Raw genomic sequence first — 72,089 nt, 5'->3', positions numbered from 1 at the left:
CATGTACAATATAACTGTATAAATATTACATGTACTAGAGCAACTGTGGGTAATACCGACCCTTTAAAGTCATCCCAACACAATAAACCACATGTATACTCACGTAATGCGCAACACCATTCTGCAAATTGTAACAATACTTATTATTGGTCACTATCATTCAATCAAAATTCAGCTGGTATACGGCTGATTCAAAATATAAGTGCAAAAGTATGCACAGCTTGTCTGTTATTATCGACCCTTTTCTATTAATACCGACCCCATTACGGATTTTTAAAAAAAGTAAACATATATCTGTATGTTTACATGTATTTACTCTAAAAACAAGTGACATTGCTCCCAACAAACACCAACCGGGTGATCAAAGAAATTATTACTAATAAGTCAGAACTATACGAATGTTTAAAACGCTATGACAACGTCTAAGCTCTTGAACTTTAGCCTGCAATGAATACTTATTCACAAACATTACACACGAATACAAAATTTTCGTCAATATCATCTTCAGAGTAACCTGCACAAATAACATGCCACCATTTGCAACATGATTCACAGCAAATCCATGCACTGGGATCTCCATCTCTAGACTTGGTTGTCTTACAAACTGGGCACAAGTCAAGAAAACTTTCCTCAAAATCGTCACTGTCATTGTCCATGTACGGAATGTTCGTGTCAGAAAAGTCTGAGTCAGATGAGGATTCTTTATAATTTTCACGTTTGCACGTGTGTTTTGTCTTAGCAGATTTAGATTTGTTTTTCTTCTCTTCTCGTTCTTTTCGTTTTCTCTCCTTCTCTTCTTCTCTCTGTTTCTTTTTAAGTTCTCTTTCTTCCTTTCGTTTGAGTTTAGCTGCTGCTTCTTCCTGCTTTCGTTCTTCTCTTTCTCTAAGCATTTTCAAGGCATCCTCACCTGACAACGCCTGTGGTAAAATATGCCGTAACTGTTTGACTTGTTTTTTACGTTTAGGTGACGGTACGCGTAAATGTTCAAACGCTGGTGACACTGACACGCCGTTCTTACCGGAAGTCTCTTGTTCATTGTTGCTTTTGTTTGGAATTATTGACGCTAGTATAGCTCTTGACTTTGTGCTCGTTACACAACTTGAAGTAGTTCCAACTGGACTTAGCTCTGATGTCGATGGCGCCGTGACGTCAGTGGCGTTCCTTACCGTAGTCACAGGTTGTGTCGGAATCTATTCTGCTATTGCCGTTTCGGTTGTTTCCGGAACCGCGTTGTCCTGTTCAGACGTTTCAGGCACCTATGTTTCAGCACATGCAACTTTAGATGGCCCGAGCCTTGATTTATCAATACCATCTATATAGAAACGAAACATGCCAGAACGTCGGAATCCACTTGTTGCAGTCTGGAATGTCGCAGCAATATCCCAAGCCGTCTTAAAAACTGCCGGAAAATTTCTTTTTTGTAACAGCCATTCCTACGATACTCATTTGCCATCATTTTACTGCAGACACCCATGATGACTTCAGCGTGGAGAAACGACCAATATCTGCAGCTTGCATCAGGTGCGCAGCGTTTGCTAATAAACAGTACAGAATAAATTTTTATGCTCGCGGTAGTACTCCGATGTGGCCAGGGACATGTGCGTGGAATGTCCGTCGACGAATAATATGACTGGCCGTGTAATCTGTTTTTCCTCAACAAAAGCATCAATAGTTTTGACGTACTCGAGGAACGCAGACGAATCCATCCAGCCGTTAGTTGTTGTAGAGTAAACAGCCTCAGTGAAACCAGCAAGACCTATATCACGAATCCTTTCCCCTGGAAATATAATCATGGGTGGAGGATATTCGCCAAAGGCGTTGAAAGCAGCCATAACCGTTATTTGGACCTTAGTGTTTGTTACTTCTTGGTAGACGTACTTAGAGCCTGTTGGTGCAAGCACTCTTCCATTTTTAACAGCAAGCGGAAACCCGCTCTCATCAGCATTAAAAATGCGACGCGGGTCTTTCAGCAAAATGTCGTGATCGTCAGGGAACTCTTTGTCAATGTAAGTATGAACACCAGTGTACCAGGACTGAATATTTTCAATATTTACCTATAGAGCGTTCATGGCCTAAAGCCATAGGGTTTCTAAATGACATTTCAGGGTGTCGACCAAGAAAGCCACTGAACCAGTCCTTTCCTGGGCGACTGCTTTTGAGTGGTGTTTCACGACCATCAATGTCCAAGACAAGCCCGCCCGCTTAGCTCAGTAGGTAAGAGCGTTGGTCTACGGATCACGGGGTCGTGCGTTCGATCCTCGGGCGGGGCGTATGTTCTCCGTGACTATTTGATAAAAGACATTGTGTCTGCAATCATTAGTCCTCCACCTCTGATTCATGTGGGGAAGTTGGCAGTTACTTGCGGAGAACAGGTTTGTACTGGTACAAGTTCCAGGAACACTGGTTAGGTTAACTGCACGCCGTTACATGACTGAAATACTGTTGAAAAACGGCGATAAACCCAAAACAAAACAAAAACAAACAAAAAAATTGGGTAACCAATTTCACTCATCAGATTAGCATATGCAACTAACGTTTTTTCCTCTGCAGTTGTTAAGACAGTTTTTCTGCCTAAACGCACAGGGCCTTCTGGAGCACGACCCGCAAGTTTATCTAGCAGTATTGTCTTTAGTACACCATATGTTTTGGCCGCGAACCTCTTAGATATCTGACCGGACCTAACCATTTGAATTGCCATTGTCATCGCTTCTGGTTTGTACTGAACCCTCTTTTTGCATATGACCCGACATAACCATGTCAGAGCTTTCCCGGAAACAGCGCCGCTTATGTGTCGCAATGGTAAGCAAGCTGTTTTAAAGTAATTTATTTAAAAAGAAACGAATGGAAGTCATCTATTTTTTCTTACGCAGCTGGTGTATTAAATATTTATCTATCGTTTTTCGTACTGATTTTCGTTCAGAAAAGTGAAAACTGCCATTTAATCAACAGCTTTTCTAAGCGGTGCGTCATTTTTGGCCCGTTTGTTGACTGTTGGAATCGAGGCTGACATTGACAGGTGCTTTATAAAAGTGTATATTTAAGGTATGAAGGTTTCAAATGCCTCCGCTACTATTTTCTATATAAAGACTACCCTTGTCTTGAAGGTCTGTCTTTAGGCAATCAAAATATACCCCAAAAATATGGGGTTGACCATAATGCAGTGAAACCATGGTCACGTGACTGAGACACGTGATGAAAACGCTAATATTGTGTAGGTAGACATAAGGAAATACCTACTTTCACTTTCATTTTACAAGGCAGCTTCAAATCGACTTTTGAAGCATATTACGTAGCTTTAAATCATCTGCGGACATTCCTTTTTACAATCAAGCATAAATAAAGCTTATATCTGGCATGAAAATGTCTTTTACTAGGCGGGAAAATTGCACTATATATTGATATGGACTACATTCGAGTGGACCACGTGTGTAAAACGTCATCAAAATTTGTTTTGTCGTAAATGGCGGGAGGAAAAAAAGTAAAATTTTCTTGTTTTATTGCGTAATTTGCAGCGGAAAAATGACCATATTCTGTGTTGAATATTGAAGTAGATATGACAGCGCGTATGGTTGCGTATATATTGTCGATTTATTTTATGTTTTGTCTGCAATATTTTATCAAAATTCTCACATGTGGTATTGCCGCTATTTGCCGACATACGATGAAACATGGGCGGGGCCAAATTTCGTTCGCCATTTTTCGAGACCTCGTCTAGCCGGTGCGCATGGTAATTTTTCCACGGCGATTTATCCCAGTTGAACGGTTTCCGGATATGTCCTGAATTTGGGAAAACTTTTCTAGGGATATTATTACATTTGTACTATTTATGAGTTAGTGTTGTATCATTTAAGGTTTGAATTGGTAACATTTCACAGCAATTTACACCAAAAAGTGACGAATATCACCATAATTTAAATCAACTTTTACGTAAATAATTTCAAAGTTTTTTTCTGCAATATCGATCATGAGGTCAATTCTTCCTCATGTTTTAAAGTTTAACTTTAAGTTGCTGTAAATTTAGTCTGTTTTAAAGTTTAACTTTAAGTTGCTGTAAATTTAGTCTGTTTAGACTGTTAAAAAGGTTGTACAGCTCCTGTACTTTTTTTTCAGTGCAGCTCTTGAGTGTGATTCAGAAAGCAGTGGTGTAAGTGGAGGTTATTTCAAAAAGCATAGATGTGCATGTGATGGGCCAGTAGATCACGAGTGCCCACCTACCAGTCAGTGTATGCCTGTGTCATTGGTAAGTGATCATGTTATGTTGAAGATTATATTGTCATATTAAATTAAATGGTTCATTGTGTATTATTTTTATGCCATCCAAATTGACCAAAGCAACAATCAGTATAAAGAATTTTACATCAAACAGAAATTTCTAACGTCACAGAATCGAATGCAGTTATTAAAAACTGGGATTGAAACCTGGTCCCACTAGCACTAAAACAAACTCTCCACTGTATCTTTTGGCATCCCTTGTGGTTGAGGGGTTCTTTTAAGCATGTTGTCAATTATTTACTTTCATATGTTAACATTAATTTAAGTACTGGTTAACTGTCTAGCCAGTCCAGAAAGATGCATAAACTGGCCGCCATGATAGGACTGAAATATTATTGAAAGTGGCATTAAATTTAAATTTTAAAAAATCCTGTAAAGCTAGCTCAGTGGCAAGAAGTAGAAATACTGAATTTACCTATGTTCACATTTTACCAGCATTTGTATAGTATGTTACAATATATGAGAGCCTACAACACTTACGTGCACATTTTTTTCAAGTAGTATATTTTATTTCAGACAAGTTCTTGGGATTCTAAACCTGCAGACGACACTCACACAGTAGTTGACAGTGATATAGACTTGTTTGATTCACCTGTAAAGCCACCAACTTCAAGCCCAGGCAGAAGCAGTGATATTGACCCGTTCACTGATGAATGTACGTTAAAGTACGAGGCTTCTAGTCCTGGTACATCCAGAGTTTAAGGTGTAAGTTATTTCGTTATCTACTCTGGCTTTAACGAAATTTGTGTTTTTTTTCTTATGGTAGCAATGTTTTCAGTCATACGGAAAAAATATCTTATTTAAGCAGACATAGTATAATATCACACTGTTACGACTGTAGACATGATGCGACTTCCAGTTACATTAACCCGACACTGGGCCAACCAGTTTAAGCTCTATACTTATAATGCAGAAAGCTACCAGCTACTACGACTTTGGTATATTGTGACTTGGGATGGAACAATTATGTTTTTTTCTTAAGAGCAAGAACATAGTCTGCTCTGGTAGCACAGTTGTAGTATTCATCTTGTTGACAGTAAGTCGTTGGCTGGATCCCCTGATTCAACAGATCTATATTTGAAGAGTTGTTTCTGTCATTTTCTTCAACAAATTGTAAAATATTCTGTGTCTCATTAGATAGGTAGGCACTGAGCCTTGTCATTCCAGCTGAATCAATGAAACTAATTAAATTCCAAAATTGTTCCTTTGTAAATGTATCCTACGATTTGGCTAGTGAAGTAAATGATTTAAGAGCCGAAAATGAAGATCTGAAAATGAATTAGGTATGTTAAAAAGGAGCAAAATTTCTAAATTAATGATGAAAAAAAAAGATTCTGAAATAAAACAGCAAAAAATTCAATTATCTAGTTTGCAATTACGTCTTAAAAAGAAAAATGCAGAAATGAAGCGATTGACACTGAGATTGACACGCAGTGAAAGAAAAATTGAAACACTTAAACAAAAAATAGTTATGAAAGAAATTGAAAATGAGGAAGTGCATCTCAGGTGAATGAACAGTTAAATGTAAGTTTCAGTGAAAATGAAAGAGAAATCAGATTATTGCATGATGAAAGAGACTATTTGCATGAAATTGTAAATAATGGACAGCAGACATTGAACTTTTATGACAAGAACAAGGGTAAATATTCATATTAACTTAGAACATGCATATATTCTCTTCTAGGTTTGAATGTACCAGCAAGTAACATTGGGTCAGTTATAAAATGTGTTTTTAACATGATCAATAAAAATATAGATAAACTGCCTACGCAAACTACGGTGCTGTATATGAATGTTGAACGCCTGCTATTGTCTCAAAAGCAACTTAATGAAAAATTAACGGATCAACCTAATTTGACCCTTTATACCGACGAAACAACTAAATATGGAACCAAATACTCTGGATACCATGTTTCGGATACTGATGGAAATACCTATATGTAAGGAATGAGAGAAATTGTCACCAAATCTGGATCAGACACTCTTGCTGTATTTCAGCAAATCCTTGGGGACATTGAAGAAAGGACAATAGAAGCAAACCAAGCAGGCAAACGTGTTCTTGCTAATATAACGGCGACTATGAGTGACCGGGCAAGTACCGAGAAGAAATTTAACGCTCTTTTAGAGGAACTAAGAACTTCCATACTTCCTGACTTGACAGACCATTGAGATGAATTGTCGCATGCAGATCAGATTGCAGCTAGTAGTATGCTTAATTTTTTATGGTCTGCGTGGACTAGTATACTTTGCTGACCGTGCAAAGAAGAGTGCAATTTAAGTGCAGAAAGGACTCTTGGAAGATGGGAAGATGGACCAATCTATGATAAGACATTCCGTAAACCAAATGAGTCTGGTGCATTAAGGCTGACACGAACAGTTTGCAAAGCCCTAGCACGCGGTGCTGGTGAAAAAAATGGGAAGTATAGCGACTTCAACATCTACACGAAAGGTTTTCTTAAAGACAAGAACATGTGCGCATTACCATTAACTCCCTTCAAGGGGAATAGATTTAATATCCTGTTTGAGAGTTCAGCAGCAGTGTTCTTTCTACGTGAGGAAATTAAAACATTTTTACAGGACAACCATTCGAACAATCTTAAGTCTCTCTTGCATAACTTGAATGTTGTTGAATATTTAGCAGGTGTAAAGGCCTTTGGGCTCATTAGTAGGTTCATTACAGGTCCTCTATGGTCTCTGTTGGAAGACAATTCTGTGCATGTACGATATGAATGAACATTACCTGGAATTTGTTATCTTCCTTTATGAAGCTGTGGATAATATAGATGCATTCATGAAAGGTGAGAATGAACTTTTCAACGCTGTACACAAGGACGCTATCTATGAATCCATCAAACAGGAATGGGAACATGATGATATTGTGGCAGTATATTTGAATGTTATGCTCCCTGCTATGGCAGAATGTGCAAAGAAAATATATGCTGATCATCTACCTGGTGGAAAATGGGATGAGGTTACACCCGAGATGCGACAGAAGGCTCATTCAGTGCAGAAACACAATAAATTTGCAGAGTCAGTGTTTGGATACCTGGACAATATACTACGTAAGAAGCCAGTGAGGCTTATATTATGTTTACAGCAAATAAGACTGGGCAATGGATTAAAGGCAAGTCTGAAGAAGAAAAAAAGTGTCTGGTTAATGAAGCAATGAAGGAAAGTAGCACTGTTCAAGAAAACTTTAAGAGAAGAAAGGCTGAAATTCAGGAACAGCTAAAGGTCGGAATGGCGGAACGTGCAAGAATTGCAGTTGAGAGGGAGGCACGGCGAGTTCAGAAGTTGACAAATTACACAAATGATATAATTAATTTTGGCCTCTGGCAGTCTGAAGCAGAGGTGGATAGAGAACTTGGTGAGCTTAATAGCAAAAGTGTCAAAATAGACGCCCTTAAGGCTCAGCTGAATTTTCGAAAAAATGTTTTACAACAGAACCCAAGTTCTGAGGATATGAAAAATGTGTATCGCTTCTCAAAATCTGACAATGGGAGAAACAAGATACTAAGTATTGATGAACTCGCAGTAAATTTAAGGAAACTTGTTCAGCATGCATACACCATTGAGCCGGAAGATGATGAACCTCAGCAGACATTGCTGGTTGGCAAGTCTGTAAAACACAAGTTCATAACAGATGGGCAAGATACATGGTGGCCGGGTACAGTAATATCGCAGGTATTGATAAATGCCAGTACATTTGCAGTATTATTTATAGCCTGTCTTATGCTTTGCTATTTAGTAATGGGATGGTACTATGTCAGACATCATAATCAATCGTCGGTCAGAATCAGATTGTACTTTAACACTATGTTACCCATTAAAATAAGTTATTGGAATGCTGCGGTTACTGGTGGTTATATATATTTTCTTCTTTTCAGCATGGGTGGATCTAGACAGGCTTTGGGGTGGAAGTCTTGGATCCATCCATGTTCTGTTTACTTAATTAAGAGTGCTTTACTGCTGTATACTTCTGCTAACACTATGCATATATATCACACTTTAATGGCATTTCTATTTGCAATGTGCTAATATAACTTAAACACGCCAGAACTTCTGTTTGTAACATGTCGAAAACCTAACCTTAACATAGGCTAGCCTTACCTAACCTAACCTAACCCAACCCAACCACTTATACAGAACAAATTAATACTGAATGCTTTGGTTAGTCTTCCTAAATTCCAGTTTGTTTAGGTCTGCCCATTGTTTTCTCGTTTGGGGCAAACCCAATATTTTATCTGGGGACCAAACGCCGCTCCTCATGGAATTACACGCCTCAACACGTGTATTATTGAAGGTTCCATGTTCACCGCCGTTTGAATACATCTGCGGATGTCTCTAAATTGCTTTTTGTACTTTTAGCATGTGTAAATGTTGAGTTTTGCTCAACCCGGGGCTAGAGGGCGTGGACGGTAGCATGCATTTCCACTACCGTCCATGAACAGGCTCAATCAAACCGAGCCTGCAACATTGTCATTTTTGTCGTGTTGAGCGACCTGTGAAGTTTCCACTTTTCTCTATTTTACTAGTGTTATATTTTTGCTAAATTTATGTTTAGCATTAATGTTATTCAGTCAAAAAATCATGAGAAGGCAATGAACTGTTTCAGGTACCAGGCTATCCAAAGTGGTACAACAGTGTTTACGTGGGTGACGAGGCGGTCTACACCTATCAGCTGATGAGAGACTACGAGGAAGTGGATTTGCAGCTTGTTTTTCACTAATTTAGAGGTACATTATCTTTAAATGTAATTTTATTTTATTTGTATGTTGTACTTTCAAAGTTAAGGTTCTTTTTTATTTTTGGAGCAATTTTGATGAAATAAAAAGCATTTTTCATGATTTTAAAAGACCTTTCCAATGATGTATAACACTATATACTTTTCTTAAAATAAAAAAATGGCCTGACATGTTTCTGTGTATCCTATAACACAAAAGCAGGGAAAAAAACACTTTTAGTGCGGTTTGTACAAATTAAATACGGACTTACAGTATAAGTTTGAAAGGAATGCACATATTAACTTTTAATAAGAGCGGGTGGGTCGATATAAGCAGATACTAAAATATATTTCTGTTATTACCGACACCTCTAGCGTTTCAGTGTGTAAAATATTTTCGCTATATACCAATAAATAAAATATATTTAAAGAAATTTCTAAAAAGACTACAGTAAATACCAATTAGATAAAATCCTTCTATTGCAAAAATACAGCAAATTGAAAACTGGTGCGGATAATAAACTCGTGAAAATTTTAAATTTGAGCCACACTTAGTGTAAACATCCAAGATGGCGTTGTGTGACGTCACTGATGGCGTGATGATTATGACGTAGAGTCAGTGTATCCGGTTTCGCACTGTACTCGGTTTCGCACACCCAGCAATTTCATGTGCTTTGTGAGAATAAAGCAGAAAATTCATTTTTTTTTGTTATTATTTCACAAAACTGAGTTATTCCCTACATAATTTGACACAAGGGGTCCATCCCCACTGGAGCCTCGTTCTGGTAAGTGCAGACGAAAACAATAACAATACTAATGAAGGCCAGTAGGTCAACTGAAAAGTATTAAATTTCATGAAAATAATGACTATGCAAACAACAACAAGGTGCAAAATAAATTAAAAAAGAACTTTTCCTTCATACATATAAGTATTTACCCATTACTTTACCGAAATGAAAAATGTTTCAACAGATATTGAAGTTCTCCCAACATGCAAAATGACTTCAACTTGATTGTTTGCTTTACGTTTTTATCAAAACACAACTTATTCGAATGATAAGACTTGTGATTCAACAGCTTCTATTGTTCACTTGTCTTTCATGTATTTAGTTGTTTTAGCCCTTTCTGCTTTAAGCAGTAAAAACGGGGTTTGGTCCCTATATTTCACTTTCATAACTGCTTTTTAATTTCACTTTCAGATGTTTTATTGGAAAATACATGTTTAAGTTGAATAGGATAAATGCTTAAAAAGTTAATTGGTATTTTTCTGTTGGGTAAATGCATTGTCATCACTGAATTCTATAAATAGTATGGTGTGCGAAACCGGGTACAGTTAAATGCAACAGCTGGTCAAAATATGTTATCCGAATCAAGTTCCCCAAGAGTTATGACGTCATTGATGTGGGAAGTGAAAGTAGCGTGTTTTAAACCAAAATAAGTGTATTTATTAAAACATGTAGAGGTAAATTCAAATTTAATCATTTTTAGCTAAATAGGAAAGTATTCTTAGAAGATGTGTGCGAAACCGGGTACACTGACTCTAGATAAATAGGCATGTCAAATCAATTAAAGAGCATTTATGACTTCAATTATTGCGAGGGTCGCTATTACCAGTGGATCGGTATTACCCATAGTTGCTCTAGATCAAATTTAAAACAGGATCAAGTCGATATAGTTTAGAGTAATACAGAATGCACAGCAAAATTTATAATTTTTAACATCATGCTATCGCAGTAAGTGAATTGTCTATTTAAATTACATACTACACGACTAACACAATACACGGATTGTCTATATAGATTACAGACCGCACGAGTAGAACGTTAGCGGGTTGTCTATGCACATTGAAGAACACAGGACCAACGCAGTAAAAGGATTGTCAATATATATTTCAGTCCACACCTGTAACGCAGTAAGCGGATCATATTGTATGTATATTACAGACCGGAAGACGACTGCTAACGCAATAAACAGATTAGTGTAAAGGTAACAATTCATTTTCTTCCATAGTACCACATCACTGATGCATTTTTTTCAGTGCGTGTAAAATGCCATTATATGCATCATTTAAGCAGGTTATTATGTACGTTGGTATTTTGGGCTGGAATTGCCAACAAACTCATGTACGTAATTCTAACAAAAAACTACTTTATTACGAATATGATATTACCATTGTGGTCACAATATATCGTTGTCATCTCGGTGACTCTAGTCCTATAACTAATACATGACACAGGTTTTTATATTACTAGTAGTTGCAGCAAAGAGAGTTTTGAACCTAAAATTTCTGATCAAATGTGTATGATTTGATTATCATGTTAAAACCCGATATATATTTTTTAAATACTACTTAAAGGTGCATATAATCTGTGTAAGATTCATTGAAGAAATGCTCAGGAAGATAGCAACATACATACAATTCTAACACGACCCGATTCGTTTTCCTATTAAACAAAGAAGGCTGAAAGTTGTGTGTTATTTTACAACAATACATATTTCTTACTTCACATTTATAACGTCAAAGCGTCAAACGACATAGCGGCGGGATGGAAAAGAAACCAACAGAAAACAGGCTAATATTTGATGAAGGCTGTCCAAAATACTTTAAAGTCCTTGGAAACGTATTAGAATCGGAATAATATATCTCATTTAGTGATTTTTTTTAATAAAGTCATTGTTTGTCGTTCAGATGCTGTGCTCTCCCGATATAATTCCTTCCCATCTGAACTCCAAAGAGTGATAATCACAAAATGAGATGTATTATCTTTTAAACAACATACATTTTTATAATGTAGTAATTTCAAATACTTAAAGCAATTACTAACAACATTAACGTTTTAGTTGGTAACGGATATTGGCCGAATTCCTGAATATCTCAATTTATCTTATTTTAAAAGAACAAATTAATTATACTTTTGCTGTTATCATTTTGTTCTATATCCATACATGTATATAAAAGGTCGAAAAAATACTTGAGATTATATTTGTCCTGTTGTCTTCAAATGAGTTTTCCCGATCTCATAAGTTAACGTCTGTCTAAATAAATAGCACAATATCTACAATCAGATTGTAATGTCCATAAAAAAGCAGGGTGAGAATATTGTTCACGTTGATATCATTCGTGCGTGGTATAAACTATATCTGGAAATTTTTCGTTAGACTGGTACGTACTGCTAAGACTATTCGGATAAGTGAGTTTGTTTGTTTGTTTGTTTTGGGTTTAACGCCGTTTTTCAACAGTATTTCAGTCATGTAACGGCGGACAGTTAACCTAACCAGTGTTCCTGGATTCTGTACCGGTACAAACCTGTTCTCCGCAAGTAACTGCCAACTTCCCCACGTGAATCAGAGGTGGAGGATTAGTGAGAGCTCTTAATGAAACTTATATAAATGACAAACCAGAAAAGTGTTGTTGAAACGTTTCTTTCTTCATACATTTCTATTTCCTTATCTTACGATTTTCATTTAGAATTGCCTGACCATAACAAGTTTTGAAAGGCTTCATATCAGCAGAAACTACTTCAGTTCAATGGGAAACTTTTCTGTCAGGACCAGCTGTTTTGAAAATGTGTTTGCACTGAAATCGCTATCTACTTTAAGACATTTATCAAGTACGTAGGCCCCTACTTAAAGTAGATTGAGCAAACAAATCAATCCTTAGCGCACAAGGCTAAAAAGTTAGTAAGACTAGGTCTTTCAAGGTAGAAGTGACTGCCTTATTTCCGAAGAAGTCAATTTTGTTTCAGCTACGTTGAAGTACATTTAACAAATCTTTGAAGATAGTGGTCAAACAGAAGCTGCAATTAATTCGGGATGCATTCGATCAAAAGTCTCTCGAAAAACAGTTCCATTGCCTAGTCAATTAATTCACAGACACACTTTATTTGATTTTAGGGAACCGTTACTCAATTGTTTTGAACTTCGCCTTGTAGAGTTGTGGTCATCTTGTAATCTCTAAGCTTTCTGGTAAGCTGGTAAGCTCTTAAATCATCCCCACAACGAACATGATGAGTCTTTCATGAGCTCCCGTCAAACCGATTACCTATTTTACCTTCTAAATGCGTATATGTAGCTGACGCCCAGGTAATTAATCGTACACATGATGTTGTCACAGGCGCAAGTGTCTAGTACACTATTGGCGGCTTTTATACGTAAATTTTATCAGGACGCTGTTTGATACCGTCGTGAAAAAGTACTCTGGCAAACACTTTAAGACATTCAGATGAAATGTCCAGAAAATACAAAAGTGTTCTTGCAGTTTTCAGAAAATGGATGTTTCGCATTGATTAATATTTAAAGTGTACGGATTTCAGATATAACTGTGTACACTTGCAATATGACAATAACTTTTTATATTTATGATAATATTCCTGTCTCTAAATATTATGTATTTACCCTTTAAGTTAATAAATATATACTCTTCCTTTTTACATTATTTATGACCAAATAATTACCAATACATACAATCATGGACTTGTATTAGTAAAGTCATTAAGGTCAGCCATTATGTCAAAAGCAATGCTTACAAAGGTTTACATCTTCACTCAAAAATGTGCAAAACCTAGTACATATCACATTTATGAATAATTAGTAAAACATTTTTTTGAGAAAAGTTTCATATGAAGTATTATTACATACTCGTTTCTATTCCTCGTTAAGTTACACTGGTACCGGAAACGTCAATAGTTTTCCATATACTGACGCCTGAATTTCATATCGGGTGCGTGACGTAATTCAGTGTGTGCTGTTGCACTATTTTTTCTATTTAGTTCAGTATTGTCAATCCTATTCAGGCTATTTATGGTATTTACATTATATTTATACGTGTAGATGAGTATGTTATAAAAATCTTTGCAGCGGGAAATATGCACTCGTTCTTTAGCGGAAGAATATTGCTCTCCTAAAGTCGCGCAATATTTCCGCTGAAGAACTCGTGCATATTTTCCGATACAAAGCTAACAACCTATAAATATTGTATAATTGTCACTATCCATGCATTCTTGAGTACAAAATAAATAACAATATAAAACATAAATATATATATATCTATAGATTGTCTTTTATTTTCAAATGTTATGTAAACAGATTAGAATGACCTATGACAAAGTATTTGCTAAAAATACACAATGTGACTTAGCAATATAAAAAATAGAAAACGGTTACTGTTTTAGAAATGTTATAACAAAATGGAATGGTATATCTCAGTATTTTTAATCAGTGCAGATAAGTTAAAACATAGTTTCTATTAAATACTAGTAGTTCTAAAAAGTCGTCAAATGTAATTGACATTCACAAAAAGTGTATTCCTTTATTTTGCATTAAGCTATTTCTTGCCCATGTTTATGCAACAGAATAACAGAATCACAAAAGATATTAAACTGTGAGCATAATGGCATCAATACAAGCACACATCATACCAAAATATGTTGCACATAGAGGGAGAGACTGCAATATCATTATGTAATATTATGACAAATCTAAATCCATATGCAAATTCATGTTTAAAAAAAATTAATTCCTGTTTTGTTTAAATGTAAAAACAATTGTCAAAATATGGCGGTCAATAAGATCAATGAACCTATAGAACTTTATTTTACTTAAAGAAGAATATAGTCTTCAGTATTTAAATTTCGCTTGTGAAATGGAGTTCTTGACATCTTGAACTGTTCAAGAACTTTAAGAACAGCTAATTAAAACAAATATCTGTTTTATTCCGACACTGCAGTGTTGAAAGATTTCTTGTTGAATTTGGGAGCAGAGTGACATGATTTATTAATTAATGCCTAAAACCCTGAGGGAAGCTGGATTATAGGCCATTTTGGTGGAAAATATCTAACAGATATGTCTATATAAAATTTCAAGCAGCATTACGATGCTCATTGTTTATGTTATAAAGTCATGCAAATGGCGTCCCATTGACCCAGACTCTTTATAAACGTTCACTCTATGATTGGACTCAAACTGATGTCTAACAAGAACATCCTCAGCTGAGGCATAAATTACTATAGTGATAGTTCTAGGCTAATCAGATATGCCCTATTTTAATGTCAAGCATGGAAATAGTCGATCGCACTGTCTCCTGATATTTCATATCAAAATTGAAAACAGTGAAATTCCGGTAGAAAAAAAACCTTGAATTTTAAGCGGGTATGGATATTTATAGCAATTGCTTACTACTATGCAAAATGTGACCACACAAACACAATCAAGTATATTATTTGTACGGCAAAACCAGCAATTTCCTAATAAAAATGAAAATCAAAGGCAATAAAGGGGTTGAAGATTTATTTGTGTTTGCACTCTGGTTTAGAAGAAATCCATCTACTAAAATCTATGAGATGAATTTAATCAGAGTTGATAAAATGTTGCAGATAAGTTTTATGTATAAAGTTTTATTCAAATAAAAAATGAAATCCTACGAATTCCCGCACAGGTACTATCCTTTCAATGACAAATGCCATTAAAATCATTTAGGAAACGGGAGTAAACCAGTATCAAAAGAAAGCGATTTATAGTTAGCGACATTCTTTATGCTTTTAAATTGCTTGTGTGGTTAAGTTTTCATCAAATTAAAATGAAACCAACAGTAAATGGGCAAACGCACATATCGGGACTTCCTTGTTCGCGTGTTTGTTCTGTAGTTATGGCTGTTTTGTGGACTTTATTATTCTGTCAAGAATGTAAGGGGACATGTGGCAAACAAATGAACAAAGTTGACCTCATTCTTGTAAAAAGCAAATTCCCTTAACAGAAAACTGATGTTTTTAAAAAAATGATACATTGTGGCTTGACTTAAATAAATATGTAATGCTGCCTTTGCCTTTGACTTGCATTTTGATTGGAAAAGGGGAAAAATGTGATTTTACTTAAACATTCGTTGTTGGTTTGAAACATTTCATGTAGTAATAAAGAAGATGTTGAAAATATATGGGATATAAAGAAACTGGGTATTTTATATGAAAACGAAAACCTGAACAATTCACTCTGAAATAAATAATACTTTTTGGAACGTTCAGCAAATAAACTAATACCTTAAATAGTTAACCTTAAGAGCCCGCTTAGCTCAGTAGGTAGAGCGTCGGTCTACGGATCGCGGGGTCGTGAGTTCGATCCTCGGGCGGGGCGTATGTTCTCCGTGACTATTTGATAAACGACATTGTGTCTGAAATCATTAGTCCTCCACCTCTGATTCATGTGGGGAAGTTGGCAGTTACTTGCGGAGAACAGGTTTGTACTGGTACAGAATCCAGGAACACTGGTTAGGTTAACTGCCCGCCGTTACATGACTGAAATACTGTTGAAAAACGGCGTTAAACCCAAAACAAAAACAAACAAAATCTTTGCATAGCATCTGATTAATCTTTATTACACTAAAGAAGAACTATGTTAGGGATTGCACCATGTGGAGGAATTATAAGTTTCTCATCTACAAACTGCAAAACAGTCTGCAGTTTAGGGGAAAAAATGTGAGGGTTTCTGTTTTCGATTTTTACAATTGAAAACATGTGGACCGTTCTCCAGCAAAACCGGGCTTATTGACGTTCGTGACGTTATTTGGAAATTCCAGTTTAAAGGTTGACGTCATCAACACAGTGCGTCATCAACTTTTCAGAAAGTTTACAAACAACACGTGTGTAAATTAAATCGATTGTTTTCTTGTTTTTGGATAGATCTAGTTAATGATAATTAAATATGGATGAGGAGTTAGAGGTAAGAGTTTTCTTCTAAACCAATAATTCACTAATAATGATTTGTGCATTGCTTTGTGCATTTTAGAAATGTGTTTACATTTGTTTACTTTTGAGACAGAAGTGACCTCAGAAAGTCGGTATCAGAAAACCCGACAAAAAGTTCAAAGATGAAGACCTAAGAAAGGAAGAAAATATAATTTTGTCCCGCTAGATATATCTATTTAGAGTTTTTTTCTCATGATTTAGCGTAAAGCATCTCGATCTACATCAGATTTCTACGATTCCCGGTGTCCCCACCCACTATATAAATTGCATCGTCAAGTTTCCGTTAAACGCTCGATGCAATTTGAGAGATTTATTTTTCATACAAAGACACCAGCTTATATGTTGTTGAGATCAATTGGCACGGCAAACATACAAAAAAATAAAGAAAAAATGTAAAAAGCAAAAATTTAAGCGGGCCGTAGCTGCCTTACGATATATTATGGTTATATACAATAAAAATCAGTTGCATAGCATCTACTGAGTCAGTGGCCGAGCGGTCTAAGGCGCTTGTAATTACTGTTTCTTTTGGTAGTCAGACAGGCGTGGGTTCGAAACCTGAAAGAGGAATTTGTTTTAATTCTTTTTTTTTTTTACTCAATAAAATTACGATATTTCTATTATTCGAAAAATTGACTTTCTAGAACGAGAACTTTAAAAAAAAAAAAAAAAAAAAACTCAATGAATGAATTTAAATAATTTACCATTTTTGGATATAGATTGGCTCCTCATTTAGAATCTAAATTGAAGTCATTCTTTTATCATCCGAAATTACATTTCTCTATAAGCACTATAACTCTATATATAGGAAAACAGTATTATGGTGAGTTATAAATCTTGCATCAAATTCTTGATCGATACAGTAGAAGAGAAATAAAGATTGCGACTAGATTGATTTACAATTCCTTGCTTATTGCACCAAATTATCACTTTTGTCCGAAGAAATAAAACACATTGAAATATATTCAATCATTTTCAGGAGCTGGAGAGTTTGTTTTCCGAACATTTTGGGCGGACCCCGAGTGCTACCCCATGTGTCTCACAGATGAGTGATTACAGTGATGAAGAGAAAGTGATTTCGATGAACATATTGAGTTTGGGCCGTGTAGCAGATGTTGACCAAAGAGTAAGGCAGTATCTGGATAGTTTACCAGCTAGCCATTCGGATGAAAGTGAGGAATCTAGCAACGAGAACGATGAAAATAGGACATCGCCATCGTTGGCTCAAGCTGACCCGGATTTGATTAGGGTAAGACAATTTAAGTCAGTTGGTTGTGGTTGCCAAAGAAACTGTCATGCCTGTTTTGAAATAGATGAGTTGCACGACACATTCTAAATATTAGAGAAATGGAAAAACAAGATAAGGAAATGTACATAATGGCAACATTGGCTGATAGCAGAGACAAAGAAAACACAAAGAAAGGGAGGAAACGTGTTAGATTTAGACATGACTTCAAATTCCAAGGCAAGTTTGTGTGTAGAAAGACTTTTATGCTTGTTTTTGACATTGGAAAACACAGTCTACAGAACATTATGACACATGTAAATAAGAATGGTGTTGCTCCAAGGATACACGGAAATACTGGAAGGAAAACGGCAAAATCACTCGTTTTTGAGGACATTAAAAGATTGGTGCAATTTGTATCTAATTATGCAGATGACAATGGTATGCCACAGCCTGCAGCACCACGAGGTGGCGACAATATAGCACCAATTTATCTTACAAGTGAAACAACAAAGCTGAATTTACATGAAAAATATGTGAACATGTGCGCGCAGTTAGAACCACCCTGTCGTTCTGTGAAGTATTCCACGTTTTGTAATATATGGACACATTGTTTGCCACATATTAGGATTGCTACTCCACGAGATGACGTGTGTGCCACGTGTGAAAAGATGAGAAAGGCCATTGTGGATTCAGTTACGGAGGAGGAAAAGATACAATCAACAAGCAACTTTCAGAACCATGTGATATATGCACAAAAAGAGAGGCAAGTCTATAATGACTGCATTAAAATGGCAAAAGAGTCCTACCAAAATGAAAACCTGGAAAAGTACGTACATTACACGTTTGACTTTTGCCAGAATGTTAGTATCCCTCACCATTCCAGACAAATGGGCCCCTTGTATTTTCTCACTCTGAGAAAAGTGCAGATTTTTGGTTTTCGGATCGATGGAATGCCTAAACAGTTGAACTTTCTAATAGATGAAAATGAAACTATTGGGAAAGATGGAACGTCAACACATGGGCCGAATGCAGTTATATCCATGATAGATTATGCCATGAACTCGTACAGTACTGGGGAAACAAAGTGTGCCATACATGCTGATAATTGTCCAGGTGAGATTGTTTTACATATCAGAACGCGAATATCGGTAATAATAAAACAATATTAAAGGAATAAACGCATTTAAATCTATGTGAAGAAAAAGTTTATAACCACTTTTCAATAAACAGTAGAGCTACAGTTTTCAATGATTCACTTAGGTCTTATAAAGTTATACTAATTAGATTGATAATGCTTTATTCACGTACGGTGGCACAGAGGTGACATAGATATTTTTTATATTAATACGTGCTTACGTAATAACTAATACGTGCGCACGTACTAGTACAAAAAAACATCATCGCACATACTATAAGAAAACATCTACGTACGTATAAAGTAATACGTGCGCACGTACTAGTACAAAAAAACATCATCGCACATACTATAAGAAAACATCTACGTACGTATAAAGTAATACGTGCGCACGTACTAGTACAAAAAAACATCATCGCACATACTATAAAAAAACATCTACGTACGTATAAAGTAATACGTGCGCACGTACTAGTACAAAAAAACATCATCGCACATACTATAAAAAAACATCTACGTACGTATAAAGTAATACGTGCGCACGTACTAGTACAAAAAGCATCATCGCACATACTATAAAAACATCTTCGTACGTATGAAGTAATACGTGCGCACGTAAAATGTTTTACGTGCGCACTTACTAGTTTATAAAAAAACATCTACCTACGCATAAACTAATACGTGCGCACGTAGAACCTTTTATTTGCGCACGTATTACTTTATACGTACGACAATGTTTTTTATACTAGTACGTGCGCACGTATTACTTATACGTACTAAGATGTTTTTTATAGTATGTGCGATGATATTTTTTGTACTAGTACGTGCGCACGTATTACTTTATACGTACGAAGATGTTTTTTATAGTATGTACGATGATGTGTTTTGTACTAGTACGTGCGCACGTATTACTTTATACGTACGAAGATGTTTTTTAATAGTATGTGCGATGATGTTTTTTGTTCTAGTACGTGCGCACGTATTAGTTATTACGTGCGCACGTATTAATATAAAAAAACATCTATGTCACCTCTGTGCCACCGTATTCACGGTAATTGATGTTGCAATTTAAGTTTTGAACATACCAAATTGACTTTCATTAATAATTAATGATTTGCATTACTAAAAATAACATTCTGTTCAATCGTTGAAGCCTTAAGCAAACGTGCATTAATGCAAATAAAAACTTATTTCCATGCTTTATTATTTCCAGGCCAGAACAAGAATCAGTATGTGATTGGATATTTCATGTGGCGTGTCATGACAGGAAGACACCAGGAGATCGAATACCATATGCAGATTCCTGGCCATGCACGCTGCCTTGTTGACAGCGGATTTGCTTCTTTAAAGAAGCTTTACCGGCGCACCGATTGTGATTCCCTTGTTCAGTTGCAACACGTTGTTGATATGTCGTCTGATACAAATGAAGCTGTTCGATATCCTGCTTGGCAATGGCGTGACTGGAAATCGTTCTTGGGACCTATTATCAAACCAATGCGTGGGATAAGGTAGCTATGATATTTTACAAAGCCACTTGTGTCCATAGAAGCAAGCTGTATCAACGAAATGCTTATTTTGCAAAAAAAATAATAATTTGTACTGATTTTGTCCAAAAATGCTAGGTAATGGTAATCACGTTGCACAAGAGTGCGTTACAGAATAAGTAATTTATTGCAAAGCTGTATACATATAAAAAGCAAAGCATTATTTGTTTTCGATGACTACTTCATTTTCTTCTTCATGCAGGAAGTACCAGTACTTCAAGATGTCTTCTGACAAACCTGGTGTAGTAACTGTGAAAGAGAACAGAGACACAGATGAAACGACTGTAAACGTGCTGCGGTCTCAGGATCGTGTATTTCCAGCAGACGACTTACCAACAGTTATCCCTGCCCATGGACTTACACGAGAACGCCAGGATTACCTTTATAAGGCCGTCAGACCTTATGTACGCCCAATGCACCAGGATAGCACGTGCCCAGCGCCTAGTGATCAGTAGTTGTTTGACATTTGTAGACACTTGGATTGGAATATATATGAGCCGCGTCACGGAAAAATTTGCCTTCGGGAATCTTCGAGGCTTTGCGACCAGCGTGGACCCGGATCAACATTAATTTTTGCTGTTATATTTACGTTGTTATTATAACAATATGTTTAAATATAATGTTAAATAGATGTGAAACTAGACAGACATTGTTTCTTTCTTGAAAGGGCAAAATCGATGAGACTCAAGAATTTTATATACAATTAGTTTTACTCCCATGTTTTGAAAGGGACTAACCCACACGTTTTTGACGAAAATATTTTTCTTTCAAAAATCAGTATGTGTTTATTCTGAAAGTTGCTAGTGGCACAAACTAATTGAGATATGAATTTGTCAAAGATGTCCTTATGAATGACAAAATATATTGTGAAAACAGTAGTAAACCGTTGCAACGCTTTTCAAATAATGTAAACAAATACATTATTTTTGTGTTTTTACGGATATTTACTTCTTCTTTTCACCAACTTTATCATTTTTTCAATGTTACATATTCATTTTATTTCAAACTTGGTGAAAATGAATATGTTGAAAAAATCTTGGAAAACTGTGGGTTAGTTACTTTAAGATCGCAATGATCACTAGATCTACATGTATATCAAAACGAAAGACGAATTACCATATATGTATCTTATACTGAATAAGACGTTTATTTTGACAGAAGAAATGTTTTCTCCTATAGTTATAGCCTGCAGAATAATGTTGAATAGTAATTATAACTGACACCGAAACACATTTTATAAAGCTCTTTACGACGTTATCACGACGTCATAACAGCGCATTTTTGACGTTCCTGCGCATAGCACCATGTAACTTTAAAACTCTATAAATAAAAAACCTATTTACATAGAATAAAACGGTTTTCACAGTCATACTTGTTAAAGCTTGATAAATTGGAAAATGTCAAAACCTAAAAATCGAAAAAAATGTCATTAAGCCCGGTTTTGCTGGAGAACGGCTCATGTTTATTGGCTGTAAAATTGGCAACATCAAAATTATATCTTTTTAAAAATCAACCTCTTAGACATTTAGAGTTATATATATTTCAATTTTATAAAATAAAGCTGCAATGCACAAAAAAACCTTGTTGTGATTTAAACTATAAGTGCTCTCCAGGGTCATTACTTTATGTATCGGTATAAATCGAATAAGACTTGGAGGCAAATAAAGACACTGTTCTGTATTTCTGCCGGAACCATCTGGTGCATTTTAATCCCGTCACGTTATCTTGCGACTTATCCCTAGGCAACCATCCCCACAATGTTTATAATAATGTAGTTAAAACCGACTCAGACAGATATATTGTAGAAGTAACAATTATAATAAAAACCTTATAAGATATTAACTCAGACAGAAGAAGTAGTAGTGCACATAACATAATAAAAGAAAATCATTCACCTTCAGATGCATTATACAGATACTGTATGAAAGACAGCATCCCAACACTTATACTATACTTTATAAAGAAGTACCATAGGACACACATTTTATTTTATCGGTATACATATTTTAAAGTGCTTGTCATTTTATCATCACTAAGGCAGTTGGATTATTGCAGAATTTGTAAATTGACAGTTTCAAGAGTACTTTGATACAAAGACTGACAAAATATCTGTGTTTGAATCATTTAGTTTTTGTTTTAAATTCGATGTAATCGAGCATCTATAAATATTGTGGTCATTAACTTCAAAAATGGATAATCTAGCGACATCGCGTCATTTTTTAAAATTCCCTCAGACCTCCAGATATGGCGGCCAGACCACATAAAGTAGACTGTCAGAGTCCTTAAACGTAAAGCACTTGGCCATAAAATCAATCCTCTCTAATAGCACTTTCTGAAAAAACAATTACAATATCTCTTACCTCTGTCTCCACCGTTGAGATGAGCATAGAGAGAAAATTGTTTCCTGAGAAAATATCAGTGTCAGTATGAAGAAAGTAATTAATATTATTACTGCATAATTACAGTAAGTCTACATATAGAGGTACGCGGTTACCTTCAAGCGCCATACTTTGGAGATAATTAATTGATCTAGATACGTACTTGGAATAGATGTTTATAAGTATGATGTTATTTACGGATGACACGATTTTCTTTATTATGAACAACTCAGACAGTATTTTAATGATATATTCTATTAAATTAGGGTTAGAGATAGTTATAAATAAAAATAAAATGTTTACTTTTACAACTACATAATTATAAATGGTTAGTTAATAATGAATCGCTAGAGACAGTAGTGTTTTCGATACCTCACGATGACGTGCATGAGTAATTAGATCAAGGGTTAAGGCAGTTACATCGAATGGTGGACTATATTCAATGTTTTCTAGGCTTGAAGAATAGATTTTAACCATTACAGGTATGATTTGGATTTCTGTGAAAAATCCTTTGCAATAAACCCCAGGCTCCTAATATGGTTATTATTTGTGAAGTTGTTAAATAGTTAACTATATTTTGCAGAGAAATAATGCTAGAGCAGTTACTGAAACTTGGGAAGAAAAAAATGATACAGGTTCCTGCAATACGGTGTAATGATCTGACTCCCTGTCCCATCCCGAAATACGTTTTTACTGGACTAAATATTTTAATTACTCTCAAATGATTAATGTTTTAACGGAACACAAAATTATTTTCAAACATTCCAGCATCATCGCAGAGACCAATTTAAGCACACCTGGCACTTGAAAATTTATAAAATGTCACAGTTATAACGTAAGATTTAAAACTGAATTTAGTCAGAACTTTCAATTTGATACTGTAAAACGTTATAATTTCCGAAAATTATTTACATTGTTTTTACCTTTCTTTCTGTCGAAAAAGGAAGATCTGTTAGTACTGAATTCATAAAATGTTTAGAACTCTTCCTGAAAACGTTAAGGAATCAGCATTATCACGTTTTATGACAAGCTGCAGTATTATTATATTCGATCAAAGTATAAAAAACTAAGCGCAGAAATAGTACAGCTTAACTCATTGTTATGAATATGTTTTCATGTTCGTGTCACTGCTAAAATAAATAAAATTTAGTATAAAAGATGGTTCCAAAACAGCAGTTATTAAATCATTACTTGTTAACATCACGAAAAGATTCAAGAGACCATGCGGCCTATTTACTAAAGTGCAATATATCTTTGCTAAACTTAATGTCAAATCATTACGTTTTCCCGATAATTGCTAGGGGATTTTTCACCCTAATCACGCATGATTGACAGAATTAATAGATGACTTGCCATTTAAATTTGTGCTCGTCACATTTCAGAAATACATAAACTTTATAGATATTGACTGCAGTAGAGATATTAGCCTGGCTCCCTGATTGCATGGTTATTTTTAAATACTACAAACCTTTTATAAGTAAATTCAAAGCCTCTAAAATAGTACATTTTATCTGATGGCTAAACCATACAACAACAACAACAGCAAAATTATTCAGAAATTAAGCATCTATAAAATAGAGTTGACATGTAGCGATACATATTTAATATAATAATACAAATACTGAGAGAAGCCTTTCAATATTATTGTTACATCCAGAACATTTCAACCATATAATTCCGACAAACAATGTGTTAAACTGAAAAAAGGTGCTGCTTACAAAATAAAACTAATTTTCAATATCTTGTCCTAGTTTATTCGCAAAATAAAATGAGTTTTGACAGATTAAGTCTTTTTTTCACTAATGATTTCAGACACAATGTCGTTTATCAAATAGTCACAGAGAACATACGCCCAGCCCGAGGATCGAACTCACGACCCCGCGATCCGTAGACCGACGCTCTACCTACTGAGCTAAGCGGGTGGGTTATATCAGTGAGAGAATCAATTTTGTTGGAGTATAAACTATTACCAACAATTACTGAAAAACGTTATAATGATAATCCGATGTATAAATATATAACACATCTTTTTTGAAGATTTCTTTAGAACCATAAGAAGCTATATGTAACAATGGAACCTTAATCAAGTACACTATAGGCCTGCCTTGTAAACTTTGTAGACAAAACATGTTAAATAACTTTTGCCACATCATTGACCCTTAGCCTGCTGGTGGCAAGTGATTTTGCCTTTGCGACCAGTGCAGACCAATATCAGCATGCAGGCTGATCATGGTCTGTACTGCTCGCTATTCAGTCAGTAAATTTTCAGTGAACATCCCTTTGAATAGTAAATGGTTCTGCCTAAATTGACAGATGGACAAGTTCATTTTAGCAATTTACCAGGTAAAGGTTAAAGATTTAACTGGAAATCGTGTTAATATTTGGTCAATGACAATAATATGACATTGAATAATTACATTTGCCGTAAGTACCTAATAGTATACATATAACGTTACAATTTAGGGATGTTACATCACTATCGATGATATCACACAATCGACCAAAACAATTGCATCCAGGTTATCTGCTTGAAATATTATATTTACATTTCGTTTACTTCAATCACATAATATAATGAATTTCGAGTCCACAGTTGATATATTGTGCATTTAAAATGTTTATAATAAATTACAATAACATTTGTACAAGGATCTATGGCAAGTAGCGCCTGATATCTATCAAATATAATTTTACTTTTATGGCACCTATTATAAACACAATTTCGCAAATCATGATGGAAAACAAGTGCAAGTGCCTACGGAAATGTTTGATTAACAGCAAAGTGAATGCGCATTGTAACATGTACATCAAAATAGTTCAGTATTGTCCGTAAGTATTGACCTGGCACTCATGAATATTCCGTATATTTCCGTAAATTAATTTCCGGTGTCCGAATATAAACAACGATATAACTAAATATTACATATATCGTTCTTAATTGATGAAATGTCACATGTGCAGGTAGTTGTACGGACAAAGCGTTTACCTGTCAATATCACAATATCAGGATTGTGGGTTCGAGTCCTACGTCTGACCATACCTTTTTTCCCCCCAAATTTTCTATGCAGACCTACCACTCATTTGATCAAACGTATCGTGATATTTATGGTTTATTTATTAAGAGTAATTATATTTACCCGTTTTTAAAAAGTGGACTAAAATTGTTTTAAAAGTATCTTAGGCATAGAAAAGACAAACTGCCTGTTACCAGCGTTCCAGAAAAAAATACAACAAGAGAAAACAATTAAAATTCATAAAATATGATACATAAAATAATGTAAACGATAACATTACAGTACATTAAATTGAAAAAAAAAAAGAGATCTATTCAGCAAGTGATTTCGAAACCGTGGTAACGTGCGTGGAAGTCAGACATCTTACCTCTACGCCACCGTGTCATCGATTAACTTTACATGTTACTTAAGTAATATAGATACTTTCAGGATACTAACATTGCGTAAATTAACGAAAACACCCGAAAATATTGGCGAAGATTAATGAGTGCCAGGTCAATACTTACGGACAATAGTAATATATTGTCTTAGTTTTTAGCTATTTACTTCTGATAAGAACTCATTTTCTAAAATCCGAAAAAACAATTAACTTGATTTAGAATGTTTTATCTGAACGACTTGAAATAAAACTTTCTCCAATCTGACTTAAGTACTTGATCTTCTAAACGAAGATCTGAAAACGACCCATTCACATTCGTCTTCTGTATATTTTGAATTTCCAGTATTGCTATTTTTATTTTATCCAATCAGACGACTTGTTCGAATGTCAGAGAGTAATAAAAATGTGCAATCATTCCAGGGCTCGAACCCGGGACCCCTCGCTTACAAAGCAAGTAGCCTACCGACTGAGCTAACCGGCTATCTGATACATTATGATAGATATAAGAATTGTAAATATCAAAAGTCAAGGCTACAGGTAGATTTGCAAGATGTTGTAAGTTAGGCTCTGATTGGTTAGCGAAAGGGTCGTCAGAACGAGGCAATGAATAGGTCGTTCTCAGATCCTATGCGTAGCGTTATAGGATATGTACTTTAGTCAGATTGAACTTTCTCTTGCATACATGACAGGATGTTCCCGTGCTTTTGTCTTTGATGCTTTATCAGGATATTACATGATTTCCTGTTAAGAAGCGAGGGACAGCGTGCGTTAGCGAGGTTTTTTTTTCCAGTTGTCTCGAGGACTGGGCAAGGATTTTCATCTGAAGTCATACATGTAAAATATTTGTTCTTGTTTACCGCGTTTAAATAGATTACGTTGGCAAAGAGATTAAGATATTTCCTTGCATTGTGTATAAGTGCACGTTATTTTACAAGGCAATACTGTCCCGGGTTGTGATACTATCCCCACTTAATAGAAGAAAAAAACTCGTCATACACCCGGAATGTAAGATGACACACGGGTTGTAATTTATTAATGCATACAAAATATCACACGCTATTAAAATACAATCCATTTAAAAGAAAACATTTTCTCGCGATTATCTGAAGGACAGTGTGGAAGAAAAATAAATACCCGGTTGTAGGTATGGATGGAAATATCGAAATCTTGCTGTGGTGATACCTCACGCTGCGTAGGACCTGCTTAAATGGAACAGTACTATACAGAATCTTTAATTGGATACCATAATATAGCCTTCCTGGTAGCTGGTGAATCAATTGCGCTATCAGTATCTTTCAACTAGAATTTGTTTATACAGAGACGCGTTCCTCGTTTTCAGTTTGTAGTACCTCCTTCCGTGCTGTGTTTAACAACTTACTATGCATTACATGTACCTTGTACTATTTCCGGGGCCTCCTTGACCGCTGACTTCAAATCGCTTGCCCCTCACCGATTTGGGTTCGAGCCTCACTCGGGGCGGCGTTGAATTCTTCATGTGAGGAAGCCATCCAGTTGGCTTAGGGAAGGTCGGTTGTTCTACCCAGGTGCCCGCTGAGCATAATGAAATAATGCACGGAGGGGCATCTGGGGCCTTCCTTCACCATCAAAGCTGGAAAGTCGCCGTATGACCAATAATTGTGTAAGTGCGACGTTAAACCCAACAAAATAAAATAAAAATAAAATTATACTATTTCAAAGGTAAATAAATTATAAATTCACTTGAGCTGCTCGTTACCGGTAACTGAAATAGAATGAGTTGCATGAAAAGCGAACCATGCTTCAGTCCGTAAACAAAATATTCACAGTTATTGTACATTATGCAAATTCAATTTTGCATCGTTGCCCATTTTAGTGTTTTTCTGTTCTGTTGATCAAAGGAGATCAGGGATGCAATTTAAAACATTTAAATGAATGCTGTTTTGCATGCATAAACACATCATGCATACTATTAAAGTGCCAGTGCAATTTAGTAATAGAAATCCATGAATGTTCTTTTAAGGTATTTTATAAGCTTAATTCAAAAACAAAACGTTTAAAGTTTGGTAAATGCTCTTAAATAATAACATAGACATACACATTCTAGTGCATAACTGTCACTATACTGTAGTTTTACTAGTACCATAAAACACAATACCTTTATTTGTAAAAGGAAAGCGATATGTCGAGTTTTCCATAAGGCGTTGTAGTGATTTGTCAAATGAGAAAAAGTTGATAAAATAGACCGACAGCAAATCCTTGCGTCAGAAATACATGGGATATTCATTTTGAATGTGCATGTCAATAAATTAGGCTTTAACGGCTTTCACTGCGACCTTTTTACAGAGAAAAAAACTGCTTTAGTCGGTAAAGGTTGTTAAGTAGTTGATAAAAAGTTTAAACGAAAACGCTTCATTTTTTAACTGTTATTTTGATAAATAGTTTGTTCGATCAGGATTTCCATGAATTCATGAGGTGTGTTTACGCGTAACACTGAATACCAAAACGAAAATTCATTGAATTTATTTGATTATGGCTTTTATGTAATGCATAAATTGCTTTTTAGATAAATGTAATAAGACCGTTTTACATATCTAAGAAAAAAACTTTATCACGAGGATGGTTTAACAATTACGATCATGGTATAAAACAAATGACAGGTCTAACACAGTATTTTCTTTTCAAACAGAGAATGACTTGATAGTAAAGTATTCCTGTACCAACAGATGAATGCGGAAACCAGCATAATATGGTCTCTAACCTTTCTCCTTTGTATATATCTATATACTCTGAGGTTTTATCAAATTCTACACTGTAGAAAAAAACAAGAGGGCCATAATGGCCTTATATCGCTCACCTGTTATCATTGCACATAAGGACAAGAAGGCCAAAAAATCATAATCAAGATCAATCAAAAGAATTATGAGAAAATATAGTTGAAAGTTTCTTAAAGTTACTTCAAATAAAATTATTTTCAAATCAGGCCAGTAGTTTCATGCCCGAAGGATTACATCAGAGGAGGATAGGAGCAAAATTTTGACTTATGAAGCCCAAAGGACAGGAACAACAAAGGGAAGAAATTAAAAATAAAACTAAGTCCTCAGAAAAAATATCTAAGTCCAACATGTCCAAAAGACAGGAACAACAAAGGGAAGAAATTTAACCAAAAAGAAAAAAAATTACAAGGTACAGATATGTCAAAATACACCTAAAAATTGGAGGTACCATCCATGTTGTACCACAGAAAAGTGGTCTCGGTTTTTCCCTACGGGCAATAATAAAAAAGTTACTAAATAAGCTATTTATAGTAACATAAAAGGGATGTAATTATAAGTGAACAAATGAAGGATCTGCAAAATAAAAACAAAAGCACTGCAATGCAACGCAAATGCAGAGCAATATACACACAAAACAAAGTCAAATGACCTTTGGCCCCTAAGTGTGACCTTGACCTTGAAGTGAGCCATCCGAAACATGCGCTCTGCACGTCGTTTCGATGAGAAATTGTGGACGGACGGACGACGGACGAAGGGTGATCATAAAAGCTCACCCTGTCACGTAGCTATAAAACAACAGAACTACCTTAATTCAGTTCTATCTGTAGCCGAAATTTTTATAAATTATTATACAGTATAAATATTTAATTTGTTTTATTGTTATATATTTGCTAAACATGTTATCTCTGCTTAAGTTCCCGTTCTAGAATTGATTGTAAATTGTATGTTTTATTATACGTTGATATGTATTTTTAAATATCATACTCATATGTTTAATTATAAATATCAAGATGATTTTTAATACTTAACATTTATTATTTGGATTTGTAAACAGTATCATAATTTTGGTCTAGTCGTTTTAATAATTTCATATATTTACTATTCGAATCATACTATATCATGTACCTTGAATAAATTTATTTTTTAGTTTAATTTCATTCTACTGCGTATGTCTTATAATTATATTACGTTTTCTTATACTTTTTTCATATCTGTGATATGTCATATGTTATCATGTGGAGCGCCCTTGAACGTGTATTTTTATATGAAAAAAGGCGCTTTATAAATATGGTGTAATAATAATATACAAAAATAAGCGTTTACAACTAACTTTTACCTAGGTTTCACTTTATCTTAAAAGTAAACAGTCTTTAGACATGCTGGTATGTGCTACTATTATAAAAGATACTATTAAAGATTAATTAATATATACCTATATAAATTCTGTGTAAAATACGAATGATATAAAATATTAAATATGAACGGGCAGAAAAAATGTCCGTATTGTACCTTTTGTATTGTATGTTGCCGGACTACTTTCATTCATTATAATATGACCCGACACAGTCTTATAAATAGCGCACAAAAAACTTCACTCATTTAAATGTTTCATATCGACAAACATTTAAGATTTTGAGCGATGAGAAAACAACAAACAAACAGGTGGAAGTATATAATAAAAGGGTCATTATAATAGTTTTTTTTTATTATTTATTTTTCCCCTTCATGTACATCATACAAACAATAGTAATGACGTTTAAATAATACATATACAGTGTTAACAACATGTTTAATATATCAAGTATGTATCTATTGCTATTATTTCATTTTTTATAAGTTGATGCTAATATACTATCATTTGTTTAATGTACACCAAGAATTTATTTTTTGAAAACTCACATCAATCTCACACCAACCTCTCAAAGACACATACTCATACAAACAACCTCTTACACAATCGTACATACACACTCACACACAACCACTTATACATATGGGAAGATATTGTGTTTCATACGTACTTTTTATTTTTGTATCCATCTGTCATAGTCTAATCTACAAGTATTAGGAGGAGTTTTTTTATTATGTAGTTATTTGTAGAGGGAATCCATTCCATTTATTGTAATATTCATTTAATTTGTCCTGTTGTAACGCTATCAACTTTTCCGTTTCCAATCTTATTTTCAAATAGTTTAAGAAATGTTCTAAATTTGGGACAGTTTTATTTATTTTATTTTTGTAAATAAAATATTTTGCTGTTAAAATGATACCATTTTTAAATTCGCTTTGTAGAACTGGTTCCGTTATTAAAAGTGCCACTATCTCATATGTGAGTTCTAAATCTACGTTATTTTCTTTAAGAAATTGTCTCAAATCTCTCCAAAATGTTTGAATATGTGGGCATTCCCAAAAAAGATGTTCAGTAGATTCCTCATGCATCTGACAGAAATCACAAAAGTTTGATTCGATAAGGCCTTGTTTAAGTAGAAGTTTATTTGTTGCTATTATTCTGTGTATAATTTTTGTACTGGAAGTTTCTAAATGCACTATCTGTCATTGCTGTAAAGATATTTCTATATAATGATTTCCATACTAAATTTGTTTTTGAAGTAATATTCTCCCATTTCACTTCGGCATTATTTGTGAGTGTTTCTTTTTTCATTTGATGTTCATATAGGAATTTATTTGCCTTTTTGTGTCCTTAAACCTTTTCAGGGCAGCTTTGGTTTCTGAAGTTAAATGTACATTTTCTAGCTTTATTTTTGGTACTAGTTCCGCTGGTATACTTTTTTATTAAAGACATGTATTTAAGATAATCGTGTTCAGGAAGACTGTACAAATTTTTAACGTCTTCATATGTATAGAATTTATTTCTTCGGAAATCATATAAGTGTTCGAAATATAACACACCTTTATCAAACCATGTGCTATAGAAAAATGTTTTGTCATTTACTTTTATTTTCTTGTTATTCCATATTATCTCTTTATGTGCATTTGTGCATTTGGACAGAATACCGATTTCATTCCAAGCTATTATGATATCTCTTAAGAAGGGATTTGTCTTAAAATTATTTAATATTTCCCTTTCATTTAAATTACATTCAAATATCAAGTTTGCTCCTATTTTTTCTAGTTTAGCCTTATAGATAGCTTTTATAACTGATTTGTTATTATTATCCAATAACTTTTTAACCCAGCTGGCCTTTAATACTCTGTTAAACTTAATAAGGTCTATCATTTTTATACCTCCATTTAAATAGTTTTTCTTTATTGTTTCTCTTTTTATTCTGTCCGGTTTGTTATCCCATAAGAATTCAAACATATTTTTTTCTAATTGGTTAATTGTTTGTTTTGTTGGGGTTTGTCATACAGATAAATAGTAAACCAAGTTTGGTAGTGCGAAACTTTTTATAACTGTTACTTTTCCAAGTAACGTCAGTTTCCTATGCTGCCATTGCTTAAGGCAATTTTTAAAGGATTCAATTTTTGTTTCTAAATTTTTTGATTGTGACTTTCGTGTATCTGTATAAAAGGTAATTCCAAGAGATTGCGCAGAATCTGATGTCCATCTGAATTTTTTGTTTGTACAGTATCTAAAATTTGTATTACGTGTTGCACCAGCTTTTAATACTTGGCACTTTTTTCGTTTAGTTTTAGACCGGAAATATTTCTAAAATTGTCTTATATACTTATTAACGTTTCAAAAGATTTTCTTGATCCATCGGTTATAAAAGTGGCATTATCTGCAAATAATACATTTTTAACTTCAATATTAATGATATGTATTCTTTTTGTATCATTATTTTTTAGAATACAATTTGATAATAACTATATACAAATGATAAACAGGTAAGGGGAAAGGGGACATCCTTGTCGTACACCTCTTTCAACTTCAAAAAATTCTGACATATGACCGTTATTTATAGTGCAACATTTTGCTTCTTTATAAGACAGTTTAATCCACTTTGTTATATAATTATCAAAATTGAAGAATTCAATTGTTTGAAACATAAAGTTGTGATTAAGGCTGTCAAATGCCTTCTCGAAATCAGGGAAAAATAAAACTGCTTCCTGTTCTGAATTTTCCATTTGTTCAAGAACTTCAAAAATAATTCGAATGTTATCTCCTATTTGTCGCCCTTTCATAAAGCCTGATTGACAGTTGTTTATAATCGATGGTAAAACATTCTTTATTCTATTAGCTATTACTTTAGTATTATTTTGTAATCCGTATTCAACAGACTAATGGGTCGCCAGTTCTCAATATATGTTGTATCCTTGTTCGGTTTCGGTAAAAGTGTTATTATACTTTGTGTTTGCAACTCTGTTAAAGAGTTAGTTTCAAAGGAGTACTTAACGGATTTTATATAGTGTTGTTTTAAATCATTCCAAAATAGTTTGTAAAACTCTGTTGTTAAACCATCAGATCTTGGACTTTTATTGTTTTTCATACTTTTCAAGGCAATGTTGAATTCATATTCTGCTAATTCTTCACTTATTGTTTTATCTTCTGTTTCATTCAGAGTATCTATTTGTGAATACATAAAGCTGAATTGCGATGTTTTTGTTCTTCTTTTTTATATAGATTTTGATAAAAACGTTTTTGCTCTTTTATAATTTGTTTTTGGTCGGTTATAATGGTTCTGTTTAAATGAATTTGTTTCATAGATTTTTTCTCATAGTTCTGTTTTTCTAAGTTCGAGAAGAACTTACTATTTTTGTCATTATATTCAACTTGCTGAGCTTTTGACCTCATAATTATTCCTTGTAACTTTTTCTCGTTTAACTCATTTAATTCTCTTACTAGTATATACTTTTCATATTCCTCTGTTAGTTTTTCGTTGTTGTTTTTGCTCTTGTCATGTGAAATTTGTTTTTCTATGTCTTTTATCTTTAACTGTAATTCATTTTCCTTCTTTTCCTCTTCCTTTTTTACTTTTGTGGCGTATTTTATAGTTGCATTCCTTATATTCCCCTTTATAACTTCCCAGAGAGTATTTGGATTTGCATGTTCGTTTAATCTAGCTGTTTCCTTGACTATAGGAGAGATCGCCGTGACGTCACGCGCACCTGATTTATTTATGTAAACGCCGCTGGTGGGCAGAAAATCAATACACCGTTAGCATTGGTGAGTCAACATATTAAATTGTACAAGAATTCTACACATCAACTTTAAGCAATGGTTCAGTCTTGTGTAGTTGTGGGCTGTACTAACAGGTGGGAAAAGGGTTCCAAGGTTTCTTGGCATAGAATTCCCAACGAAAATAACCCAGTGCGAAGAAAACAATGGTTATCGGCCATCAACAGGAAAAACTGGAATCCAAATAGCCAGGATCGTGTGTGTGGAAAACACTTCGTGTCAGGTAGACAGATTCTTTATAACTTTGAAATATAAGTGGTGATTATAATGAGCAGAATTTTTTTCACTTTGCATTTCACCTTAAATAGTTTTGTGATACCGCCGAGTCACAAGTAGGTGCTCGATGTCAGCTGGGTAATGTAAACAATGGCTGAAACTGCAAGGGTTTGTTGACCCAGATTTCATACAAGGTTTGTAAACATGCGTTCATTGGGTGAGGAAATTATAAACCCTGCTGTACCGTATGTACATAGACAGATAGATAAGAAATGTTTACTTTACATGACCCAATAGAAAAAATAGAGTTTCTGAACATACTGTACCTTGCTAAATTTCAGAAAGTGTGCCGGAACTGATTTAATGACTGTAGATCTACTGTAGGCCTACTGTTATTGGTTAAAGTAATTTTGTATGTATCTACAGCCACTGGATTTACTTTTGCTATGAGCCATGCCATGAGAAAACCAACAGTGCATTTGCGATCAGCATCTGCGCAGTCTGGGCAGGATCCGTGCTGTTCGCTGTCGAAGTGCGATATCGAGAAACTGTTAGCAAAAACAGCACGGATTTTGACCAGACTGCATGAATGCGCAGGCTGTTCTGGATCAATGCTGGTTGCAAAGCCATTATGTTGGTTTTCTCATTGGCGTGGCTCATATGTTGGATATAAATTTTACCAAGGCATCTCAACTGGAAAATTAATATGGCATGCTGTTCTTAAATTTGCATAATTTAATTTGCAGGAAGTGCAAGCCAGATTCCCGAGGACCCAGATTATGCACCATCACTGTACTTGGGTTATCCGACCCACAGATCTTCAACTCCAAATGTAAAACTGAACCGCTTTGTCAGGTCCAGAGCCAGGCAGTCGCTGAAGTTGGACCGGGAGCAAGATGAAAACAATAGACAGAGAGCTGCATCAATCTTGATTGATTTGTCCTTTTCCATGAACTGTACAAATGTAGATGCAGACACTGAATCTGACCTCACTCCACCTAGGGGATGTTTAGATCCAGGTAAATAAATATATACAATGTTATGCAAACTCTTAAATAAATTCAAAGAATGGTACCCACCAATTAGCATTCTGTCTGATTCAATGACAGTTATCGACACCTTAGCCTTATCGCGTTAAACACGACCGATTCTGCCTTTGTGATTAGTGTAGATCACGATCAGCCTGCACATCCGTAGCGTCTGATCATGATCTGCATTGTACACTGTTCAGTCAGTATTTTTTGTATGCACTATTTAAACAGAGAACGGTACTGTCCAAATTAAAGGACAGACAAGTCCAATGTAGAAATTAAGCAGTGTAAGCTAGGTTTTAGCATTGGCAGCCCTATAACAGTGTCGTAATGGTGCGGATAAAAGTTGATATATACATAAACTTTCTACCAGTTTGTTATTAATCATATGAATTGTGAAGCCAAATCAAGAATGTCAGTATTGCTTAACATTATTTCAGATGACAGCAGATGCATGGAGGAGCTTGAGCAAATGAAATCAGAGAAACAGTCATTGCTGCAGGAACTAGGTCATCTTCAGGATGAGAAGCGACGCCTATAGAAAAGGGTCAAAGATAAAACTTTTGGTGCTGAATTTCTAAGTCAAGGAAATAGTGACAAAAAGACAAGTTTCTTCACAGGAATCCCAAACTTCAAGACCTTCATGTGGTTGGTATCATTCCTTCAGAACAGTCTTCCAGCTTTCTCCTCAGTATGTAGCGAGGATGTTGTTCTTATTGTTCTTATGAAACTAAGACTTAATGTACAGAATTATGACATAGCCGCCAGATTTGACATTTCACCTACTACTGTGTCAGAAATTTTGAACAGGTGTATTCCTATAATTGCAAAGCAGTTAAAATTTATGATTCACTGGCCTGAAAAGGAAGACATTATTAGAACACTGCCCAAGGTATTTAAGCCAAAATGCAGAAATGCTAGAACCATCATTGACTGCACAGAAATTTTCATTGAAAGACCAGGAAATTTAACTGCGCGGGCATCCACTTGGTCCAACTACAAGCATCATAATACTTTAAAATATCTTGTGGCAATTACTCCATTGGGTGCAATATCATTCATTTCGCGGGCATTCGGCGGAAGGACATCAGACAAAATTGTTACACAAAGGAGTGGGTTTCTGGATTTACTTGAGAATGGAGATCTCGTGTTAGCTGATAGAGGATTTCTAATCAGTGAAGAAGTCACCTCGAGAAACTGTTTTCTTGCTATACCAGCATTTACTAAAGGACAGTCACAATTAACTCAACAACAGGTTGAAACTAGTAGGGCTATGTCACGTGTGCGTATTCATGTGGAAAGAGCAATAGGTAGACTGAAGAATTTCAAAATCCTCAGCACACTTATGTCGATAAGCATGGTTCCCCATTGTGATAGTATTTTAACAATTTGTTCAGCCATTTGCAATCTTCAACCAAAACTTGTAAAGTAAATGATTACGCCGGAACTCATCATAGTATTTAAGGCTTAGTGTTTAATCAGATTCTTCATTTAAGAACTGGCTCAAACCTTTATATACAGTGCTTTAAGGGAAAGACCTCTAGTCATATGCCAAAAGTATCCCGTTAACATTTTAATAGTTAATCATTGTTTTCCTTAGGAAACAGTATAGCAGAAAACTATTAGTAGTTTCTGATGTAAATATAGTTGATATTTATATTTTACACCACCTTCTTACAGTGTGCTTAACACAGTAAAGCAAAACAAGAATGAACATTGTTCAAAAATCTTTTATTTTATTTCATATTTCAAATGTGTATTTTTGTTTAACAGTTTGAATAACAAATTTAGACTTAACATCGATTATTAACGCGTGCTTAACACAGTAACGCAGAAGAGTAAAAAATGTTCAAAATCAGATATTACTTCTGGGGACAGACCTCTAGTCATATGTCAAAAGTATTTTTGTTACATTTTCATAGCTTATCATTGTTTTTATTAAGAAACAGTATATGAGAAAACTATTAGTACTTTCTGATGTGAATATAGTAGATATTTATATTTTACACCACCTTCTTACAGTGTGCTCAACACAGTAGAGCAAATCAAGAATGAAAAAATGTTCAAAATCACATACATTACTTTTGGTCGACAGTTTTGATAGCTAACTCTTTCTAACTTCAATTTTTGTTTAGCAGATTTAAATTCTACATCCAGTAATACCATGTGCTTAACACAGTAAAAGAAAAGAATTTTTTTCATGAATCAAATCTATTAGTATATAGATTTCACAGAACTTTTAACTTTTTCACAGCATTCATCACTATGAGTTCTTATTTGTTTCATCACTATGTTAATTTATTTGTTTTACTATGTTTATTTATTTGTGTCATTATTACTTTGTTAATCATTGTAACAATTACTGGAATACAGAGTAACAACATTGCATATAGTTTGTATCTCTTTCCTAAAGGCTTGTCAAATAAAGCTATACAGTCAAAATTGAGATAAAGACCACTTCCAAATAAGGGCTATAACTATCAAAACTTGCTTATAGAGCTTATGCCACCAATCTCTCTTCTCGTGTAATCCAATAGCTGTGTATATATACTTGGTCAACAATGAAAAACAAGAAAGCTGTGATGGTTCTGGTTCGCTCACCTGACAGATATTACATTTCAGTAATATATATGCTTAACTGAATACAATGTTTTGCCAAGTTAAACATAAAAGACCTCAGCCTAACTATAGATTATTATAAGTTATTGAGCACTATGTCATACCAAACAGACATTATCATAACAAGAATACATATAACATTATAAAACTCCGGATGCATTCTGGTGAAGTTTGCTCAAAATTTCTTAAAAGTATTGACAATGCTTTCCTTTAAAATGTGAATTGTCTGTTGATTTGAAGTGTTCACAAAGGTTTCCTTCTGTTGATATAAATGAGATAATGCTCTTTACAAGAGAAAATAACTTATATTGGTATATTGTTTTCCTATGCATAGTTCACATATGATAAAACATATCTCTAAAGAATAGTGGTGGGTATTGCAAACTTTTTTAAAGAATTCACTCCTGTCATTTTTCAGCGTCTCTAATCCTGTGCCTCTGAGCATTCAGGACACACCCATTTTCCTCTTGGGCACCTTCTAATATTAACACACTCATAATGGAACCATTGAGTAGGGCAGTCTTCATTTACACACTTGATCATACGACCATACTCTGGTTCTTGACAAAGACACCAAAGTTCCTTTTCATCAACATTTTGACCAGTTTCATCCATTGATTCATTTTCATTTGATGGCATGTAAGAATGTTCCAGTTTGCGTGTGACCAGTTCAGGCAGAATAAACTTTAAAAAAAAAATGTTCACATTTTTTAACTAAGCTTTGGCAAAACGGTTCATCTTTAGCTACAGGAACTATAATGTTGTCTTTATTGGTATAGATAAACAGGTCACATCTTGATAATCCGTACACCTGCATCTGCATCTGCACCTGGGTATAGTATCTGTGACTTTTTTTCAAAGTGCCATCAGAGCCCAAACAAAAGTCTTTGTCTTTTATTTCAGTGATCTTTTTGTCTTTGTGTTTGTACGGGCATTTTATTTCAAGAAGGCGCTTTCTGATGACACAGCCAGGAATGGCCTGGTGTGATCAATCATAAGTCCAACAGTTGTCACTTTCATATGTTTATGGTTAGCTTTTTCTGTTTCAACATACTTATATCTTGCTTTCTCCTCATTATCAGTTCCCCATTTCACAGCAGTTTTTCCAGATAACGTGTAGCACTTACTGCCAGTGATTCGTCGCACAAGATTATCAGGATTAGTAGCCTCCCTTCTTACAAGAATCAAGAATATCATGTGCCTTGGTTGCTGTGATTCTTCCATTACGTTGTTCGGACCATACTGGACAAACTGACTGTCCACATGTCTCTCTCTCTAAGTCTTTTGCCTGTTTTTCATTACATTTATATTTGACCATATATCTTTAAATGTTTTATCACTGTGAACAGAATTTGAGCCGTGCTCTCTATACAGGTCTCTGAGAGGTTGAACATGCTGTTGGTAGTCTCCACCTTCTGAAGCTGTTTCAGTCTCTTCTGGATCTAGATGTACGCGGGATAGTCGAGAAAAACACAGCATCAGGGCAAACTTTTTTCAATGACTCAAGAACGGATGTATCTGGAAGAAGATCCTTTCCTGTCGGAATCACAGATTCTATGGGTTTATTTCTCCTTCCCTTAATCAGTGGCTGCAACTCTGTAACTGTCACTGGCTCCAACTACAACAACAATAATAAGATCATTTATAAACATGCATATAATAAATTTTGGACAGTACCATTTGCTGTTTAAAGGGGTGCTCGCCAAAAAGATACTGACTGAATGGCGTACAGTGTAGATCATGATCAGACTGCACGGATGTCATTGTTGTAAGTCATCATTAGAGGTCAGTACTGGTTTTTCGTGGTTAACTTGAAATTGACATTATAAGCTTAAAGTTAAAATGAATAAATTATTATTAACTAATGTGAAAGTCAAATACCTCCTTGCGAAAAGCTTTGTTCCACTTGCATGCGTCACTGGTTACAGATTGACAGGTAAGTCCCAATTTCACCCCTATTTCCATCTTAAAGAGAAGGGCTGCTACATGGCTGCAAACCTCTCCCAAACTGCAAATGAAATTATGAAGAAATAAACGTTATGGTATTCACACAAGTATACAACAATGATATGAGCCATGCCACGAGAAAACCAACACAGTGTGTTTGCGACCGGCACGAATCAAGACCAGACTGCTCATCCTCGCAGTATTGTCATGATCCATGATGTTCGCTTTCAAACCCTATTGTAATTAGAAAAACCGTTAGTGAAAAGCATGGATCCTGATCACACAGTGTGGATGCGCAGCTGGTCTGGATCCATGCAGGTCGCAAAGCCACTATCCTTGTTTTCTCATGACGTGGCTCAAATGATAACGGATGTGTCTTTCTTCATAAAGGCTTGATATTTGAAGTCTTGAAAGGTATTGCCTGTCGGCCGCTCAATCCAGGGGTCGTGGGTACGAGCCTCACTGGTGTCACGACCATGACTTCTCATATGACACCAGTACTGGTTTTTCCAGGAAGTGGTCTCGAGAGTGGTTTCAATAAGCTTGAAGCTTTCATCAGAACTAAAGGGAGTGCTGTTGACAAATGAGCTTCCCTTTTATACCCCATTTGAAAATTGAATATATTCATGTAGTGAAATAATTCATTCGCGATTGTTATTTCTTATTTGTGAAGAATAATGCATTTATTTTTTCAAACCATAAAAAATAAGTAAAAATCAAGAAAATTTACCCAGCTTGACAGGTACAGTGTGCACAAAACACAGAAGCTGTCTTCTTGTTCAGATAAGCCCATGGTAGGTGAGGTTTTTCAGTAATTCTCTGCGAAGGAGTGACTTTGGCTCTCACAGCACAATATGGAACGTTGTCTCCTATATCATGATACTCAATGACCTGAACATGCCCACTGATCACGAACCTGGAATCACATGAAACATATTTCAATCAATACTTTTTAACTGAATCACATATCACAAAATGTTTGTACATATCACAAAATGTTTGTACACAGCAAGCAACATATAGGATAAGTAATAATCCACAAGGTTGAATAGCTTTAATGAGGAAGGGATACTGACTCCCCATATACAGTATATACTCCCTGTTACACCCCTGAAAACAAATACATTGAAAAATACATATAACACATGCCTGATATGTGTAAACAGCTGCTATATATAGAGGTAAAGTAGCTGTAGCTAGCTACTTGTAATTAACAATCATAAAGTTGTATTAAATACGACTTACCTGTTCGTAGTCGACTAAAGTCGGTAGAAGTAGAAGTTTTGATGTTTACTGAAGGAAAGCTGGTGAAAGAGTGGGGTTTGACAACTTCTCGCGCCCACGTACGTCAGTTCCGGTATGCTTGATTTAAGTAAATAGTGGAATGGAACATGTTCCTCCCATAATCGAGCTGATGATCGTCGGCAGTAGTTACCTCCGTAAACTGACAAAGTGTAGGGCTACGACACTCCTCCCCATTTTATGGAACCGGTCATCACCATTTAGAATTAATAAGGTAACCCAAATTACCAAGTTTGGTGTGTGTGTGATAACCAGGATGCGCATCCAAGATTATTGATATTGACCAAAGGAAAATATAATTTTAAAACTCATTTATATAAAAACCCATATTATTTAAAATACGTCCCCAAATTTAATAAAACCTTTAAAATTATTATACACCAACGTACATATTTACAATTTAGTTATCCGTCCAGTTACTAGGGAAATGAAATCAGGCCAGTTTTCCAGGATTATCTGGAATTCCGACTGATCATTCTGGAATGTATCAATATTATTACCCAAATCAGGGTCAAATAGTCAGACAAGATTTCCCGGGTAAAAATTATAGTGAACCTGTGAACAAATGTACAAAAATAATACAAAAAAAGAATATCTACTCAGGTCAAACTGAAACTTGTTTCTTTAGAATTTGTATAAATCCTTGGCATTCTTTACCGAAGCATGTAGCAAGCGATCCAAGGCGACCCCACGGACTTCGGAAACCAACTTGGCAACATCTCCTACGAATGCAGGAGTGTTGATTATTTTACACTCTTGGAGATCCCCTTTACAGGGGGCGAATAAGGGGCATCGGTTTCCAAGAGAATTCGGTCTAACGAAATCGCCCGGAGCGCCGCTACCTGCTGAGGTCCGAAATGGGCCACATTGGCATTGAATCCATAATAGCAATTTGGAAAAGACGTCGCCCAAGATGCGACTACGGATAAATCTCCACTGAAACAATGGAGGTGGATAGGCTGGGATTTCCGACAAATGGAACTAACGATTTCCAGTCCGGTGTGGAACACGGAAAAGTCAGCAGGGATTTCTCCCCTTAGGTGGAGAATAAGCACCCTGTTTGTGTCAGAAACCCGAAGCAAATCCTTAAACACCTGTATTTGTGTAGACCGTGTGATCCTAGGCTCTGTCCAGTCCAAACCTATTTCCCCAAGTCCAACTGTTGCTGGATTATTTAGAATTCCAACCAGATCGCCAAGTAGTTTCTGGGAGAATTCTCGTACTTTCCTCGGATGGAGACCAATGGATATCTTGAGTCTAGAATCCGAGGGAAAGAGGGTTGGGTAGCTATCCGGATCACAAAAATTGGCGACCATTCCCAGTAACCTCACAGGAACCAGAGGACTCACCACCTGCCGAAACTCCAAGATCTCAGTAAGGAGATCATCAGGTGATAGATTGTGTGATTTCTTTAGTACTCTGCTCCCCGTACGGTCTAAATGAAAATGACAATCTATAGCATCCACTTCATTGGATAGCATGGTAGAATTGTCGCAAGGATTGGATGTTACCTGAGATTGTGAAGAATTGGCTTCCGTTTCATTGTACTGCAACCTCGGCTTTTTGGGGGGATTGGGGGTAACTGTAATTTGTAATGAGTTATGATCCCCTGTGGCAACTTCTTTGAAACCCTTGCGGTTCTCCTAATGCAGTGGTCCTGACATTTTTAGGTACTTCCAAGTGTAATTGGGTCCCAGTTTCATCACAGAAGGTTGCAAATTCTTCCCTTTTTTCGAGAGAGAGATATTTGCAAGTCGTTACTATGACCCTCCAGTGAATGAGACAAGCCAACGAATTAATAGGTGACAGAGTGAACACATTGGGGGCTTGCCAACCTTGATTGAAACAAAGAAGTTGCATTGCTCTTTGACTGTTATCTGACACAGAGCAGTTTATAAGGTAGAGCAGAGTTGACGTTTGGAAATCAACTAACTCTTCAAGACCAGCCTTTGGTCCCAATAGTAACCTAGACAATAACTGGAGACATTCCACCCGTGCTTGATGGAATGCTGGATCATTGGCTTGGGTTTCAGTTTCTTGATCAATGAATAAAACTGAAAGGGGGAATCGATTGGCGTGCCAGCGGAGGCGTCTTGAATGCTTTCCGCACAGTGGACATACACTCCAACCTTGGGTTTTGGGTTTAGTACGGGTTATAGGATTTTCTTTTTGAATAACGATTTTGAAATCCTGATGGGTTACAGGAGTTGGTTTTGACCTTTCTCCTATGGGCAGATTATGACCATCATGACCAACAGGAGTTGTACTTGACCTATAGGAACTATTCCAGATAGTTTTGGTTGCTATATATTTAGTACAATTAACAGGAATTTTGCCTTGACCGTACTACCTGAAGTTTCCAGGATTTCTGGTCGAGGCTCTTCAGCAACATAGTCAGGTAATGCGACTTGAAGATTAGCTTGAACCGTACTACCGGAGTTTTCCAGGATTTCCGGTTGAGCTTCTTCAGGTAAAGGATCAGGTAGTGTGATCTGGAGAGGTTTCTGAACTGTACTACCGGAATTTTCCAGGATTTCCAGTTGAGAGTCCTCAGAAGCCTTCATTGGACACTCTCCTTTGTCAACACTCTCCTGGTTTCAGAGTTAGTTTGACCTGTATAAGTTACAGTTTCAGCACGAACTGGTGTTAATGGATTCGGTAGAACTGAATCTGTATTAAATCAGGTTCAATCCTCAAATAGAATCCACAGTGGCTGAACTGGACGGATTAACTGGTACAGCATTGTTAAGAGAGACCGCCTTCCTTTTAGCAGGTCTCTTACGAGAAATAAAAGGGGGGAATACATCATTGACCCCTGTACCGCAAAAAAGCAGCTAGCATTTTTTCTAGCCTCTTTAAGCCAGTTTCGGTGCGGTTGATTCATGTTCTTGGCTATTTGGGCCTGTTGGATAACAATACGTTTAAAATCATCTTCCCCCAACCCATATAAACAAGACAAGTCTTTGAACATTTGGTACGGGTGTAGTAAGCGACCTTCTTGAGTAGCGGCATCCATTTTAGCGATGGTGCAGTTAATCAGGTCCCAATTGGGGGTTAACGATGCCATAATCAGACTGAAATGATAATGATTATCCACAGGTCATCAATTAACTCCGTGAACATAGCGGGCATGAGTATTTATCGATTTCTTATAGCATCGTCTGAGGAGACGTTCACACAGGCGCCATGATACCATTCGGTACAATAATCACATTGAATCATAAATTCACCTGTGTAAGGCCGTCTACAAAGACAATACAAGGTACTAGTTTTCCCCCGTGACTCAGTTGGTATGGACTTTACCAATAATGGGAAATTATCTTTATATTTCTCTAACCAGACCGGTAGCTTCCTGACTTTACAAGGGGCTAACTTATCATGGTTAGCCACACAGATTGCATTTCGTAATTTGATTCGGTACAGGTACGAATTTAATTTAGCCACTATGATACCTGGACCTTTCCAAGGGGGTTGTAACTTTTTGCACTTACCCTTTATAGAGGCTGAATCAAGGATGTAAACAAGGTCTCCTGGATTGTATGATCTGTGATGCAAACGTAAATCATAGTCCCTTTTCATTCTTTCTTGACTTGTATTGAGAGTTTTGCGAGCTACCTCATGTGCTTTGGAGTTTGCATTTTTCTAGTTCAGAGACTAACTCTCCAACATCAGCAGTTTTAGATGGTGTGGGAAACATGATGTTTACAGGATGATTTACCTCCCTCCCTAACATTAATTTGTTTGGAGTGAAGCCCGTGGACCTGTTAACACTTGACCTTATTGCACTGGCTATTTGTGCCAAGTATTTATCCCACTGAGTCTGGTTATTCCCAATATAGCAACGGATAGCGTTCATCAAGGTTAAATTTGTACGTTCTGCTTGACCATTAGAAGAGGGTCTATAGGGAGTTGTACGAGCTTTATGTATATGGAGCATTTCACAAATTTTTGTGAAAAGTTGACTCTCGAAATTCCGCCCTGATCCGTATAAATTTCGAATGGATAGCCGAATCTGGTAAAAAATTGGTTCACAGCGGCATGAGCAGTCACCTCTGCTGTTTGTGAAGGCAGTGGGACACACTCTATCCACTTAGTGAACTGATCGACCATCATGAGAATGTATTCATTCCCGTTTTTTCGTTTTTGGGGAGTGGGCCCTAAAAAATCAAGATGTACTCGCTCCATTGGTGACCCAGCATGAAATTTTGTCATGGGAGCCCGTGATATCTTACTTCCCTTTTACTTTGCTTACAGATGGCACAAGAAGAAATGTACTGTTCAATATCATTTTCATTCCTGACCAATAATATTTACATTTGACTTTAGCTAGGACTCTATCTCTTCCTTGATGACCTGATGATGGAATATCATAAATCAATTCTAAAATAGATGTTTTCAAATTTTCGGGAACAAGTAAAAGTATTTCATCATGTTTGTTTCTAAACCAAATAACATTATTTTTTAGAAAAAATCTGTCTCTATTGTTCCAATATTTCTTAGTTTTGGAATTACCCAAAAAATATAGTTCCTTCGGAAGGGATAGTACCATCTGTAAGCCAGTTTCGCAAAATTGACAAATTTTGGTCATCCGCTTGTTTTTGAACTATTTCTTGGTTCTGATGTCCCATATGGTTGTTACACTCCTACAAACCTTGGTTATGGAAGGATTGTGGGAACTGGGACATAGCAAAATGACTGGTCCAGGGGTTCCCACAATATCTAAATGGGAATGCAACAAGTTATCTTCATTTTCACAAGAAACAGTTTTTGTATAGTCAGAATGTCGTGATCTATCGGATTCTGCGTTACTTAATACTGAACTCGGGCCAATTCTTGTCGGGCCTATTTTCAGAAAAAGTGTTAGCATCCATTGTAGAATCAGACATATTATCTACATCAGGTAAGTTTGGCCAATTCTTGTAAAGGCCAACTTATGTCTCTTGAAGGTTCTGACCAATTTAGGGTACATTCACAAATAGAGTTTTGGTCATGAGTAGTGAAGTTTTTCCATGAGGACAACGGAATCACATCATCTACATCCTTGGCAAAATTTGACCAATTATCATGGGCTCTTACACATTTTGAACAACCACGACAAGGCAGACTTTCTAGAATTTCACTTCCTAGCTTGTAATTTGGACAGTCTATCATGTCTCTATCTGGAATTCTTGACAAGGCATCGGCATTAGTATGTTTATGACCTTTGCGATGCTGAATTTTGATATTATATTGACTGAGCTCTTCTATCCAGCGGGCTATTTGGCCTTGTGGATTTTTGAAGTTCAGCAGCCATGTCAAACTACTGTGGTCAGATCTTACAATTACTGGTCGGCCTAACAAATAATGCCGGAATTGCCTTGTAAATCGTACTACAGCTAGAAGTTCTTTTCTAGTGGTACAGTACTTTTTCTGTTCTGCAGTCAAAGAGTAACTACCATAGGCTATGACTTTTTCTTCATTGTTTTGAATTTGTATGAATTCACACCCAATAGCCAAGTCACTGGCATCACAATCTAGAATGAATTGACCTTCATTATTTGGTAGAGCTAAGACAGGTGGTGAGGTTAAATTTTGCTTAATTTGATTAAATGCAATTTCTTGTTCATTTTCCCACCGAAAAGGTTCTTTGCCTGTGATTTGATATAGAGGGGCAGCTAATTTTATAATTCGGTATGAACGACCTATGATAGTTAGTTAGACCCAAGAATTTTTGTACTTCCTTCTTATTTTTAGGAATTGGCCAATCTTTGACTGCAGCTATATGTGTATCGCTGATTTCCAGACCATTTTTATCTACTAATCGGCCAAGGAATTCTACCTTTTTCTGGAAAAATTCGCATTTTTAGGCTTCAACTTTAGTTTATATTGTCTTAGCCGTGCGAAGACTTTTTCCAAATTTTTAAGGTGGTTTTCAAACGTTCTACCCATAACCAGAATATATCAAAAAGGCAAGGACGATATTCCAATTTAGCCCATGTAGGATTAAATTCATGACCCTAGAGAATGTGGCAGGAGCATTGCATAAACCAAAAGCCATTTTTACAAAAATCGTAAAGGCCGTACTTTGTTAGGAATGCAGTTTTCTTTTGATCTTCCTTCGCTACTTTAATTTGCCAGTAGGCGGAAATTGCATCAAGTTTAGAAAACCATTCATTTCCCTGCAAAGTATCCAGACATTCTTCTACATTAGGGAGAGGAAAAACATCCTTGACCGTTGATTGATTAAGAGCGCGGTAGTCCAGGCACCATCTGACTGAGTTGTCCCTTTTACGAATAAGGACAGGGGCAGATGCCCATTCAGAAACTGATGGCTGGATGACACCTGCTTTAAGCATTTTTTGTAGATGTGCTTCTTCCTCTGCAGCAAAATGCAGGGGAGTACGTCTCAGTTTTGTTTTGATTGGTTTTGTGTCGCCGTATCAATTTTATGTTCTATTTCACTAAAATTTCCAAGATCAAATTCATCTCGAGCGAACACATCTTGATATTCAACTAACAATTTACCGAATAAGATTTTTGAGATTCTTTAGTTCTAAAGTAGATTTTTGAAACATGGTCTGTTAGATGGCCCGGTATATGCGATTCAGAACATTCATTCATGAATTCTTGCTCCGCCTCTTCTGAATTTTGAGAGACATTAGTTTTCTGAACTTGAGGGGCCAACTTCATTTAATCGTCAGGCCCAGGCAAGATCTCAGTAACTTCATTTGCCTCTGCAATAGGTTTAGTCTTTTTTAAGAGTTATGTACCTATCCGTGATGTTCAACACGCAAATTTTAAGTTCGTTATTTGCAGCATGAACAGTTCTTGGTACCAAGACTTTTAATCCTGATACAGGTTCAATCATATAGTCAGGCATGGGAGTACTTAGTTTGCATTTGACATGTGCTACAGAGTTGGGTGGTAATACTGTACGTTTACTCACTGTTACTTTGGCTACTCTAATAGGCCTTTGAGAATGTCCTACATTTAAAGATACATGTTCATCTTTAATCTCCAAATAAGGCATATTATTGTCCTTAATTTCAGGGATACTTATTTTCATACCATGTTTCTGCATAAAGTCCAATCCCAGTAACATGTCATCCTCAATAGGAGCTACATGAATAATCTCTGAATATGAATTGTTACCAAGATTAATCTTTACTGGACCTATGACGTATCCGTCCATGGTTTAATTCCCTACCCGCTGTGAACATTTTGATCTTTTCAAAATTGGAGGCTTTGGGTCTAGCTTGTTGAAGATTTTATCAGATATTAACGATACCTCAGCAGCTGTATCTAATATTGCTGTTGTATCGATATTTCCCAGATTAATCTTCAAATTAAGCATAGAATTTGAACGTAATTGACAGATATTTATGCCTTCAGTTTCGGGAATTGAGTGTAATTCAGGATTTGTGTCAGGATTGTTATCCGATTTATTATCCTGCATACAACACAGAAGGGAATCGTTTAAAAGGGAACGACTACCATTCGGTATTGGATAATTATCCGTCTCTAATTTCTGATTTTTAGCATCGGTCATAGCCGAACTATTTAAATCATTTTTGTCAACTGGATGTTTATCTATATTTGACCTATTTTTTTGGCAAGTCGAGGCCTTCTAAAGACTCATGAGACGGGGTCGGGCTTAGGCCTCGTTGTCCGACCCGGATTTTGTTTAAAGAATCTTCGTCAGTTTTTTGTATTTGAGACTAATGATACTGATTTATTGTTAGGACATTCATTCTTATAATGACCCTCTTTACCGCATCCAAAGCAGGTAATGATAGTCTTATTCCTAGAAGGGGAAGGACTGCTATATTGCCTACGAGATTGCCTACTGTTTACTAAGGTTGTCAATTTTGACACGCTTGTAGCCAAAGTATCTATTTTAGATTCCATAGCAGTCATTCTTTCTTCGAAACCTTTAAGTGTTCCCATTTGAACGTGACCTTTTTGCCTGACCATAGGATTGTTTGAAAGTACAGACTTTTTCTGGGTATGGGCCTCACTAGTAGATCTGGTCTTATCTGATGAACGGCTTTTCACAGATTGAATCAGAAAAGTATCTTGATCAGATCATCATCAGAACTTTGATATTGAACCGATCTGATGTCAATTCTGTTCCTAGTTTCATCAAATTTGACCGATTTCTTTTTACCAAAGATAATTGCATTGTTATGTTGGAACCATCGGACTCGGTCAATAGCGTCCTCAATGGTAGCAGGACGTATATTTGCAGCATATTGACCACTTTCCCTATCAATACAGCCCTGGCAGAAACGCATAACGGCCATTGAACTAACTTTATTGTCAGGTAAATCAACGTATGCCCTATGTGCGAGATCTAAAATCCTTTCAGCCCATTCATTTAGATTTTCGTTAGGGGTTTGCTTGGTATTGTGAAAGGTCAGTATCAATGTCTCGGGTAGATCTCTGAAGTCGAATCGTTTTTCAAACTTTTTGATGAGATCGAAATATTCGATCTCCGGGTTTCTACTAGTGACATGATAATAGAATTCACTGGCTTTACTTTCTAAGACCCAACATAAGGCACGTTTTCTTTCCCTGCCAGACCACTGCATTTCTTCGGAAAATGACGAGAATTTTGTATAGAAAGCCCGCCAGTCCCCGGTACCATCATAACAAATAGATTTTGGAATTTTCCAATCTTTGGCTTGATTGTAAGGTCTTTGACCCTGTCTGCCTACATTTACATTGTCACCTAGATCCGCGGTTTGAGCTGGATATCTAGAGGACTTAGATCGGTTGTATCATCAGGATAGTTTCCAACGTTTGAGGGAAAACTATCCATGTAGTTATTTGCCCAGTTAGAATTTCCCGTATTTGCTGGAGTGTTAGCCCTAATAGATTCCCAATGGGTTGGAATTCTATTATTTGGATTGTATGGAAAATTGGTATATGACCCCTCCCCAACATAATTTTCAAAGTTTCTAGACATTTGATTATATGGGGTGTACGGAGTATATATCTTTGATTGGAATAATCCTCAGATTGCACTGAAGGATTACCCATAGGATACTCGGGTATTCTGGTCTATATGGGTCACTAGGGGTGTGTCCATATGCACATGTGGGGTATCATAATTTCCTGGAAATCTAGGGAGTTGTTGCCTTTGATAAATATTTCCGGAAGTTTCTTGTTTCAATTTCTGGTTTTGGGGGAAATATTTTTGATTCTTGTCCAGAATTGCCCATCACTTTGTCTATTTAAAGATTCCCTTTCAAACTGTTTCTATTAAACTCTCTAGTTGGTGTATCTTCATGAGAGTATCTTTGCCAAAATTATATTGATTCCCAGTTAGCTTTGGACGGGCCCTAATTGGCGATTATCTTGTTTACCAATTTTCCTTTGGCTAAATTTACTCCCTGGAATTTCTCCTGGTAACTACCTATTACATTAGGCTGGTCCCTTTTCCCTATCCCCCCTGACGTCTGGATTGATTCGCCCGTGGTTCACGGTTTCGTCATCCGCGTCAGGGCGACCCATTGGGACCTCTAATGTGCCACGTGTTTGGTCTTCCTTTTGTTCTTGAGTATTATCTATTTGCCCTGATTGATCTTCAGTTTGCGTGGAACTGGGTTCATTTAGCTCTGAGGGCTTACTTACAGGAATTTCAACAGGATCCTGCGCATTCATATCTAAAGGTTCAGTTTGGTTGGGATTTAAAGACATTTATCTACATCTTCCTGAAAGCTTATTAATTCCTCTTCTTCAGCAATTTTTGGGAGTGTAGGTTCAACATTTTCCGCCATAATTTCAATAGGGTCAGTTGAAGAAATCAAATAGAGACTATCTACCCTTGGTGCTATCTTTTTTAAAATAATCAGGTTCAATAGTGTATTTTCGCCTATAAGTCAAAATTTTATTGGCTATTTTGTTTCCAATAAATGGTATTCTCAATAAATCTGATCTTGTAGCTCTGTGTATGTTAAGTTTCGGTTGATCAGACATAAGTTTTAACAAAAATAGCTCCTAAACCTTAAGATTAGAAAGAGCAGGTTTCGTTGTTAAATATATCCTGAAGACTTTTAATAGATATACAATATCCAGTATAGCTGGATTAAACACGTGGTCTTATATGTGAATATATCCAGTGATATCAGTATTTTCATGTAAAGCATGAAAACCAATAATCTGGAATTTCACTTCTGTTCGGTTTTATCACCGATAATTGGGCTGAATCCCTTTGCCAGGGGGATTCAGAGACAAACTATGACCAAATATTCTCCCCAAAATTTGAAGGAGTAATATCTAAGGTCGCAACCTACTTGGTTTCAAGTTGTCTTCTCTACCCTTGATATGTGCGGCTTGAGCCTTGCTACACAGGTAAATCGTACAGCTGGCCTTTGCTGAGTGTTGAACAGTATCAGCGCCTATAAATAAAAAAGTATTGGCAGTAAAATGTGCCCAGTGAATTTATAAATTCATAGATTGAACAATTTTTATTCAAAGTGTTCTTTTTGAAAAAAAATAGTTAATATGTATTAAACAACTATTTTAGGCCGAAATGTTTCGAGATTATTTACCCGGCATATCTAACCAATAACTATTCAAGTTGAATTCCGGAATGAATTACAGCCCATATTAATCAAGTAAAAATACCAAGAATGAACAAAGAATATCTCACACATAAGTTCCACGTAAGAGACATAAAATATTTATCTACCGAGACTGGTGAATACTGTAACAAGTATGCCCATTGCAAATCCTGTGGTAAAAATACAAAAATTTAACACCAAGATCTCACCAGTGCCCAGGGCTCCTTCAGGGATCTATTATAACTCCTAAGCCTGTCGGGAGCTTTATTTAAAAACATTTACCACTGTTTGAGTTCCGGTCAAAAATAAAAAATTATAACCACATATATAGGCAATGAAATTTTTTAACAGCAACACCGTTGTCGATTTACATCAATAGATTAAATCTATATGCCATCTCCCCCTTAGAAAACTCAAGATGTGTGAAACAAACCTGATAAAATTCAAAAAATAAATATGGCTGAACAAGTATTTCCGGTTTCCGGTTTCTTGAAATTGGAAAATGAAAGCTCTCAAAAGTAGAATTTATATCTGAAAACATCCGAGCCCCACAGCTAAAATATAATTGAAATACATAAGAACCTATCATAGTAATTTAAATTGAAAAAAATATTTCTAACCAAATTTTTCAACTACAAGGTGACATTCACCTCAAATCGATGGCCGCCATATATGCACATATCCTTTTGAATGGATATTTCCATTCCTGGCAAAATGACCGCTACAGGCCGCGTAGCAGCGCCAGTAAAGTAGCTGTAGCTAGCTACTTGTAATTAACAATCATAAAGTTGTATTAAATACGACTTACCTGTTCGTAGTCGACTAAAGTCGGTAGAAGTAGAAGTTTTGATGTTTACTTAAGGAAAGCTGGTGAAAGAGTGGGGTTTGACAACTTCTCGCGCCCACGTACGTCAGTTCCGGTATGCTTGATTTAAGTAAATAGTGGAATGGAACATGTTCCTCCCATAATCGAGCTGATGATCGTCGGCAGTAGTTACCTCCGTAAACTGACAAAGTGTAGGGCTACGACAGAGGTTTACAATCTAGTAGCATGGAACCTTACTAGTCAAAATTCGACGTTCAGATATTTTTATATTTTCAAGGACCAAATAATGGAGGACAAATCACAGCAAAGGCACAAATATATGCAATATTGTTACACAGAAAACAAAAATTTAGGTACCTGTACGCATCTAACGATTTGTACGCTTTCAATGACTCTCGTGTATAAGATCCAGGAGTTTCGATGAGGTAATTCCAAATATCGTAATATTCTATGTCCGGCCATAACGTTGGATCATCTTTCCACTCTGATTTTAGCAAGTATAGATCTGGAAGCATACACTGACCGAAATCATAAAGTAATTTAACACCATATCTCTGTCTTGCCTCCAGGGGTAACTTTTTTGCGTAATCTGACAGTTTAATTTCATCTGATAATGGATCGATTCTTTTACGGGTCAACAAAAGGTCATCCATTGTTGTTTGTTTTGCCCACCGGCGTAATGCGCATGCGCGGAAAAGCGTCGGTTTGTTTACAAACACGATCTCTCCTATTTCCTTTATTTCTTATTAAAAGTTATCTTTTAATAAAAGGCTGTTATTCAGTTTAAAATATCCTTTTCCTTTCGGTCGATTTTGTATATTCAGGGCTAAACTTTTTTTTGAATGATCTGACTTATATCCTACATCTATTTCACATGAATTTGTATTATTGACAAGACTTTGAGATATTAGAAAATAGTCTAGTCTACAGAAAATAGGCGGTTTATCGCTAGAGTGCCAAGTAAATTGTGATTTATTGGGATTTTTTACTCTCCAGATGTCGCAAATATCAAATTTTTCCATTATTGCTTTTAATAATTTTCTGCATTTTTTATGAGTATTTGAATGCCCGTTCTTTTTGTCTAATTCTGGATCTAAAACTGTATTTACATCGCCTCCCAATATTACATTTTTACCTTCATGCTCTGTAAGAAATTCTTCTAATTTACTTAAAATTGAAATGTCATCATTATTCGGTCCATAAATGTTTACTATCACAAAAGATTTCTCTTCAATGTCTAGTTCAATCGCTATTAAATGATCCCTGACTATGTCTGTAAATTTAATGTTTTCGTATGTAAAGTGGTTGTTTAACAAGATGCATGTACCTGCACTGTTACTTTTTTCTCCACTAAAATATGACCCCTTTCCCCAATCTGATTGCCAAGTACTACTTATATATCTATTTAAGTGAGTTTCTTGCAAAAGATACATATCACACCTTTGCTATTTTAGCCACTGGAATAACTGTTTACGTTTCGTCATTATAATAGTTGCTAGATCTGGAATTTTGTATTATTCGGCTTTCATGGATTTTGCAAGGACGGATCACACTCGGCGCTTGCGCGCCTCGTGAGATCCGATCTAGCAAAGTCCATTCAAGCCGAATAAAGCATCCCAGATCGAGCTACTACTATAGTAACTCTATTATATTCTGCTCTGATTTCATAATTTACAGTATGACCAGTTACTAAATATTATTCATGCAAACATGAATACGTGTTTATGTATAATAACAATACTGTGCGTTGTGTTGAAGATTATATATATATAGTCAAAAAACACAAATTATTTGATTTATAATGAATATCTAATGGTCAAATATTTTAGTGGAAGATGTATATCTTTAACATTTGTCGGTTCTCGTTTGTTATATCATAGCAGATGCTTACCTTTAATGACATTAACACTTAAACACTTAAAGGGTTGAGACAGTACATAAGATAATACATTTCTGGTAATTTTAAGAAAACATAAAACTAAAGATTCAGTATATTTATACATAAAAGCCCACATGTTAGTTGTACAACAGAAACGTACATGTTCTTATTAAAAAGCTATCCTTTGCTTAAGTCAGTAAAACATATGTAACTAAATACAGAAAACAATTAGCTGTTTTTTTATATTAAACTATTCATTAGATATCAGTTTGAGCTGTATTGATTGATGATGTTGCATCTTTAACTGTTTAAAATAATTTTATTCACCTGAAAATAAAGAAATATGTTTACACTTAATGGCGTTCAATAAATCCTTAACTCTACGACAAACATCGATATCTGTAGAACCCACTAGGAAACAAGCCTGCTTATTGTGTTTAATCATAATAAAATAGAGAAAAGTGGAAACTTCACAGGTCGCTCAACACGACAAAAACGAAAATGTTGCAGGCTCGGTTTGATTGAGCCTGTTCATGGACGGTAGTGGAAATGCATGCTACCGTCCACGCCCGCTAGCCCCGGGTTGAGCAGAACTCAACATTTACTCATGCTAAAAGTACAAAAAGCAAATTAGAGACATCCGCAGATGTATTCAAACGGCGGTGAACATGGAACCTTCAGTGATACACGTGTTGAGGCGTGTAATTCCATGAAGAGCGGCGTTTGGTCCCCAGATAAAATAAAGGGTTTGCCCCAAACGAGAAAACAATGGGCAGAACTAAACAAACTGGAACTTAGGAAGGGGATCTGAGGTTATGGAGCCTGAATGAATGCTGATTTTTTTTTGCATTGATGGTATCTATTAGCGCTTTTCACTGAGGAAATGTCTCACCTAGACACAAGAATGAATGCTGATTTACGTTTTAATTACTAACACAGGGCCATAAGATGCAAAGGTTTGATTCAGACACACAGCTTTATGTATTTTAATCAAATTTGATTGCATGTGTGGTTACTACTTTCGAAGAAATATTCTGGCTTCACACGTTTTATGTACGACATGTTTTGATAAAATGCAAGTTCTCTTAAAACTCTTTAATACTGTACTTTCGAAAACGTGACCGTTGGTAAAAAAAACAACATTATGATATAGTTTGAAAACTTTCCCTGTAAGTTACCCTAAAACAAATGTTTTAGCAGAGCCTTCGAGGGCTATTGTTGTCGTTAAAGAAATGTAAATTATATAATCACGATAATCATGTTTTAAAATATTTTTGTTATATTACGTACAAACAAATTGTACGAAAAGTATTTTTGTCGGGTTTAACGTCGCAACGACACAATTATAGGTCATATGGCGACTTTCCAGTTTTGATGGTGGAGGAAGACCCCGATGAAAAGTAATGGTCAAGGGAATGACTTTGATGTTATTTAAACATAAAAGCAATGCTTCCCACTTGCGTTCGTGTAAGGAAAAGAAACGGAATTCCATTTTTACAACTTGTCTACATTCATCATATTCATAAACAGGACAATGATGGTCATCTGCCTGAATAAAATATCTTTGGTTAAAAATAACTCCATTGACAGAAACCTTACAACACATTAACAGTCCTGCCGTTGTTGTTGGTGACAATAATATCAACGCTACTGTATAACTGGTATAAGACACTGCCACTGTGCTTGAAGTGAAAGGAAGAAATGCAAGGCCGATGGGTTACTGAATAGCCATGCGACTTTACTCCTGTTTAAGCTAATAGCCTATTCATTTTGTGTACACCACTTTGTCTCTTGTTTCGTAATTTGAACCTCATGGAATTTGTTTAAATGTCAGCCTAGTACTTAATGCTTTATAATACTTAATTAGCAAAATCACTGTATGAACGAGACGACAACGCACTGCACTGCGACAAACGTGCTGATCGTTTAGTGCACAAGGAAGTGCAGGGAACTGTACACAGCAGTTATTGCATTAATGTTACAAGTATAAGTAATAGGAGATTAGAACTGAAATGTCATTTTAGCCTTTAATATTCAACTTACGTATTAAAGAGAAAAACGTCTTCTTCCAAAAAATACTTTTACGTGTTTAGATGCAGGTTTCAACACTGAAATTCGAACAAGTGAAACATAAAGTGACGGTGTGTTGTGAATAAATTCAATATATGTGACTATATAATGAGATATTTGTATCAGAGCTGTTCAACAATAAAACTATATTATAATAAAACAAACTCGAAAGTTCCATGTCTAGCTTATTTTAGTCTGGGTCTAGTGTTTGAACCCACAATGACAAAGAGACAAAACTTACTATTCACACTATTCTAACTGTGGGGTTGCTGACCTAAATCAATATCACCAATAAGAGAATGCCTTGGGAGCATAGAACACAATCAAGCAAAACGGTTCCAGTCTGAGCTTGAGAGGGAATGAGATGTGCGACATTCCTCATGTTCCCTAGCACCGGCTTTAATGGAACTTATTTTATTTGCATTGAATGAACTCTATTATCCTAAAAGACAAGAAAATGTAACAACCATGTCTATATAAGCGCAAGGACACATTTTGGGCACACTCGTGAACAAATTGTGTTATTGAGAAAAGAGCCACAATGACCAAAGTCACATAGACCAAAGCGCCAAGTAACACCATATCGGATCTAGTATTTCTCAGACTCAATAGGAAGTCTTCAAAATGTTAATTTTATTAAGAAATAAAGGAAAATAATAAAGCAATCATTGTGTGAATATGAAAAAGTTTGCATTACTACACTCACGCCAATGTGCACAAAGGTTTGAAAAAGAAGGTCTGTAAATACTAATTTAAATCAGCTTATGAAATACTTAATATAATAATATGTGTTATTCCCAATGCGCAAGCGTGTAGTAAATATCTATCAACAGTACACTATATAGGTCAAGACGTGTTACGTATGTTGGCGTGATTATGTAAATGTGCTGTAGAGGGATTTAAAATCTGAATAGAAAAGAATATCTGAATAACAAATCCTCATGTAAATAATTCAAATGATTTGTCCGCGACTGAAATTATAATGTTGTCGTAGATGAAGACATACATTTCTGACTTTGTGGTTGATACGAATGGAATGGACTTGCAATATGTGTTTTAATTCTTATATGACCAATCATGTTGAATTTTATAATGCACGTTAACGTTTAAGTCACATTGAACTACTTCTTGGGAATAGGAAACAGTATTACAAAATTTGAACAACCTTTTTCATAAATGATATATAAAAATCGACGTGATATGCATGCAACAAAAGCGTGTTTCACTTAATAAGATTAAAGAAACGAATGGTCAATTTGCTGTAATTATTCATGAGCGATTCATCAGCATAGTTTGTTTTATTAATGAGTCAATATTTTTCGTTCATATCAAAGTATTTTAACATTTATTCATTCTCGTGTCTGCTAGGATAAAGAACCACTACACTTACATTTTACACAAAGAATAAAAAAGGATAATGAATTTCTTATTTCCATTTTGGCTCGTTAATGACAGTGAGGTGACATAGTAAGATTTAAGTATTGTACGAAATCCGTGGAGGAAATTCTAACAACTACTTCTTACTACTAACTGCTTACACTTACTCTGCTGTTTGCACTGTCCATCCAATGCTTTCTTAGTACCAGCATCCGCCATGTTTGTTATTACCGTAAACACTACAGAGCTGCTTATCTTTATACTATATAAAAATGAGAAACATTTGGCTACATGGCTCTTTTTAAATATCTGTAACTTGCATTCTAATATGCTTGTCTCTGTTAAAAAACTCTTACTTTAGAATGACGTCACGTTTACATTCGCTGACGTCAAAGTTTTTGTTGCGACTAAAAAAAGAACGCGTCTATATGTTGTCTACTGTTGTAGATTAAGGGCATATTAGAATCGAAATAATTTATAGCAAAATTGTGTTTTAACACTATTTATACACTCGGGCGGTAATACGTATAACCGCCCATTGTGCATAAATAGTGATAAAGCACTTTTGCTATAAATTATTTCTTAAATATATTAAATAACTTGTTCCTTGTTGAATAAAAATCAAAAGAAAAATTGGGGCTTTATGCAAGAAAATATTATCAATCAGATGAATACGATATATAAAAGCCCAAAAATGAAATAATATATCAGAATGTAATGGTGCTCTATGACTTTAATGTCTTAGTGTCAATGACAATCTCTCTAGTTCAGATATTTCATAATAATGAAAACAGTAAAGTAAAAATGCTTACAAAGCAAAGCCTCTAAAAATATCTTAATTCGTTATTCTGCGACCACTACTAGTATTACTTATTTAAATAAAAACCGCACCGTTTTCCTTAGTTTAAATCTAGTCTAGACCTTGTTCTCTGAATTACGGAAGCTTGTTATTTGTCTTGGTTATTATACAGCAGGTCTTAGGACTAATGATTTACATATATGCATTACCTCTTCTTTGTTAGGATATACCGCAGCAAACAAAAGACGTCTGTAATATGTCTTTATGTTGTAGTTTTATGATCGTGTCGTCTTTTACATACCGCTTCAATAATAACTAATAAAGTAAGAAGCTAGGAAATAAGCAATTTGAAGTGAGGAATAAGAAGTCCCTCTTTGGAGAGAGGGATAGGAAACTTACCTCTTTAGAAAAATAAGGAGTAAATATACAGCTCTGGCGTACCTTCAGGCCATAATGAAACTTCTAAGTCTCAAGATATATCATGCCATATAATGCCTTGTTTTATATATACACACTTCAATTCTATATGATATATTCCTACTTCGTAGTTTCAACGTATGCTGATACGTATCAAGTTAACTGGGTTTTGTGTGTCCGTTTCATTTGTCTATGGCCATTATGATTATGGCGCGTTGGGCACACTACTCTATTAAAGGTCTCTCAACGGCGGCCGAATACCGTTTCAAGGTATTTTCTATTATCTATAGTAATATCTATAATAATTGGTAGTAAAAGTATAGGCGAAGAGTGAATAATTTGGCAGATATACATGACATGTTAAACTGTACATTTTATTGTTTTTCAACTCTATAGTTAGGATTTAATACTGTAAATTTCACTCGGTACCAACACATACTCAAAATAGACACACGAAATTCAATGATATTTAACCATATTTTCAAAATGAATAACATAAATGAAACTTTAACTACAGCTGCTTATGAGAAAAACGCATGTCTCCTACAGCTGTCCAATCATCTGAATAGTATGTATCTGAGTCAACCATGCACCAATACATGTATCACTGGCATCTGTGTACAGAGTGATTTTCGGTTATTCAAGGGCAATAATTCTGAAGTGACCGAGCCGATTTGACTAGTTTCCCAACTTGGCCGAGGGCTTATTTGCAAACACATCTTGTTTATGTTTGGCGAAGATCAAATGAGAAATGTTCGACTTAGAGTGCGGACAAGTGTATACAGAGCGATTTTCGGTAAATCAAGGGCCATTATTCCGAAATGCATGGGTCAATTTGGCTAGTTATCGGACTTGGCCGAGGACTAATTGGCGAACACATTTTGTTCAAGTTTGATGAAGATCGAATGAGAAATGTTCGACTCAGAGTGCGGAAAAGTGTATGCAGAACGATTTTCGGGATTCAAGGGCCATTATTCCGAAATGCCTTGGCCAATTTAGCTAGTTATCAAACTTGGTCGAGGACGTATTGTCAAACACATTTTGTTCAAGTGTGGAGAAGATCAAATGAGAACTATTCGACTTAGAGCGCGGACTAGATTTGTGACAGACACACACACAGACGGACACACAGACAGGAGTAAATCAATGTCTCCCACACCGCTGTGTGGTGGGAGACATAATTCACAAATGTCTATCAAATGAGTTTCTACAGCAATATCGTGGCGTTAGTTTTATGATTTACCTGGCGTCCATATAGTAACTGGAGTGGTAAGATATGTAGTGACCTGACAATTACTTTTTTAATTGGAGATTTGAACTCTTAACGAACACCACTTCCAAACGATACAAAAATATTTAAAGAAACTCTGAAAGTACAGAAAATAAAAGAAACCATCTCTGTAGAGAAAATAAATATATTGAAGGTGTGTACTATTTCTTCATATTTCACCAAAAGTATACGATAAGCTGAGGTTTCACTTTATTGAAAGTTCTACCATGTTATATAAAGGTATCTACGAATGCGAAATCTTGAATGTATTATGTTGGTAATAGGAACACACATTAGCATAACTTTTACATTCTTTCAATGAATATATTTTGTGTGGACGGAATTCTAGACATCTGATTTAGCATTTAAAACTACTATGTTACGATGTTTAGCATCTAAAAAGCATTATTAGAATTTGTATTTTTTGTCTTATACTGTTTATCTTAACTGCTTACTGATCGTTGTATAAATGTCGCGAACTTTCTAAAAGTACAGCTGTCAATGGCAAACTGTCGGAAACTAGAAGATGCTTTTGTAAAAAAGCGCATGTCTCCCCCAATGCAAAGTGGTATAGGCAAGAAGTCAATAGGGGTCAGGAGCGAAAGTCAAAGAGACACTGTTGGTTGGCTGCAATAGGGATCATCTACTTGGCATGTCCAATCATCCCGCTAAGTTTCAACACTCTTGGCCTAGTGGTTCTCAATTCACTGTTCAGGCTCCTGTGACCTTGACCTTTGACAGAGTGACCCAAAAATAAATAGGGGTCATCTACTCTGCATGTCAAATCATTCTATAAGGTTTCAGCATTCTAGGTCAAGTGGTTCTTAAGTTATTTTCCGGAAATGATTTTACATGAATAGGCCCCTATTACCTTGACCTTTAATAGACTGACCAAAAATCAATAGGGGTCATCTACTCTGCATGTTCAATCATCCTATGAAGTTTCAACATTCTGGGTCAGGTGGTTCTCAAGTTATTGATCGGAAATGGTTTTCCATGTTCAGGCTCCTGTGACCTTGACCGTTAACGGAGTGACCCCAAGATCGATAGGGGTCATCTACTCTGCATGTTCAATCATTCTATGAAGTTTCAACATTCTGGATCAAGAGGTTCTTAAGTTATTGATCGGAAATAGTTTTCAATGTTCAGGCCCCTATGACCTTGACCTTTAACGAGGTGACCCAAAAAACAATAAGGGTTATTTACTCTACATGACCAATCATCCTATGAAGTTTCAACATTCTGGGTCAAGTGGTCCTCTAGTTATTGATCGGAAATGGTGGTTTTCAATGTTCAGGCCCCTGTGACCTTGACCTTTCATGGAGTGACCCCAAAAACTATAGGGGTCGTCTACTCCAGCAGCCCTACAATCCCTTGAAGTTTGAAGGTTCTAGATCAAATGGTTCTCCAGTTATTGATAGGAAATGAAGTGTGATGTACGGACTGGCGGACAAGGCAAAAACAATGTCTCCCCCAGAGGGGGAAGAGACATAATTATTCATGAGACAATGTAATTTGATATTTAAGTTTTATTAGAATTACTGTTCTTTTGTTCCGACGTCAAGTTCACGATTTATTACTTGTTATACTAAATAGTATTGTAAAAATTATGCATAATGTTTATACAAAGAGAAATACATATTTATTGTGTAAATATGACAATAACTGCATTCCTAACTAATATTCTGCAGAAAGTTTTTAATAGAATAATCAAACCTATTTGACCATTAGTGCAAACGTCATATATTTTATTCAAATTAAGTTGCATTTTTGTATCTTCGCCATTGTCCGTAAACATCGTATGTTACACCTTCGGAATAGATCGCCAGTTTGTCTGGTCGCGCTAATTACGAGTGTCACCGTAACATTTTACTGCTTTGAAAACCAAGTTTGAATTTGAATTTGAAAAAAAAAAACAAAAAACAAATATCACCATTCTGCACTGTGTATATGTACAAATTTACAGTAAATAGATTAACACAGATTTAAACGAATGTCACCCGCATCGTGACCGGTACTACCAAATTAGTTTCTATCCAGATATTAATGAAAGAAGTGGGCTGGGACACACTGAAAGATAGAAGAAGTAAACATAAACTAATTCTTTTTTATAAAATGAAACAAGGTCTTACGCCTGAATACTTGTTATATTTAGTTCCGCCTCTCGTAGAAGATAGGTCCAATTACAGACTCCGCAACGCAGACGACTTACAAGTTCCACTTGCACGCACAACACTTTATCAAAACTCATTTCTTCCTTCAGCTGTACGTCTTTTCAATGAATTGCCACGACTTTCTCGGGAAGCTGAATCACTATCTAGTTTTAAACACCACCTCAACTCGAATATTGTATATGTTCCTAAATATTATTATTATGGGAGTCGAGAAATTCAGGTTTTACATACTAGGTTACGTACCAACTGTAGTTCACTTTCGCAAGATCTTTATTCAAAGAACATTATTGACTCTCCAAACTGTATTTGTGGCTACGCTAAAGAAAGCGCTAATCATTACTTCCTACACTGTGAAAGGTACAGTGACCTACGAATGAGTCTCCTCGAGACAGTTTCTAGTTATTTCCAGGTATCTTTAAATGTTCTCCTTTGTGGTGACCAGTCTCTCTCGTACGAAGGCAATACTACTATCTTCGCTGCAGTACACAGATATATAGAGAAATCGAAACGCTTCCTGAAACGCTGCCTTAGATAATTCACCATTGTACAAAACTAACAACCCTGTCGCCTATCTTCATCTTCATGTCCATTTACTCTCTGATTTCTGTTTACTTATCTAGAATCTACATTATATTTTGATTAATATACTTCTGTTTTGTTTTTGCTAGTTTGATATGTTTCTTTTCTGATAACTTAGATAAACTCAAATACAATATAAGAGAGCATTTCCTTTTTATAAGTTCAATAACGCCAGGATTCTGTGTAAATTGATTATATATATGGAGAGGATTTCAATAAGCCTACTGTATGTAAATAATCATTTGAAATGTACATACTGGGAAATAAAATATGTTTAAACCAAACGAATGTAGATTTTTTGCATGTTTATTTGTGTGCCTGGTCGATTTTATTACGAAAACCAGTCAGCCGCCAGCCATTTAGTATGGTAGAGTTTTTCACACTGATGGGAAGTAATAAGCCAGTTTGCGTGAACAGGTTTCATTCTTGAAAGTTTTAAGTCAATTGCGACGTCTTTCACATCAATCCCGTTTTGAATTTGTCCCTCAACTTCATTTGTTATACCAGCACTGAAAACTGTTTTTGACAGACCTTGAATTCGTCGTTACCTGCAACATCTAGTGGTTGGAGCTCACCAGTACACCCAGCCGAAACATACAGGAATTTGGTGTTGGCATCCTAAATGCGAAATAAAGCAAACACATTTTTTCAGTCTAGTAGTAAAACAGTCCGACAAAAAGGGAGGTAATAAGAAAAGCATAAGTTCTACCAAAATACAACAATGGAAAAAATAATTAAATTTACTTGCTGTCATTATATTATAAATGATGCAGCAGAAGTTTAAACAAATTACGTTAATACCATTTGTCGGATACAGGCAACATGTTCCCTACATAATATTCATTGTTCTGATTACAGTATTGTATTGTACTTACCGAAAGAGCAGTTTTGAATTGATTAGTTCTGTGAGCAGCAAAGACATCCAGTAAAACCAGTGCTGGAGTGTCGGACTTAGAAAGGGGAGCAGTTCTCTTATGCTTTCCACGTATGAGCAAAGGTCATGTGCTAATTAACAATTTCGTGATGTTTGTTGATCCTAGCTGAAATATTTTTTGAAATAACAGCATCTTCAATTTCGGATGGACGCACGGACGAACAGTCTGACGGACAACACCAAAACAATATTTCTTCGCCTTCGGGGGTGGATAATTATAGTAGGCTCGGTCTGATATGAGACTTGAGAAATACACTTATATGTATGGTGGCTTATTTCTGCCATTTCGTGTTGGAGTGTTGGCGGGGCGAAAAAACGAAAACACGAAAACTCGACAAAAACTAATTAGTCGAGTTTTCGCGTGTCGGCGGGGCGAAAACACGAAAACTCGACATATTTTACTCGAAAACTCGACGTTTAGAGGGCGCCGTCATGACAAATTTATCTGTCGAGTTTTCGTGTTGGCGGGTATAAATATGTCCCTTATTTGTCGTGTTTTTGCCCCGCTGACACAAAACACGACAAATACATTACTTGTCGAGTTTTCGTGTTTTCGCAGCGCCGACAAGAAAACTCGACAAGTTAGGTATTTGTCGAGATTTCGTGTTTTCGTGTTTTCTCTCCGCCGACACGACAACACGAAAACACGACAAATACATTTCAGACATCTTTTATAAAACTTGGGAGTTATTCTGAAACCAGTGGCATTTTTCTTTCTATTCGAACGGTCAATGCAATGCAGAATTTATTTATATTCACTAAAGCTGCATTAGGAGATCTGAGATTATAAAACAATACAATAATATGTCAGATGTCAGTTATCGTTTTACAAGGTGTATGTATAACAGACCCGGTTCCAGAAATATTGCATTGGGGTGCGGTGAGCGGCAACAGTTAAAGAATGAAGGAGGCATCAGCGAGCCGAGCGGGGTTAGGTACGGAACTGGGTAATCCCTCATGTTAGGTAAGTTAGGGCGTGTCCGCCTGAAAATGTTTGAAATATATGAATAAAATGGTGGTCCCTGCTGCATTTTTCGAGTCCAAAGTTTGAGGTACGGGGGTTAACCCCCTCCTGACAGTGGAATCACAGAGTCTCTCCCTTGTCATTTTTGAAATATAGGTATGAAATGGTGGTCCCTGCAGCATTTTTGTTCAAAATTTGAGGTACGTGAGTGGGTCATGCCCTCCTATTTAGGGGATCAGATGGTATTCCCACGGACATTTTTGAAATATAGTAATGCAATGGTGCATTTTTGGTTCTACATTGTGAGAAAATATTTTTTTGATATTCGTCCTTCGTCTTTCGATATCTTTTTATGTAACAGAATGGTATTGGGTCGAAATATACATAGAACATATTAATAAAATCTGGAAAGTAGATCCCTCGGAAGCACCAAGAGCAAGGTAAACAGTGAAAATTGCAGACTCGGTTTGATTGAGTCTGCTCATGAGCAGTAATGCAAAATGCAACACTGCCCAAGTCCAATTTTTTTCATAAACTTATATTTTCTAGCATGTAGTTATGTTGTTTTCAGTTCAGTAATTGTTGCGCGCATGTCTAACGGAAGATGTCAAAGCGAAAACACGAAAACTCGACAAATAAGACGCATTTATTTGTCGAGTTTTCGAGTTGGCTGGTGTCTATATGTCGTATTGGCGTTCTTTATTTGTCGTGCTGTCGAGTTTTCGCCCCGCCGACACAAAAACTCGACAAATAATGTATTTGTCGTGTTTTCATTTCGGCGGGGCGAAAACAAGAAAACTCGACAAATACCTTATTTGTCGAGTTTTCGTGTCGGCGGGGCGGAAACACGACAAATACCTAATTTGTCGAGTTTTTGTGTTGGCGGGGCGAACACACGACAGCACGACAAATAAAGGGCGTCAATACAACATATTCACACCCGCCATCTCGAAAACTCGACAAATAAATGCGTCGTGTCGGCGCCCTCTAAACGTCGTGTTTTCATGTAAAATGTGTCGTGTTGTGTTTCGCCCCGCCAACACGAAAACACGAATGGCAGAAATCAGCCACCATATATATGCCCCAAGCACCAGATTAAGCGAAATTCTATTAAACAGTTTTACATGATTGTTCTCCGTTATCAAAAGTTGAACAATATCTACGCTGAAGCGATCATGCATATTGTGTGATAAAAAACCACACCCACACCGCAGAGTTGCTCTACACACACCCCATACACACGCGCGTGCGCACGCACGCACGTACGCACATACACATATATCTTTAAAGTTGCGCTATTGAAATTAAAAGACAGATTTATGATGTTGTACGACATGGGCGGCCTTTTACTATGCTTTGTTATATGACAGCTGCAGTGACATATCATGAAAGACGAAACGATATCAAATCTGCATTTGCTGAGGGGCCTCCCTGGCCGAGTGGTTACGGTCGCTGACTTCAAATCACTCTCCCCTCATCGCTGTGGGTTCGAGCCTCACTCTGAGCGTTGAATTCTTCATGTGAGAAAGCCATCCAACTGGCTTACAGAAGGTTGGTGCTGCTACCTAGGTTCCTGCCCGTGATGAAATGATGCGCAGAGGGGCAGCTGGGGTCTTCTACCATCAAAGCTGGAAAGTCACCATATACCTAAATTGTATCGGTGCAACGTAAAACCCAACAAAACAAACAGAACATTTATATTTGTTGCGTCATAATGTATATTTTCCGTTATGCGATAACAATAAAAACAGAAATAAGCATTAAAGATGATATTTTCTGACCGTAGTCAATTGATTATCAGACAAGGACTGAAAATAAAGTGCAGTGCGTTACAAACAAGATAAATTGTCTAGATAAACATAGCACCCTTGAGACCACTTCTTGGTAAGATTTTAAACATTGTCTAGAACAAGCATAGCAAAAACAAATTACATTAGTAGTAACAAACATATGAAAATGACACTTCTGAGATATATAAGCCAACGGTCATCAAGCTTAGTGCCAAAGGAATATAGAAAATGTACAGTATTTATGAAGTATCCGTTTACCTTCTGCAATATAAGGAGTGTATTGTTAAGCTCTAAATGATAGTCTCAGTATTTTGGCTGAAGAAAATGAAAAACATGTACACACGCAATGTATTGTAGCTTTTAATTCATACTAGGAAACAACTGAGCTATCATTTTTTTATGCATTTATAAGATTTTAGAAAGGCTTGTGACAATACATATAGAAATAAGTTATGAAACTATATGAATTGGTATTTCGGGTAAAATGTTAACTACTGTAAGGTCATAGTATTCAAATGTTTCGTCACGTGTTCGCGGAAAAGCATTCAAATATTAAAACAAGACTTTGCTCTTCAAATTGAACACAATAATAATAAAAATTGACCTTGCTGTGTACTTAAAAGCTTTAATTACGCAGTGAAGATACATTATTTATTATACGCTGATTATTTTAATTTGTTCGCTGTAAAAAGCATTTGCTCAATTTTTGAGTGAATGGTGTAATCTTTAAGTAATAGAAAGAGTAGGGGTTCACGAGAATAATTAGGTTATTTCGAGAAGGCATAGCCTTCGAGAAATAAACTCATTATTCAAGTGGCGGCTACGCTTTCTGTTTTTTGTCATGGTCCGGCAATATGAATAACGCATTCGGCTACTAATTTTGATTGACAAGTTAACAGGTACCATCCAGTGAGCAGCTTAAATTTGACATTAGATAAGCGTACTCTAACTGAAATAGAGAACGGTTTCAGAAAGTTCAGTATTTCCATACAGTATTCTATATGTAGGCGGAACCCAAGACATGTTCTCTAACTTGGCTAGAGTACGGCTTATAGCCACGCCACTTCATCAGTTGAAGAATATTACAGATAGAAGTTAACATTTATAATGCAGCGTACATTTTAGATAACCTCCGATTAACAAGGTTGTCTTCGTATTTGTACGTAGTAACGAATGTTGATTAATATACATACTGGATACAGTGTTTACAGAACACCTCGATGTTAACAAGAAGGACAATTTTCCAAAGTATTAACATGTTCAATAAATTAAATGGCGCAGTGGTGTGGCCTGTAATAATATGATGAGGCAGTGCTAGTTTATTCATCAGCATTCTCGTGAATAAGTGATTTCCTAAATAGAGTTATTAGGTATTTCAATGGTGTAGGTAAATACACACCAATCGAGGCTCTTGCAGGAGAAAGTCCTGACAATTCCACGTTCTTCGCCAATGAAAAACCGTATCTTATCGGGCCTGTATTTGTAATATTCACGCAACGCGCATCAATGAACGGATTGCTGACAGAGTAAAGGCCGTTATATCATCTAAAATCGTTCTTTTGTTTCCTTCGAAGAAACAGATAACGGAATGTAACCGCGTCATTTGGTCTGATATACATGTGTGTCTATCAAACACTTTTATTGCACAAGATATTCATCCAATTACGGAATTTATTGACCATAACTGAGCCAATATGAGAAAAACAGGGCCAATACGAGAAAAACAGGACCAATACGGAATTCAAGCATTTTGATTGGTTCAAAAGAGAGGGCCAATACGGAGAAGTCACTTCCGTTAGATTTTTAAATGACGCCATTTTGTTTTACATCAGCGTTATAGATAACATTTTTTCTTTCACATTTTGACAAAACATCATCTAACATGTTCATGTAATAACCAGGTATAACTGAGCGGGGTGCAAGTCTTCATAGATTACAATGCTACTTTCGCTTATTCGGTATTGTGTAAAATGCAAGTGTTTCCTGTCAGAAATTCTGGCAGTTGTCAAGGAAAATTATTAGAAAATACGGAAACTCAGAATAATTGAAAGGATGAGACTTATCTTTAACAGACATTTTGATAGTGTGGACTATTTGTGCAATGATAAGTAGCGATTAAAATGCTGGAAAATGGATGAATAAATTGGCGAACAAGAGTGTCAGTTGTGAACTGCAAACAATTTCGGATAAGAATTAAACGAGGCATGGGAGTGTATAATGTGTGCCTGATTGTTTGTATTATCTTGATCAACACATATGTGTACAATTTTGTGTCTCGTTGTCTGCAGCCTAAAAGGAAATGACTTTTAAAGCAGTTTTATCACAGTTCAAATGATAAGATAACTCACTACAGTAAAGAAAATGAATAGGAATTCAAAAAATAAGGTAAGCTCTAGTTACTCTTGATTATGTCACATCAAAAATATCTCTCAAAATTATTCTCAAGTACCTACATACAACTCATTCTGTTTTACTCGGGCCAATACGACAACCCTTGGACAAATAACAAGGCCAATATGAAATTGCTTGATGAATAACATTATATTAACAAATAAACATAAATCTTTTTCTTTTTGTATCTGCAAGTTAGCTATAATTTGGGTTAAACTGCTGTTTATATGAAAATTTTATGTAAGAGGTATCAGACAAAATGTTTGTATTTAGATGAGCAAACTTCCGAATGTATTTTAATAACCAAAGTATAAAAATGTTTTGAAAAAAAGGAAGAAAATATCTGTAGTTAACTCTAAAAAGTGACTACGGCCTTTAATACTTAACAAAGTATTTTGACTATAATACCAAGCAAAAATGACTTCTGGCTCTAAGAAAATTCAAAGACCCATAGGCCCCCTTTCCCACACAAAAATGAAAATGGTCGACGCCTTAATTGTCGAACTTCGATAAATGGTTTCATAGTTATAAAACTTGATTCAAATCTTACGATTATAATTGCTTGTACAAAAAAGTGAACAAACAACAGACTTGTTTCCAAAATTATTTAATACAGAAGTCTGACGTTGTTTAATTGAGCTAGATTGTTTCGAGCGTTCATGTTTCAGTTAAGCACACACTTTATGTTATAATTACATTAATTGTCATCTTATATGACTGAGTTTTCAGATCATTTTACAAGAAACAAATTAGTTTAATTCGTCATTCCTAGGATCTTGGCTGGTAACAAGACCTTTTACAACCTTGAATATATCTTTAAACGTTTTGCTTTAGGATTAAAATGTATTTTTCATGAAAAACATCATTGAGAAGAAGCAACCTTAGGACCATTGAAAATACATACTTTTATTTTTAGCGCTATATTACAAATGCTGCATTTACGCTAAGATATTAAGAATAAATCATTTTAACAAGCGACTGAACATCAAATTTGTTTTGGCATTAATTTATAGTCCATAAAGATGTAAATTTACATAGAAAGATGCTCTTCATAATGGGAGGAAGTAGAGTGGAGTATAAAAGTTTGGTGATATATTAGGAGGTGTCGTTTTTGGAGCGTTATTAGACCTGTTGGATATTCGTCCTTCTGTTTTACTTATTTGTACAATTTTACTTATTTGTACAAAATCAATAAAACATTATGTTGTAAACAAAATAGACTAAAGAAACTTTAAATGTCAACAACACTATCAAATTGATACAAATTTTTCTTTCTTAATTCCTAAGAGCATTACAAACCATAATAATAGAAACATTTAATCACATCAACTAACTTGTATGAAATCATTGAAATATGCGAGACGTTTCTTGAAAAATTGTTTCTAAAGTGCCGCGTGTATTTATGACTATATTTAATTTGTTTTTAGCAATATGATTATACATCTTTTCGAAAATTACATTTAAAGCATTATATTGAAGTAAAACGAGACAGTAATTGCTTGCTTAACATTTAATGGTTCGTCTTGCGCCACAGATTGATAACATCTAAAGTTGCATTAACAGTGAATGACCGACAAAGGCCATAATGCTATTAGCACTTATATGCAAACTTGGAACTCGCATTAAAACAAAGTGACAACATATTGAAATCAATGAACAAAATACATTTTTAAATGAACACTTCAGAATTTTGCATAGTGTAAATAAACACAAGACCGTTCGCTATGCCGACAACCGCCGCCAGATTGCATTTGTCGTTTATTAGTCCCCTACTGGTTGAAAACAAGTTTCGGGGACTAAAGGAATGCGTTTTTCCGTCCGTCATTCCGTCCTTTCGTCAATCCGTCCTTCCGTCCGTCCACAATTTCGTGACCAGTCCATAACTCTATCATCCATGAAGTGATTTTAAATATTACTTAGCACAAATGTTCCCCATGATGAGACGACGTGTCATGCGCAAACCCCGGACCCTTAGCTTAAAGGTCAAGGTCACATTTTGAGGTCAAAGGTCAACAGGGCTTTTTTCCTGTCCTGTCCGTAACTCTGCCATCCATGAAGGGATTTTAATATTATTTGATACAAATGTACCTCATAATAAGACGATGTGTTATGCATGACTTTCAGACCCCTAGCTTAAAGGTCAAGGTCACACTTGGCTGTCAGATGTTAACATGGCATAAACAGGGTCTGTTTCGATTCCGGTTAATAACTCTGCCATTCGTGAAAGGATTTTAATATCACTTAGCTCACATGTCTCTCATTATGTGACGACATGTCAAATTCCGGACCCCTGGCTTAAAGGAGGTCAAAGGTCAATAGGGTTTTTTTTCCTGTCCGGTCCAGAACTCTGTCATTCATCAAGGGATTTTAATATAACTAATTATCAATATATAATACAATATTATTAATATTAATATTATTATATGTTCCCCATGATAAGAGTACGTGTCATGCACAACACCCAGAACCTACCTCTTAAAGGTCAAGGTCGAAATTGGAGATCAAAGGTCAATGGGACATTTTTCCTGTCCGGTGTATAACTTTGTCATGCAAAACAGGATTTGAATATTACTTGGCACAAATGTTCACCACTATGAGACAGAGTGTCATGCGCAAGATCTTGGTCCCTAGATCGGAGGTCAATGTCACACATAGAGG

General features: G+C 35.7%; 5 protein-coding genes across 6 annotated transcripts; 3 read left to right on the top strand and 2 right to left on the bottom strand.

The window, feature by feature from the left end:
- The first annotated feature begins 18,475 nt into the window (after positions 1 to 18,475).
- Positions 18,476 to 21,370, top strand: LOC123557340 (uncharacterized). Its single transcript, XM_053549037.1, has 3 exons — positions 18,476 to 19,069; positions 20,305 to 20,599; positions 20,838 to 21,370. Exons 1-3 carry the CDS (start codon positions 18,496 to 18,498, stop codon positions 21,088 to 21,090), a joined length of 1,122 nt encoding a protein of 373 aa, XP_053405012.1. The 5' UTR covers positions 18,476 to 18,495; the 3' UTR covers positions 21,091 to 21,370.
- A 12,897-nt stretch (positions 21,371 to 34,267) lies between these two features.
- On the top strand, positions 34,268 to 36,123 carry LOC123534193 (uncharacterized). Its single transcript, XM_045316316.2, has 3 exons — positions 34,268 to 34,522; positions 35,262 to 35,534; positions 35,987 to 36,123. Exons 1-3 carry the CDS (start codon positions 34,339 to 34,341, stop codon positions 36,085 to 36,087), a joined length of 558 nt encoding a protein of 185 aa, XP_045172251.2. The 5' UTR covers positions 34,268 to 34,338; the 3' UTR covers positions 36,088 to 36,123.
- A 66-nt stretch (positions 36,124 to 36,189) lies between these two features.
- LOC123533453 (uncharacterized) lies at positions 36,190 to 38,435 on the top strand. The gene has a single exon (XM_053548552.1). It carries the CDS (start codon positions 36,190 to 36,192, stop codon positions 36,976 to 36,978), a length of 789 nt encoding a protein of 262 aa, XP_053404527.1. The 3' UTR covers positions 36,979 to 38,435.
- A 153-nt stretch (positions 38,436 to 38,588) lies between these two features.
- On the bottom strand, positions 38,589 to 39,389 carry LOC128558320 (uncharacterized). The gene is made up of 2 exons (XM_053547247.1): positions 39,171 to 39,389; positions 38,589 to 38,849 (listed from the first exon to the last, which is right to left on the bottom strand). The coding sequence occupies exons 1-2, from the start codon at positions 39,387 to 39,389 to the stop codon at positions 38,589 to 38,591; spliced, it is 480 nt and encodes a 159-aa protein (XP_053403222.1).
- LOC123534786 (uncharacterized) lies at positions 38,669 to 53,512 on the bottom strand. Of its 2 annotated transcripts, XM_053548551.1 has the most exons (4): positions 53,145 to 53,512; positions 40,843 to 41,028; positions 40,047 to 40,173; positions 38,669 to 39,783 (listed from the first exon to the last, which is right to left on the bottom strand). In XM_053548551.1, exons 1-4 carry the CDS (start codon positions 53,438 to 53,440, stop codon positions 39,592 to 39,594), a joined length of 801 nt encoding a protein of 266 aa, XP_053404526.1. In that variant the 5' UTR covers positions 53,441 to 53,512; the 3' UTR covers positions 38,669 to 39,591. The 2 variants fall into 2 exon arrangements, 1 of the variants encoding a protein (XP_053404526.1); XR_008371775.1 differs by lacking the exons at positions 38,669 to 39,783; positions 40,047 to 40,173; positions 53,145 to 53,512 and adding an exon at positions 41,358 to 43,272 and having other exon boundaries at positions 40,891 to 41,028.
- Between the last annotated feature and the right edge of the window lie 18,577 nt (positions 53,513 to 72,089).

Source organism: Mercenaria mercenaria, chromosome 7 (genome assembly GCF_021730395.1).
Source record: "Mercenaria mercenaria strain notata chromosome 7, MADL_Memer_1, whole genome shotgun sequence".
Taxonomy (NCBI): domain Eukaryota; kingdom Metazoa; phylum Mollusca; class Bivalvia; order Venerida; family Veneridae; genus Mercenaria; species Mercenaria mercenaria.
The sequence above is the reverse complement of the archived record's forward strand: the minus strand, read 5'-3'. Positions and strand labels throughout refer to the sequence as shown.

Coding starts and splice junctions, on each gene's coding strand:
- LOC123557340 (XM_053549037.1), top strand. CDS start 18,496: ATGTGCGCGCAGTTAGAACCACCCTGTCGTTCTGTGAAGTATTCCACG. Junction 19,070..20,304: donor ACATGCTGATAATTGTCCAG/GTGAGATTGTTT, acceptor TATTATTTCCAG/GCCAGAACAAGAATCAGTAT. Junction 20,600..20,837: donor AAACCAATGCGTGGGATAAG/GTAGCTATGATA, acceptor TTCTTCATGCAG/GAAGTACCAGTACTTCAAGA.
- LOC123534193 (XM_045316316.2), top strand. CDS start 34,339: ATGGTTCAGTCTTGTGTAGTTGTGGGCTGTACTAACAGGTGGGAAAAG. Junction 34,523..35,261: donor TGGAAAACACTTCGTGTCAG/GTAGACAGATTC, acceptor TTTAATTTGCAG/GAAGTGCAAGCCAGATTCCC. Junction 35,535..35,986: donor TAGGGGATGTTTAGATCCAG/GTAAATAAATAT, acceptor ACATTATTTCAG/ATGACAGCAGATGCATGGAG.
- LOC123533453 (XM_053548552.1), top strand. CDS start 36,190: ATGTGGTTGGTATCATTCCTTCAGAACAGTCTTCCAGCTTTCTCCTCA.
- LOC128558320 (XM_053547247.1), bottom strand. CDS start 39,389: ATGGAAGAATCACAGCAACCAAGGCACATGATATTCTTGATTCTTGTA. Junction 38,850..39,170: donor AACATATGAAAGTGACAACT/GTTGGACTTATG, acceptor TTTTTTTTAAAG/TTTATTCTGCCTGAACTGGT.
- LOC123534786 (XM_053548551.1), bottom strand. CDS start 53,440: ATGGATGACCTTTTGTTGACCCGTAAAAGAATCGATCCATTATCAGAT. Junction 41,029..53,144: donor AAATCGTTAGATGCGTACAG/GTACCTAAATTT, acceptor ATGTGATTCCAG/GTTCGTGATCAGTGGGCATG. Junction 39,784..40,046: donor ACAAAGCTTTTCGCAAGGAG/GTATTTGACTTT, acceptor TTGTTGTTGTAG/TTGGAGCCAGTGACAGTTAC.